This window comes from Triticum urartu, chromosome 2A, assembly GCF_056163025.1.
Source record: "Triticum urartu cultivar PI428250 chromosome 2A, HENAU_Tu73, whole genome shotgun sequence".
In the NCBI taxonomy this organism is placed as follows: domain Eukaryota; kingdom Viridiplantae; phylum Streptophyta; class Magnoliopsida; order Poales; family Poaceae; genus Triticum; species Triticum urartu.
Genome location: NC_141874.1, coordinates 182100437 through 182172525, shown reverse-complemented (window position 1 = coordinate 182172525; position 72089 = coordinate 182100437). Strand labels below are relative to the sequence as shown.

At 47.9% G+C, this 72089-nt stretch overlaps 1 pseudogene; it reads right to left on the bottom strand.

The window, feature by feature from the left end:
- Window positions 1-71618: 71618 nt before the first annotated feature.
- Window positions 71619-72089, bottom strand: part of LOC147984457 (uncharacterized) — a 923-nt pseudogene continuing 452 nt past the window's right edge.

The window sequence follows — 72089 nt, the reverse complement described above, 5'->3', positions numbered from 1 at the left end:
AATTTCAGGGCATTCTGAGAACTTTTATTTTTGGGTCATTTTTTATTGCACGGGAAAATCAGAAAACAGACAAAACATGGCATTTTATTTTATTTAACTAATAAAAACAGAAAAACAAAAGGTAGGGATAGAAAGTAGTGCTTACTAAATTCATCAACTTCATACCGTTCAAAAATGATTCATTAATAAGGTTGATCAAGTCTTATTAACAACCACTTTCGATTAGCATGAAACCGAAGAACTTTTGTAAATCACTAAGTTACCTCAATGGGGATATGGATTTCCCCAACAATAAGCATTTCATATTTCTTTTTGACAGTAGGTAGAGGTATTTGAAAACTTCCAATAGTGGTTGTCGGAGATTTTTCAATAACATTAATACCATTCACTTGGAATTGTTTCTCTGGGAAGTGCACCGTACGCTCATTACCATTAATATGAAAAGTGATCTTGCTTTTATTGCAATCAATAACAGCCCCTGCAGTATTCAAGAAGGGTCTACCAAGGATAATCGACATGTTGTCGTCCTCAGGCATCTCAAGTATAACAAAGTCAGTCAAAATAGTAACATTAGCAACAACAATGGGCACATCCTCACAGATACCGATAGGTATGACAGTTGATTTGTCAGCCATTTGCAAAGATATTTCAGTAGGTGTGAGTTTATCAAGTCAAGTCCTTTATATAAATAGAAAGGCATAACACTAACACCAGCTCCTAAATCACACAAAGCAGTTTTCACATAATTCTTTTTGATAGAGCAAGGTATAGTTGGTGTTCCTAGATCTCCAAGTTTTTAGGTACTCGATATTTAAAAGTATAATTAGCAAGCATAGTAGAGATTTTAGCTTCCGGTATTTTTCTCTTATTTGTGATGATGTCTTTCATATACTTTGCATAATGAGGCATTTTCAGGATATCAGTCAAGCGAGTACACAAAAAGACTGGCCTCAGCATTTCAGCAAAGTGTTCAAATTCTTCATCATCATTCTTTTCAGTTGACTTAGGTGGAGAAGGCATGGGTTTTTGAACCCACGGTTCTCTTTCTTTACCGTGTTTTCTAGCAACAAAGTCTCTTCTGTCATATCTTTTATTTTTAGCTTGTGGGTTATCAAGATCAATAGGTGGTTCTATCTCAACATCATTATCTGGTTCTTTATCATTGGTTGGTTGAGAGTCTTCATGAACCTCATCATTATCTTTTTCATTATTACCAGGTGAGTGTTCATTACCAGATTGGGTTTCAGCATCAGAGATAGAAGTTTCATTTTCATTGTCAGGAGGTTTTTCTATTTCAGGTTCACTAGAAGTGTGCAAAGTCCTATCATTTTTCTTTTTCATTTTCTTTCTAGAAGGACTAGGTGCACTAGTGTTATTTCTTTGTGAATCTTGTTCAATTCTTTTAGGGTGACTGAGGGAGTCCTGGATTAGGGGGTCTCCGGACAGCCGGACTATCTCCATTGGCCGGATTGTTAGACTATGAAGATACAAGATTGAAGACTTCATCTCGTGTCCGGATGGGACTCTACTTGGCATGGAAGGCAAGCTAGGCAATACGTATATGGATATCTCCTCCTTTGTAACCGACCTTGTGTAACCCTAACCCTCTCCGGTGTCTATATAAACCGGAGGGTTTTAGTCTGTAGGACAACAATCACAACATGCAATCATACCGTAGGCTAGCTTCTAGGGTTTAGCCTCTCTGATCTCGTGGTAGATCTACTCTTTTAACACCCATATCGTCAATATTAATCAAGAAGGACACAGGGTTTTACCTCCATCAAGAGGGCCCGAACCTGGGTAAAACTTCGTGTCCCTTGCCTCCTGTTACCATCCGGCCTAGACGCACAGTTCGAGACCCCCTACCCGAGATCCGCCGGTTTTGACACCGACATTGGTGCTTTCATTGAGAGTTCCTCTGTGTCGTCGCTGTTAGGCTTGATGGCTCCTACTATCATTGATGGCGATGCGGTCCAGGGTGAGACTTTTCTCCCCGGATAGATCTTCGTATTCGGCGGCTTTGCACTGCGGGCTAATTCGCTTGGCCATCTGGAGCAGATCGAAAGCTACGCCCCTGGCCATCAGGTCAGATTTGGAAGTTTGAATTACATGGCCAACATCCGTGGGGACTTGATCTTCGACGGATTCAAGCCATAGCCGGGCGCGCCGCACTGTCGCGATGGGTATGACCTAGCTCTGCCATCGAACGGTACCCCAGAGGCCGCGCCCGCATCAGCTCCGACCCTTAGCTCGGAGCCAGCTGCGCTAATCGAGGACGGGTGGCTAGACACCACCTCAGGGGCTGCAGTCTCAACGGCGATCGAGCCGAACACCAGCATAATCCTCTGCACAGCCCGTGACTCCAAGGTACCGGACTCTCCTCCGGACCCCGAACCATCCGCGCCCCTGCCAATCGAATCCGACTGGGCGCCGATCATGGAATTCACCGCTGCGGATATCTTTCAGCACTTGCCCTTCGGCGACATTCTGAATTCACTAAGGTCTCTCTCTTTGTCAGGAGATCCGTGGTCGGATCATGGCCAACAGGACTGGGATACGGACAACGAAGAAATTCGACGCCCACCCACCACCCACTTTGTAGCCACTGTCGATGATTTAACCGACATGCTCGACTTCGACTCCAAAGACATCGACGGTATGGACGACGATGTTGGAGACGAACATGAGCCAGCACCTATAGGGCACTGGAAGGCCACCTCGTCGTATGACATATACATGGTGGATACACCCAATGAAGGCAACGGCGACGAGATAGCGGAGGATGACCCCTCCAAGAAGCAACCCAAACGCCGACGTCAGTGGCGCCGCTCTAAGTCCCGCCAAAGCAAAAGTGGTGATACCGGCACAGGAGATAATAACACTCCGGATAGCGCCGAAGATAACAAAAATCCCCTCCGGCAAGAGTTAGATCAGGAGGATGAAGGAGCCAGCTCTCCCGAGAGAGCGGCTGGCGGAGAGGAGGAGGATGACAATTACATGCCCCCCTCCGAAGACGAGGCAAGCCTCAGCGATGATGAATTCGCCGTACCAGAGGATCATGTCGAACAAGAGCGCTTCAAGCGCAGGCTTATGGCCACGGCAAATAGCCTGAAGAAAAAGCAGCAGTAGCTTCAAGCTGATCAAGATCTGCTAGCTGACAAATGGACTGAAGTCCTCGCAGCCGAGGAATAAAAACTCGAGCGTCCCTCCAAGAGTTACCCAAGGCGCAGGTTACTACCCCGACTGGAGGAAGAAGCGTATGATACGGCTGATCGGCCACCTCGTGGCCGCGATAGAGAGGCATTCCTGCTGAAAGCTCAGCCTCCAGCCCAATGCCATCCAAATAAAAAGGCATGGGGAGATACGCCAGACCTACGAGACATATTGGAGGACAAAGCAAAGCATTCAAGATCGATCTATGGATCACGAGGGCATACCACTCTACGAGACAGTAAACGTCATGCCGGATACAGCAAAAGCAAATCCGGCCGGGACGAACACAGCGGGCAGGACCCATACGAGCTGCGTCGCGATATAGCCCAATACAGAGGCGCCGCACACCCCTTATGCTTCACAGACGAAGTAATGGAACATCAATTCCCAGAAGGTTTCAAACCTGTAAACATTGAATCATACGATGGCACAACAGATCCCGCGGTATGGATTGAGGACTTCCTCCTCCACATCCACATGGCCCGCGGTGATGACTTACACGCCATCAAGTACCTCCCACTAAAACTCGAAGGACCAGCACGACATTGGCTTAATAGCTTGCCAGCGGACTCCATTAGCTGTTGGGAAGATCTGGAAGCCGGATTCCTCGACAACTTTCGGGGCACTTATGTGCGACCACCAGACGCTGATGACTTGAGCCACATAATTCAGCAGCCAGAAGAGTCGGCCAGGCAATTCCGGACTCGGTTCCTTACAAAGAAAAACCAAATCATCGACTGTCCGAATGCGGAGGCCTTAGCAGCTTTCAAGCACAACATCCGAGACGAGTGGCTAGCCCGGCACCTTGGTTAGGAAAAGCCGAAATCTATGGCAGCCCTCACGACACTCATGACCCGCTTTTGTGCGGGAGAAGACAGCTGGTTGGCTCGCAGTAATAACATATCAAAGAACCATGGTACCTCAGATACCAAGGACGGCAATAGCAGGTCACGTCGCAACAAGCATAAGCACCGCATTAACAGTGAAAGTACTGAGGATACGACAGTCAATGCCGGATTCAAAGGCTCTTAACCCGGTCAGCGGAAAAAGCCATTCAAACAAAGTACGCCGGGTCCGTCCAGTTTGGACCATATACTCGATCGCTCGTGTCAAATACATGGCACCCCAGACAAGCCAGCCAATCACACTAACAGGGACTCTTGGGTGTTCAAGCAGACTGGCAAGTTAATTGCCGAAAACTAGGACAAGGGGCCGCATAGTGATGACGAGGAAGAACCCCGGCAGCCGCACACTGGAGGACAGAAGAGGTTTCCCCCGCAAGTGCGGACGGTGAACATGATATACGCAACCCACATCCCCAAGAGGGAGCGGAAGCGTGCGCTCAGGGATGTATATGCGTTGGAGCCAGTCGCCCCAAAGTTCAACCCTTGGTCCTCCTGTCTGATCACCTTCGATCACAGGGACCACCCCACCAGTATCCGTCACGGCGGATTCGCCGCACTGGTCCTAGACCTAATCATCGACGGATTTCACCTCACTCGAGTCCTCATGGACTGCGGCAGTAGCCTGAACCTGCTTTATCAGGACACAGTGCGCAAAATGGGTATAGACCCCTCAAGGATCAAACCCACAAAGACGACCTTTAAAGGCGTCATTCCAGGCGTAGAGGCCCACTGCACAGGCTCAATTACACTGGAAGTGGTCTTCGGATTCCCGGATAACTTCCGAAGCGAAGAGTTAATCTTCGATATAGTCCCATTCCCCAGTGGTTATCACGCGCTGCTCGGACGAACCGCATTCGCTAGATTCAATGCGGTACCACATTATGCCTACCTCAAGCTCAAGATGCCAGGACCTCACGGAGTTATTACAGTCAATGGAAACACAGAGCGCTCTCTCCAAACAGAGGAGCACACCGCGGCCCTTGCAGCAGAAGCGCAAAGCAACCTCTCAAGGCAATCTACCAACTCGGCCTTTCAAAGCCCGGACACTTTCAAGCGCGCTCGGGGCAATCGGCAAATAGACCGCCTGGCGCGATCTGAGCTCGCGTAGCAATACGACGGCCACCCCAATCCCAGCCCAACGACGTTGTTCGTGCCGCGCATACGTAATTACGCATTAAAATTCCATGGGCACAGATGGGGAGGGGGAGGCACAACTACAGCACGCCCCAAAACGTGGCCTAAACCGCACCAGGGGCTTCCCGTTTGGTTATTTTTCTTTTTCTTCCAGGACTTCAATCTCTGGAAACACTGTCCGGCAGCTCTATTGCCGAACACATGATACAGCAACCAAGGAGGCCGACGACTACGGAATTCCCAGGTGGATTACAGATTTCATATAATTCCTCAGCTCGCCCTTGGAAGGGACATAGTCCTACTCTTTTGCTCATTACACTATCTGTATCACTCTGCTTCAATGCAATTTTTTAATATACAATGCATGAAATTACGACTATTATCTCATTTTTGTTATATGTATACATATATATGTCTTCATTACTAACGCCTAGCAACGGTACACTCTGGTACGGCCAATGCACCAGGGGCTTACGTACCCACAATATGGTGTGAAAAGTCCGAACACTTTCACAAGTGCAGCACCCCGAACTTATAGCATTATATGCATCAGCTCCGAATCATGTCTTTGGTCAAATGTTGGGTTTTCCCGGCTCCTATGTTTTGGTACCTTACGTTCCGCTCTATCGGCTAAGGTAGTGCTAGGAGAACTACTGCGATTGTGCCCCGGTTCTGCCGGGCCGAGCACCTCAGTAGAGAAAGCTAAAACTGACTGTCATGATAAGGCGAGAGACTGGTCGCTGTTCGACGAGGTTTTTCGAGTCCCTAAAGACTTATGCCGCTTAGGGCGAGGGGCCGGCTCCGTCCGGCTTACAGGCGTGTATCGCGCCCCGAATTCGGCCTTCCGAATACCAGGGGCATTGCTGAAATTTAAAATTATAGAATTCTATGGCTAAGTGAGAGTAATAAAGCATTATTAGTTCGGTTGCCTTGTTCATTGTGCTGAGCACCTCCCTCAAAGGACCCAAACATGGGGTCAAGAGTGCTCAGGTTTATCCCGAACACCCCGGCACTCATGGCATGGGGGCAGATGCCGAGGACTAGCCATCTCTCAGATTGGATAAACAGCCAAACAGAAGGTAATATTTTAAATTTACACAAGCGTTGCATAGCGCATATGAAACAAGTTTTCATTACACAGGATAAAAAACGAGCAAGTCTCATTCAAATATTACATTTTGTGAACACTCATCCGCGATAATACGGGGCCCGGCAGAACACCCTCGTAGTACATCTCGGGGTGGCAGTGCTCCTTGCACTCCGGCGGCCCCTCCTTGATAAGCTTCACGGTGTCTAGCTTGACCCACTGCGTTTTCACACGGGCGAAGGCCCGCCATGCACCTTCAATGCAGACGGATCGCTTGACGACCTCCAGCCGTGGGCAGGCATCCACAAGCCGCCTCACCAGGACGAAGAAGCTGTTCGGAAGGGCGTCGCCAGGACACAACCGGACTATGAAGCCCTTCATGGCCTGATCGGCCGCCTTATGTAGCTCGGCCATCTGCTTCAGCTGGTCGCTAATTGGCACCAGATGTTCGGCCTCAGCATACTGAGACCAGAACAACTTCTCCGTTGAGCTTCCGTCCTCGGCCTGGTAGAATAGTGTGGCATCGGACACACTGCGGGGCAAATCTGCGAATGCTCCTGAAGAGCTCCGGATTCGGGTAAGTAATCGGTAATTCACCGTTGCATGCTTGCTTTGCATATAGAAAGCCTTACTCGACGCTATCTTCTTCATCACGTCGATCTCCTGAAGGGCCTTCTAGGCCTCGGCCTTGGCACTCTTTGCCGCTCTCACGGGCCGCGGCAAGCTCAGACTCTCTCGTCTTCAAGTCAAGCTCCCACGCCTCGTGCTTCGTCACGAGAGCTTGGAGCTCTTGCTGCACCTCGCCCACCCGAGCCTCGTGCCTCTCTCGCTCGGTGCGCTCCTGGGCCGCCTTTTCTTCGGCCTGGGACAGCGCTTGCTTCAGGGTTGCCACCTCGGTCATGCCCCTGGCAAACATACAATGATTCTGTCATTTAGCAATCGCGTCCTTTTTCTCATCTACAGACGGGGTATCACTTACCCTTGTTCTCCTCGAGCTGCCTCTTAGCAAGGCCGAGCTCCTTCTAGGACCCCTCGAGGGCCTCCTTCAGTACGGCGACCTCCGCAGTTAGTGCGGCGGATGCCAGCAACAAAGCCTGCACATGCATATTGACATACTTATATTAGACTCCTGCGATATTATTTGATCCTCTGTTCGGCTTTTCTTTGTGAACACCGAACAAAGCATCAGGGCCTACTGTCTATGCGGTAACACTTCTACTACATTTCAAAACACTTACCTCGAAGCCTGTTAGAAGGCTAGTATAGGCTTCAGTCAATCCGCTCTTGGCGGACTGAACCTTCTGGTCACCGCACTCATGATAGTGCAGTGCTCCTCCTTGATGGAAGCGCAGTGAAGCGCTTCCAACATAGTGTCCGGCGCCTCTGGATGGACAGAGGTCACCGGCACAGGCGTCTCACCCTCCTTAGAAGGGGACCGCCTGTTGGGGAATGTTGCAGAAAACAAAAAATTTCCTACGGTTTCACCAAGATCCATCTATGAGTTTATCTAGCAACGAGTGATCGGATTGCATCTACATACCTTTGTAGATCACGCGCGGAAGCGTTCAGAGAACGGGGATGAGGAAGTCGTACTCGACGTGATCCAAATCACCGGAGATCCTAGCGCCGAACGGACGGCACCTCCGCGTTCAACACACGTACGGTCAGCGTGACGTCTCCTCCTTCTTGATCCAGGAAGGGGAAGGAGAGGTTGATGAAGATCCGGCAGCACGACGGCGTGGTGGTGGATGCAGGGGTCACCGCAGCAGGGCTTCGCCGTTCTACTACGAGAGGGAGAGGTGTAGCAGGGGAGAGGGAGGCGCCAAGAGTCAAGGGTGCGGCTGCCCCTCCCTCCCCCCCTTTATATAGTCCCCCTAGGGGGTGTGCCGGCCCTAGGAGATGGGATCTCCTAGGGGGGGGCAGCGGCCAAGGGGTGGAGTGCCCCCCAAGCCAGGTGGGGCGCCCCCCCACCCTAGGGTTCCCAACCCTAGGCGCATGGGGTGGGCCAAGGGGGGCGCACCAGCCCACTATGGGCTGGTTCCCCTCCCCACTTTAGCCCATGGGGCCCTCCGGGATGGGTGGCCCCACCCGGTGGACCCCCGGGACCCTTCCGGTGGTCCCGGTACAATACCGGTGACCCCCGAAACTCTCCCGATGGCCGAAACTGCACTTCCTATATATAATTCTTCACCTCCGGACCATTCCGGAACTCCTCGTGACGTCTGGGATCTCATCCAGGACTCCGAACAACTTTCGGGTTACTGCATATTCATATCTCTACAACCCTAGCATCACCGAACCTTAAGTGTGTAGACCCTACGGGTTCGGGAGACATGTAGACATGACCGAGACGGCTCTTCGGTCAATAACCAACAGCGGGATCTGGATACCCATGTTGGCTCCCACATGCTCCTCGATGATCTCATCGGATGAACCACGATGTCGAGGATTCAAGCAACCCCATAAACAATTCCCTTTGTCAATCGGTACGTTACTTGCCCGAGATTCGATCGTCAGTATCCCAATACCTCGTTCAATCTCGTTACTGGCAAGTCACTTTACTCGTACCGTAATGCATGATCCTGTGACCAGACACTTGGTCACTTTGAGCTCATTATGATGATGCATTACCGAGTGGGCCCAGAGATACCTCTCCGTTATACGGAGTGACAAATCCCAGTCTTGATCCGTGTCAACCCAACAGACACTTTCGGAGATACCCGTAGTATACCTTTATAGTCACCCAGTTACGTTGTGACGTTTGGTACACCCAAAGCACTCCTACGGCATCCGGGAGTTACACGATCTCATGGTCTAAGGAAAAGATACTTGACATTGGAAAAACTCTAGCAAACGAACTATACGATCTTGTGCTATGTTTAGGATTGGGTCTTGTCCATCACATCATTCTCCTAATGATGTGATCTCGTTATCAATGACATCCAATGTCCATAATCAGGAAACCATGACTGTCTATTGATCAACGAGGTAGTCAACTAGAGGCTTACTAGGGACATGTCGGTGTCTATGTATTCACACATGTATTACAATTTTCGGATAACACAATTATAGCATGAATAAAAGAAACTTATCGTGAACAAGGAATATAATAATAATCCTTTTATTATTGCCTCTAGGGCATATTTCCAACACCGCCTACCCGAGCTCGGAGCCGTTGGAGGGTCCGGCGCGGTGTTCGGCTGAGGGCCGAACTCGGAGCTCTCGGGGACCACATCCCCTCGGCTCCCGGAGTCCGGAAGGTCGCCTTGCGGCGCCTCCGGGACTGTCCCCCTCGATCCGGTGCCTCTTGAGACAGCACCTCGGTGTCGTCGGCTAGATGACGGGAGGTGGCCGTCGGGACTGGATCGCTATCCATGTCTGGCGGGGGTGGGATGGCTCGCCGGGGAGGGAGAGGTGCACGGCAGGGGTGAGATGGCTCATTGGGGAGGGAGAGGTGCGCACGGAGGGGGAGGGAGAGGACGGGATCGGGGGTGGGGAGGTGGCGGCGGGATCAGGGGATGAAGGAGTTCTTGCCTGAGTTGTAAGGTATGAAGTTGAGTAAGACTCAAAACCTGACCACCGCAGAAGATAGAGAGAGAATGGAAGTCATTCCCTATGCCTCAGCCATATGTTCTATAAAGTATGCCATGCTGTATACTAGACCTATTGTGTACCTTGCCATGAGTTTGGCAAAGGGTACAATAGTGATCCAGGAGTAGATCACTGGAAAGTGGTCAAAATTATTCTTAGTTACTAAGAGGACTAAGGAAATGTTTCTCGGTTATGGAGGTGATAAAGAGTTTGTCATAAAGAGTTACGTCGATGCAAGCTTTTACACCGATCTGGATGACTCTAAATCTCAATCTGGATACATATTGAAAGTGGGAGCAATTAGCTAGAGTAGCTCCATGTAGAGCATTGTAACATAGAAAATTTGCAAAATACATACTTCTCTGAATGTGGCAAGCCCGTTGACTCAACTTCTCCCACAAGAAAAACATGATCACACCTTAGTACCCTTTGGGTGTTAATCACATAATGATGTGAACTAGATTATTGACTCTAGTAAACCTCTTGGGTGTTTGTCACATGGCGATGTGAACTATGGGTGTTAATCACATAAAGATGTGAGCTATTGGTGTTAAATCACATGGCGATGTGAACTAGATTATTGACTCTAGTGCAAGTGGGAGACTGAAGGAAATATGCCCTAGAGTCAATAATAAAGTTGTTATTTTATATTTTCTTATATCATGATAAATGTTTATTATTCATGCTAGAATTGTATTAACCAGAAACTTGATACATGTGTGGATACATAGACAAAAACACTGTGTCCCTAGTAAGCCTCTACTAGACTAGCTCGTTAATCAAAGATGGTTAAGTTTCCTAACCATAGACACGTGTTGTCAATTGATGAATGGGATCACATCATTAGGAGAATGATGTGATGGACAAGACCCATCCGTTAGCTTAGCACTATGATCGTTTAGTTTATTGCTATTGCTTTCTTCATAACTAATACATGTTCCTATGACTATGAGATTATGCAACTCCCGAATACCGGAGGAACACTTAGTGTGCTATCAAACGTCACAACGTAACTGGGTGATTATAAAGATGCTCTACAGGTATCTCCGAAGGTGTTTTTTGGGTTGACATAGATCGAGATTAGGATTTGTCACTCCGAGTATCGGAGAGGTATCCCTGGGCCCTCTCGGTAATGCACATCATGATAAGCCTTGCAAGCAATGTGACTAATGAGGTAGTTGGGGGATGATGCATTACGGAACGAGTAAAGAGACTTGCCAGTAACGAGATTGAACTAGGTATGAATATACGGACGATGGAATCTCAGGCAAGTAACATACCGATGAGAAAGGGAATAACGTATGTTGTCATTATAGTACGACCGATAAAGATTTTCGTAGAATATGTGGGAACTAAAATGAGCATCCAGGTTCCGCTATTGGTTATTGACTGGAGAGGTGTCTCGGTCATGTCTACATAGTTCTTGAACCCGTAGGGTCCGCACGCTTAACGTTCGATGACGATTTTGTATTATATGAGTTATGTGATTTGGTGACCGAATGTTGTTCGAAGTCCCGTATGAGATCACGGACATGACGAGGAGTCTCAAAATGGTCGAGAGGTAAAGATATATATATATATATAGGGTGGGTCTATTCTACAACTGATTGTAGAATAATATTCTATATTCTACAATTGATTGTAGAATAATATTCTACAATAGGCAAGCCCCTATATAAGGTAGTTTTGAATCGGAGATCGACCCGACCAGGCAACACCTGCCCGGATCCCAAAAACAGATCCCCCGATCCCACCGCCACCTCCCCACCCCCGATACCTTCCTCTCCCTCCCCCGCCGCGCGCACCTCTCCCTCCCCAGCGAGCCATCCCACCCCTGCCGTGCACCTCTCCCTCCCCGGCGAGCCATCCCACCCCCGCCGAGCACCTCTCCCTCCCCCGGTGAGCCAACCCACCCCACCGCGCGCACCTCCCTCCCCGGTTAACCACCATCTTCCCCTGGTGAGGCTGCCCCTGGTTCCCCTCTGGCGGCGAGGACAGAGCAGGACGCGGCAGCGGTGCTGGGCGCGGACCCGGCGCCGCTGACGGCGCTGCTGGGGGACCTGGCGTCGCCGGCCAACAAGGCGCGGTCGCGGGTGGAGCGGACGTTCCACGCCCTCCGAGCCTCCCACACGTACGCTCTCGCGCTGCGCCTCACGCACCTACTGCTCTCCCTGGTGCACCCCGCGGCGCCCATGGCCACCGTGCTCCTCCGCCGCCTCATCTTCCCGGGCTCCCAGGCCTTCGTCTACCCGGCGCTCGCCCCGGCCACATAGTCCTCGCTCCGCGCGCTCCTCCTCTCCGCCCCCTCCGTGCCCGGCCTCTCTAGGTTGTATTATTCTCCTCTCGCTGGCGAGGAGATTGAATGAAATTTTGACCTGCTGAGTGGAGAATTACGGGAAGTACAATGTAGCAGTAATGAGAAGTACATACAATATTTAGGTAGAAGTACAGAGCAGTACAACATGCGAGCGAGGAAGTACCTGCTGAGAATTATTCTTGCTAGGGAGGCAGTACCATAGTTACACTAAGAGAAGTACCGAGTAGTTTGAAGTAGTAGTACAGTGTGTCCTTTATGCTAATTTGGTACTCATCTTTTGCAGCTGCTACTTGGAGCTGTGGAATTAGCAAAGCTTAGGGAAGTGCAAAAAGGTTCTCTGTAGTGAAGAGTAGCAGTAAAGAATATCTTGAAGCAGCAGTGCAGATAAAAATGCAAAACTAGCCTTAATAAAAATTGTGTAATTGAGAAGTACAAACCCTATAAGATCAAGAAGTACGAAAACTGATATTCCCAAGAATTACAAGATACATGTCGAAGGAAACTGACGTATGTAAAATAATTTACGATCAATACAAATTAATCATTTTGAGTAATACAAAAAATATATTATTGCAGAGCAGTACGAAACTCGTATTCTACGGGTGCGGGGTTATTACGGGTTCCAACGTCGAGCACAAGCACGAGATCCTTCTCCGACGAGAGGTGTGAGGGTACAATGCACTTCTCTTCATCGTGGTATTCTGTGGCATTCTTTTTACTCCGGCGGGCGGCGAGGAGATTGAATGAAATTTTGACCTGCTGAGTGGAGAATTACGGGAAGTACAAAGGTAGCAGTAATGGGAAGTACATACAATATTTAGGTAGAAGTTCAGAGCAGTACAACATGCGAGCGAGGAAGTACTTGCTGAGAATTATTCCTGCTAGGGAGGCAGTACCATAGTTACACTGAGAGAAGTACCGAGTAGTTTCAAATAGCAGTACAGGGTGTCCTTTATGCTAATTCGGTAGTCATCTTTTGCAGCTGCTACTTGGAGCCGTGGAATTAGCAAGCTTAGGGAAGTGCAAAAAGGTTCTCTGTGGTGAACAGTAGCGGTACAGAATATCTTGAAGAAGCAGTGCAGATAAAAATGCAAAACTAGCCTTAATAAAAATTGTGTAATTGAGAAGTACAAACCCTATAAGATCAAGAAGTACGAAACTGATATTCCCAAGAAGTACAAGATACATGTCGAAGGAAACTGACTTATGTAAAATAATTTACGAGCAATACAATTTAATCATTTTGAGTAATACAAAAAAATTATTGCAGAGCAGTACGAAACTTGTATTCCACAGAAGTACAAGGCAAAGTTGTGTTCTTTTTTAAAAAATCCAAGCAGTACAATTTATTTATTTCGAGTATTATAATTATTATTATATTAACGGGCAGTACGAAACTCATATTCCACAGAAGTACAAGGTACATGTGGAGGGAATTTGAGTTCTCTAGAAAAACAATTATTGGCAGTACAATTTAATCACTTTGAGAAGTATAGAAACTTCTTTATTGTCGGGCAGTACGAAACTCATATTCCACAGAAGTACAATACTATGTTTCCTTGTAACATGAAAAATCTTGGTATTTTGAATATTGTTCAAAAACCGTGAAGAATTAGAAAATGTTAAAACACAAAAATTTGCTAAATCTCAATACCTTTCCAATGCCATATCATTTGCATCATTCGGAGGTCCAAAGAACATCAATGATCATATTTTAATAGATCTAAAATTTAGTGTTTTCAAAATTGTTTCAAAACTATGTATAATTTGAAAAAACTTAAAAAAACGTTTGTAAATTTCAGTAGCTTTCCAACGGTATATCATTCGCGCTATTCCGAGAAGTGGTTAAAAAATTAACATATAATTATTGTTCGTCTATTTTGAATGCATCTCGGTATTTTCAAAACTGCTCAAAAATTATGTAAAATTTGAAAAACATTAATGCATGAAAAAGATGGGAATTTCAGTACCTTTCCAACGCCATATCATTTGCATCATTTTGATATCCAAAAATGATCCATGATCATCTTTTAATAAAAACAGATTTTTAGTATTTTCAAAACTGTTCCAAAACTGTGCAAAATTTGAAAAACTTAAAACATGAAAATGTTTGTAAATTTCCGTAGCTTTTCAACAGTATATAATTTGCTATATTCCGATAAGTGGTTAAAGAATTTCTTTCAAAACACTTTTCATTCAGCTTGTGATGATTTCTGTTTTTTGAAAATTCATAATAAAAAAATAAAAAAGTGAAGCAAGTTACAATATATAAGAGTTGAGAATTTTCTGTAGCTTTCCAACGGTACATCATTTGCGCAATTCTGATTAACGGTTTAGAATCTATTAGTGAATTACTACGCAAGTACAGAAGAGCAGTACCGACTTTATGAAAAAGAAGTACGGTTGTGTTATGCAGAAGCAGTACCAGATCTTTATTCCGGGCAGTACGAGATTATTGCAGAATATTATTCTATCATCGATTGTAGAATATGACGATAGTATTCGGACACCGCAAGTGTTCTGAGGCTACCGGGTACGTATCGGGTCACCGGAAGGGGTTCCGGGCACCCCCCCCCCCCGACAAAGATATGGGCCTTATTGGGCCAAGAGCGGGACAGACCAGCCCCTAGTGGGCTGGTGCGCCCCCATATAGGACAAATAGGAGGAGAAGGAAGGAGGGGAAGGGAGAAAGGAAAGGGGAGGACTCGGCCTCCTCCTTCCCTTCTCTCCCCCTCTCTTTCCTTCCCCCTCCGACACCTAAGGAAAGGGGGGAGGCCGACTTGTGGGAGGCGCCCAAGTAGGATTACTCCTACTTGGGGCGCCCCTTGCTGCTCCCCTCCCTCTCCCACCTATATATATGTGGGGGGCACCGCTAGAACACACAACATTGATCCCAAGCCGTGTGCGCCCCCCCCTCCATAGTTTACGCCTGCTGTCATATTGTCGTAGTGCTTAGGCGAAACCCTGCGTGGATCACTTCACCATCACCAGCACCACGCCATCGTGTTGACGGAACTCTCCCTCAACACTTTGCTGGATCAAGAGGTCGAGGGACGTCATCGAGCTGAACGTGTGTAGAACTCGTAGGTGTCGTACGTTCGCTGCTTGATCGGTCGGATCGAGAAGAAGTTTGACTACATCAACCGCGTTGTCAAATGCTTCCACTTTCGGTCTATGAGGGTACGTGGACACACTCACCCCCTCTCGTTGCTATGCATCTCCTAGAGAGATCTTGCGTGAGCGTAGGAAATTTTTGGAATTGCATGCTACGTTACCCAACAAGTAGGCGTCCACCACCTTGGCAATCCTATCATGAACGGTGATGATCTCATCATTATGCCATAGAGACATGGTCACTGTCGGTGTTCTGGGAATGGAGGTACCCAGACTTGCCTGCTTGCGGCCCACGGCGTGGCTCACCAACAGCCCGGTACGGCCCAGCTTCAGCATCAACAACTTAAGACCCTCGCGAGGGGCCAAGCCTCGTGAGGCGGACGACACGAAGACCTCCACAAGGAGCAGCCACCTCAGGCTGGCTCCCGAGGAGCAGAGACTTCTATGCAAGCCTCACCTCGCGAGGCTCGGATGACGTGAGCCATGACGACCAAGGCCAGGCGAGCGCTGAGGGAGTCCTGGACTATGGGGTCCTCAAGTGTCCGGGTCGTATAGCTTGGGCCGTGAAGATACAAGGTAGAAGGCCGTCCCCCGTGTCCGGATTGGACTCTCCTTTGCGTGGATGGCATGATTGGCGTCCATATGTGTGCTTTCCTTTCTCTGTAAACTGACCCTATACAACCCGAGGCCCCTTTGGTGTCTATATAAACCGGAGGGTTTAGTCCGTAGAGGCTATCAGAATTCATATAGGCTAGACATCTAGGGTTTAGCCATTACGATCTTGAGGTAGATCAACTCTTGTAACCCCTATACTCATCAAGATCAATCAAGCAGGAAGTAGGGTATTACCTCCATTAAGGACTTCAAACAACATTCGGTCACCAAATCACATAACTCATATAATACAAAATCGTCATCGAACATTAAGCGTGCGGACCCTACGGGTTCAAGAACTATGTAGACATGACCGAGACCCCTCTCTAGTCAATAACCAATAGCGGAACCTAGATGCTCATTTTAGTTCCCACATATTCTACGAAAATCTTTATCGGTTGTACTATAATGACAACATATGTTATTCCCTTTGTCATCGGTATGTTACTTGCCTGAGATTCCATCGTCGGTATCTTCATACCTAGTTCAATCTTGTTACCGGCAAGTCTCTTTACTCGTTCCATAATGCATCATCCCCCAACTACCTCATTAGTCACATTGCTTGCAAGGCTTATCATGATGTGCATTACCGAGAGGGCCCAGAGATACCTCTCCGATACTCGGAGTGACAAATCCTAATCTCGATCTATGTCAACCCAAAAAACACCTTCGGAGATACCTATAGAGCATCTTTATAATCACATAGTTACGTTGTGACGTTTGATAGCACACAAGGCATTCCTCCGGTATCCGGGAGTTGCATAATCTCATAGTCAAAGGAATATGTATATGACATGAAGAAATCAATATCAATAAAAACTTAATGATCATTATGCTAAGCTAACGTGTGGGTCTTGTCCATCACATCATTCTCCTAATGATGTGATCTCATTCATCAATTGACAACACGTGTCTATGGTTAGGAAACTTAACCATCTTTGATTAATGAGCTAGTCTAGTAGAGGCTTACTAGGGACACAGTGTTTTTGTCTATGTATCCACACATGTATCAAGTTTCCAGTTAATACAATTCTAGCATGAATAATAAACATTTATCATGATATAAGAAAATATAAAATAACAACTTTATTATTGACTCTAGGGCATATTTCCTTCAGTCTCCCACTTGCACTAGAGTCAATAATCTAGTTCACATCGCCATGTCATTTAACACCAATAGCTCACATCTTTATGTGATTAACACCCATAGTTCACATCGCCATGTGACAAACACCCAAGAGGTTTACTAGAGTCAATAATCTAGTTCACATCATTATGTGATTAACACCCAAAGGGTACTAAGGTGTGATCATGTTTTTCTTGTGGGAGAAGTTGAGTCAACGGGCTTGCCACATTCAGAGAAGTATGTATTTTGCAAATTTTCTATGTTACAATGCTCTACATGGAGCTACTCTAGCTAATTGCTCCCACTTTCAATATGTATCCAGATTGAGATTTAGAGTCATCCAGATCGGTGTAAAAGCTTGCATCGACGTAACTCTTTATGACGAACTCTTTATCACCTCCATAACCGAGAAACATTTCCTTAGTCCTCTTAGTAACTAAGAATAATTTTGACCACTTTCCAGTGATCTACTCCTGGATCACTATTGTACCCTTTGCCAAACTCATGGCAAGGTACACAATAGGTCTGGTATACAGCATGGCATACTTTATAGAACATATGGCTGAGGCATAGGGAATGACTTCCATTCTCTCTCTATCTTCTGCCATGGTCAGGTTTTGAGTCTTACTCAACTTCATACCTTACAACTCAGGCAAGAACTCCTTCTTTGACTGATCCATCTTGAACTCCTTCAAAATCTTATCAAGGTATGTACTCATGGAAAGACTTATCAAGTGTCTTGATCTATCTCTATAGATCTTGATGCCCAGTATGTAAGCAGCTTCACCGAGGTCTTTTTTTGAAAAACTCCTTTGAAACACTCCTTTATGCTTTCCAGAAAATTCTACATCATTTCCGATCAACAATATGTCATTCACATATACTTATCAGAAAGGTTGTAGTGCTCCCACTCACTTTCTTGTAAATACAGGCTTCACCGCAAGTCTGTATAAAACTTTATTCTTTGATCAACTCACCAAAGTGTATATGCCAACTCCGAGATGCTTGCACCAGTCCATAGATGGATCGCTGGAGCTTGCACACTTTGTTAGCACCTTTAGGATTGACAAAACCTTCTAGTTGCATCATATACAACTCTTCTTTAATAAATCCATGAAGGAATGCAGTTTTGACATCCATTTGCCAGATTTCATAAAATGCGGCAATTGCTAACATGATTCAAACACACTTAAGCATCGATCCGAGTGAGAAAATCTCATCGTAGTCAACACCTTGAATTTGTAAAAAAAAACTTTTTCGACAAGTCTAGCTTTGTAGATAGTAACACTACTATCAGCGTCTGTCTTCCTCTTGAAGACCCATTTATTCTCTATGGCTTGCCGATCATCGGGCAAGTCAACCGAAGTCTATACTTTGTTCTCATACATGGATCCTATCTCAGATTTCATGGCCTCAGGCCATATTGCGGAATCTGGGCTCATCATTGCTTCCTCATAGTTTGTAGGTTCATCATGGTCTAGTAAAATGACTTTCGGAACAGGATTACCGTACCACTCTGGTGCAGAACGTGCTCTGATTGACCTACGAGGTTCGGTAGTAACTTGATCTGAAGTTTCATGATCATTATCGTTAGCTTCCTCTCTTGTTGGTGTAGGCATCACGGGAATGTTTTCTGTGATGAGCTACTTTCCAATTCGAGAGAAGGTACAATTACCTCATCAAGTTCTACTTTCCTCCCACTCACTTCTTTCGAGAGAAACACTTTCTCTAGAAAGGATCCATTCTTAGCAGCAAAAATCTTGCCTTCGGATCTGTGATAGAAGGTGTACCCAATAGTTTCTTTTGGGTATCCTGTGAAAAGACGCGCTTCTCCGATTTGGGTTCGAGCTTATCAGGCTGAAGCTTTTTCATATAAGCATCGCAACCCCAAACTTTAAGAAACAACAACTTAGGTTTCTTGCCAAACCACAGTTCATATGGTGTCGTCTCAACGGATTTAGACAGTGCCTTATTTAACGTGAATGCAGTTGTCTCTAATGCATAACCCCAAAACGTTAGGCTCTAGCTTCTAGTGACCATTTCTTTTGCAGTAGAAGCACTGAGTTTCAGGCTTGGCTCTAGCTCTGGGCTTCTTCATGGGAGTGGCAACTTGCTTGAAATTCTTCTTGAAGTTCCCTTTCTTTCCCTTGCCCTTTTACTTGAAACTAGTGGTCTTGTCAACCATCAACACTTGATGCTTTCCTTGATTTCTACCTTCTCCGATTTCAGCATCGCGAAGTGCTCGGGAATCATTTCCGTTATCCCTTGCATATTATAGTTCATCACAAAGTTCTAGTAACTTGGTGATAGTGACTAGAGAACTCTGCCAATACTATCTTATCTGGAAGATTAATTCCCACTTGATTCAAACGATTGTAGTACCCATACATTCTGAGCACATGCTCACTAGCTGAGCTATTCTCCTCCATCTTGTAGGCAAAGTACTTGTCAGAGGTCTCATACCTCTCGACACGGATATGAGTCTGAAATACCAATTTCAGCTCCTGGAACATCTCATATGCTCCATGGCATTCAAAACGTCTTTGCGGCCCTGATTCTAAGCCGTAAAGTATGGCGCAGTCACTACAAAAAAATACACTTCCGTGATGATACGTGTTTGTCACAGTAGGTTGCGTTTTTTGTCATGCATGTACATCCATGACAAATTTATGATAGAATCTAGATAGTCATACCTGTGCTGTTGTAGAAGTGTTCCATGACATTACCAAAATTATCATCATGGAAGTGTCCACTTCCATGACGATAAATCGCGTGTCACAGAAGTGCTTTTGTCAAGGGTGACCGACACGTGGCATCCACCGTAATGGAACGCCGTTAAGCTATCGGGTCGGGTTTTGGATCCGATAACCCGTTAACAGCCCCGACCAATGGGAAATTTCCACGTGTAAAATTCTTATTGGCCGGACGAAACACGTGTCAGCTCGTTAGTGGGTCAGATAGGCGCCTATGATATGTCGACACGTGCCATGGCCCACCACTGGCCCATTTAGCTTACAAAGCCAGCCCGTTTGACTTGGTCAAAAGTTACCGGGCTGGCCCATGAAAAGCCTGTTAACGGTCTCTTCGCAAATAGACCATTTTACGGCTCGTTAGGCCCTAAAGGAAATCGGCCCAACAACGTCATGTGGGCCATCAAATATAACACCAGCCCATTTCACTTTCGGCCCATGTATGGCCCACGACGTCTTTCGGCCCATATGAGGCCTTCGTATCTTTCGGCCCTTTACAGGCCCACGGTGACTCTAGCCCATAATGAACAATAATTTTCTTTATACCCGTTAACGGCCCGTGATTCACATGGGCCGTTTCCAGCCCGTGTTAGCTTTCGGCCTATTGACGGCCCATATGTTCTTGGGCTCCTTTTCGGCCCTCGATTACTTCCGGCCCGTTACTGGCATGTTCCCCTAATGGGCCAAATTCGTCCCATGGCAAGAGTCGGCCCGTTACTGGCCTGTTCCCCTAATGCGCCAAATTCGGCCCATAGCAAGAGCCGGCCCGTTACTGGCCTGTTACCCTAATGGGCCAAATTCGGCCCATGGCAAGAGTCGGCCCGTTTCTGGCCTGTTAACCTGTTGCGCTGTTTCCAGCCCGTCCTATCTTCTGGCCCATTAACGACCCATTATGCCTGTGAAAGAATTAAGCCTTTGTTGTCCTATGGCCTGTTAACAGCCAGTTATCGTGCTGGGCCGATACCAATTACGCCCGATTACGGCCCATGTAGACCCATTTATCCGACGGCCCGAGGCCCACCGATTACAGGCCCATTTATCGACGGCCCGTAGGAGACCCATGGATCCTACGGCCCGTATATGGCCCATGGTAGCTGCAGCCACTAGCAAACCAGGGAAAAAGAAGACTAGGAAATAAATAAGGCCGAAACTAACGCTGGGCTATTAAGGCAATTGCACATATTACATCCACTCGGCATCAAAGATCACCACCAGTGCAAATATAGGGAACACCCTAGACTATACAAAAATGGCTTGCTGTTTTCTTTAGCCGGTGGCTGCACGTTAAGAATAAATTTTGTATCGCACCAAAACAAATTACAACTATATAACAAAAGGAAGGTTGGCATAAAACTTAACAGTCTAGCAGATAAATGCACCACCAGAAGTTCAAAAGCTCAGTTCATTTGACCTGACTTTTACGTTTTCATGTTGTATTGTCCGATGGAGCACCATAACCCTCGCCTTCATTTCCCCTAGGCTCCTGAACAACATAGCAAATGTCTGATAGTTTGGTTTCAAAACCATGCATATCTTGACGACATTGAGCAATGTTTCTCCTTGTTTCACAAAGGGTCACTGTTAGGGAATGGATTTGTGTCTGGGGCGCAGATACAACATTGTTTTAAGCTTGCATATCTTGATCATGAGGCAGTTTGGACGATATTGCCTTAACAACCAACCCAGTATTACGCAGGAACGTGCTTTTGGCACTGTTAGTGGACAAGTATTGACCCACTACAGCAAGAGCTGACATTGCGGTTATAGTTGCCTCGCCACCTTCAGAAGGTGGCGGTTCCACCATTTTTTTCCATAGCTCGCTGAAAAGTTGAGGTTTTACATTAGTAGTACCAGAACAGAACATATTAAGGAGGCAACAAAACCAAACAAAATAGCTTTGGTCTATATACAGAACTTATTCTAGTGAACCCATGTAAAATATTATTTGTATTTCATTGCAAAGTACATAATAAAACTAGGTTCCAAACATATGACCATATACCATCGCTAATGTATTGTCTATTTCTTCACATTGTATTGAGGTCTAAGGATAAAGAGACGAAGTTTAGAATACGGTAAGAATAGTATGACATCATTCATATCACAAAACAATTGAGAACAGACAAACAGGCAATTGTAATGTTGTGTGGGCAAGTCCAGCACGGAACTAGATTATGGGTCAAGATCAAAGGAACATCACTCCTCTCTTTTAAACCTTGTAAGGTGCAATGATACGCTAAGACAATTGTGTGTAAAATTGAAAAGAGTAATAGACACTGGCTGCAAACCATGCAGTTCAAGGCACAAGTCAAAGTAAGTAGTAGTTAAAAGGCATGAGGATTAAGGACTTACAACAGCGGCTTTGACTGGTGTAGTCATGCCCTTCTTCTTGCTGGTGTGAGAGTCCTTGAAGATTTCCACAGCATTTGGTTCAGGTACTTTTGGGTCCTTGCAGGCTTTCCTCTGCATTTCGAGCAAGTCAATATAGATCTGATAATATGGTACAATGAAAAGAGTGAAACAGCAGCTAATTACAACAGCCTCGCAGTGTGTAATATAGCTACGAGATCCTGTCTTCTGTTGGAATTTCACTTTCATACGGTTGGCCTTGTTCTTTGAACAGTTCACCTACAAGAAGATAGATTTGTGTGGCACATGCATAAATAGGACTTCAACACGTGACCTGATCACACATATATAATGTACCTGATACTTCGGATCAGACTAGTGTTTAACAAGGCCCCTCCAGTCTTCATCCGATATATTTTCCACTAGAGATGTTTGGGAAAGTTCACTGCCTTCAAAGTGAGTTTTCCTCAAGTTATACCAATACTGTCGCAGAGAAGACTTGAAAACATGGGTGCAAGCTTGTCTAGTTGCATCTATCCAACTTGAACCTCATCTGTTGAAAATTATGGGAGTCTCATTATCAGCAACCTAGAAACTATGGGATAGAGCAAGACGATATTACTAGTTTCCATACATAACCATACTTACAGATAAATGGTCGAGGAAGGTGTTGAACTGGGTTTCGTCTTTGTCATTCCTGTACTGAATCCATGTTGGGAGGATACGTACATGACACCTAACGGCAACCGCTGCCTCTGATACTAACTTGGCTGACTCTGTAGCATCACTTGGCCTTTTTAAACCTTCCTCAAAACGGATCTCCATTCTTCCTCCTCTAGATTTAGTCAACCTATCGAGCATTATCCCTGATGTTTGTTTCCTCTTGCGCCTAGGTGCTAGTCCAACAATGAACATAGGAAGTGTTAGTGTACATCAAACTGTGAGACTACATATAAAGAAGCATGAAACTATAACTTGACTCCAGCAACTACCTTCTTGTTGTTGAAGCTCACAAGGTTCATCTGATATTGCCAACTCGTCTTGTGTCAAGAGTGCTTGGGAAGTAGTGTCAGGTGGCAAGGGAGTTTGGGAACGTGCTGCTAGCTCAGTTGACGCACGAGTAAGTCGTGCAGCTGGTAGTACTATGGTAGGTGTTGCAAGAACTAGGGTTGTCTCTGCTTGTTTGGTGGTAGCTATTTGTTTCTGTTTGGATTTTTTTGCAACTCGTGTAGCATGGTATGCCGTGTTTGTAGAATTTCTGCTGGACTTTGACCTTCTATTGCACCATCAGTACCAGCAGAATATGCAGGATTCATCCGCTTCTCATTCCCTGCCATTCTGTGTTTCTTCCTCTTTCTCTGTGCCATGTTAAGTCAAGCCGACAAGAAAAACAAATAACAATTTAGTTCTTCAGAACAAATTGATGTGTGATGCAGACGAACTAAACTTTGATGTTAGACAACCACATGATAGGAGGATGTAATATGTATGAAAAACAGGACGGAAGAGATAACCAGAACTATGATGTGTGAACTAAGAAGAAGACATTTCACCAAATTAGAAGCAATGCAATGGAGGTAGACACCATATGAAAGGTGCTACAAATATCGCTCTGCCAAGTTAACAGTGTCTCATCATAAATGGCGTTTAAAAAAATGTGAAGCAGTACAAGAAATAAATCATATGCAAGATGCAAACAACATCACACTACCATGTTAGAGGTCTCTCGTCATTAGTGCCATTGCATATTTCATAGCTTATGATGTGTAAACTAAGGAGAAGGCATTTCAACAAATTAGAAGCAATGAAAGCTAGACACCATATGAAAGATGCAACGAATATCACTCTACCAAGTTAAAATTGTCTCGTCATAAGTGACATTTCAACAAATTAGTAGTACAAGCTAGAAAAGAATGTGAGATGTAACCTATATCACACTCCGAAGTCAAACGTGTCTTATGATAAGTGATTGTTGCAGGTTACACAACAGTAGTAATTTGATGTAAGAACATGGTGTGATAGACAGATATTGTATGTTCTAGAAACAGGAACACGTGTCTTATTCAAGTATAATGTGTAAAGTAAGTAGATGGAATTCAACAAAATTAGAAGCAATACAAGCTAGACATCACACATAACATGCAACCACATATAACAGTGCCAAGTTAGAGGGAGCACCGGTGATGCTACACTAGGGGAGACGTGCTCATCATAAACACAGCTTTGTTGAGTGCCTATGCATGTGTTGTCTTGGAAATCATCTTGGGGGTGTGGAGGAGTAGAAACTATAGAGGCCCTCCATTCAGAAGGAGCACCTTTATCCGCTGCCTTGCTAACTTCCTTCCGCTTTATTGATTTTGAATTGTCAAGTAAAACCAACAAGAAAAAGCAATAAAATTCTCTCTTCAGAACTCATTCATGCATGATATTGACAATCACTAGTTTGATGTAAGGCAAACACATGATACCAGGATGGAATATGTACGAAAAACAGGACGGCATGGCATGTTCACAACTATATGTGTAAACTAAGCAGAAACCATTCCAGCAAATAAGAAGCAATGCAAGCTAGACACCACATGAAAGATGCAACCAATATGACTCTGCCAAGTTAAAAGCGTCCCATCATAAATGGAGTTTCAACAAATTAGAAGCAGCGCATGCTATAAATCATATGAAAGATGCAACTAATATCGCACTGCATATACTAAAGGTGTCTCGTCATGTTGATTGATGCGGGATACAAAAAAACAATAGTTTTATGTAAGGACATGCTTAATAGACAGATGCACTATGTACTAAATACAGGAGGGCATGTCACATTAACAGGTATAATGTATAAGCTAAGCAGACTAGCACATGCAGTTTAACCAGATTGGAAGAATTACAATCTAGACACCATATGCAACATGCAACCACATATCACGCTGCCAAGTTAGAGCAAGCACCTGCGATGCTAGTGTAGGGGAAATGCTGTAATCAACTACAGAGCTACGTTCACTATCTTCATCTAGCATTTCTGTTTCTTAAGAATCATGTCGGGAGGCTGACGCTGCATTCTTTAAATGAGGAGTAGTCCCCTTGCCTGCCTGCCTCGTCATAAGTGATTGATGAGGGATACACAAGAACATTAGTTTGATGTACGAACATGGTTAATACACAGATGTACTAGTATGTACCAAAAACAGGAAGGCATGTCATATTCAAAGGTATAATGTGTAAGCTAAGCAGATGCAATTTAACCAAATTGGAAGCAATACAAGCTAGACATCCGGCTGGAGTGGTGTGCATGATCATCTAGGACCTGAGAGCCTGGTGGGAGGCGGGCTGCTTCGCCACCATCGCAGCTTTTTAGTTGGCTTCCAGGTGATGCCTATCTTTGCTGGGCTTGTCACTGGCTCGGCCAGTGCCCTGACTAGCTATTTGTCTTCTGGTGCTCATGGGATGGTGGTTCATGTAAAAAAATATCTTTCCTTATCTTACCGACTTCGGCCTTTCGAATACAAGCTAGACACCATATGGAACATGCAACCACATATGACACCGTGAAGTTAAAGCAAGCACCTGGGATGGTGGTTCATTGCGAGCGAGATCATCAACTCTAGAGCTACGTTTATCATCTCCATCTGCTGACACTGCACCCTTTATAGCGCAGTAACGTGTCTTGCCTACTCGCATACGAAGATGGAGCGACTTCTCTCTTTTCTTTTTGGCTTCTCTCATGGCAGCAGAGTTTGAAATACCCTTGCATAAAAACACAATAGTTAGAGTAAGGGTGAAGTGTGTGCAGAACTAGTGCACTGTAAAAGTAGCAGATAGCAGGTGGCTGAAAAATAAATGACATGAGACATATGATAGCTCTACAACATTGCGTGGCAAACAAAATTAGATTCTACTCCGTATGATTTTGTAATATATGAGCACAGGAAATGCAGGTACTCCTCCAGCACACCACCACATGTGGTCATATCTAAGATAACAGTCGACTGAAAATAAATAGCTCCGTCATTTTTTTAATGAACTGTCCGATCTATAAGGAACGGGCAGATGGCCTTCGTCTACCTCCCGCCAGTCATTATTGACGATCTTTCTCGAACCGCCAGCGACCACCGGCCCAGACCCCTGCCTCCGCCGCCCCGCCATCCCATCGACCTCACACCACCGTCGTGCTTGGCAGCACCCCCAGGCCATCCCTTTAATCCCGGCCGACCTCCAGATCGGGCGCCAATAGCTCTGGGCCGCACACGCCCCTAAGATAAACACCAAGGCGCTACTTCCCCGGCGTAATAGGCATACTAGCGCCTGTTACGCCGGGGAATGCTTCCGTTAATTGGGAATCAACTGGCCAGAAGTTGAAATTCAGGGGGGCGACGAACCTCTAGCTAAGGTGAAATAGTATATGAGGAGAAACCTTGTGCATCGCGAGTTACTAGGAACATCTGGTATCAAGAAGAAGCGGTCAACTAGTGTCTTCTGTGGGATGAATACCGTGCAAGCAGAGACGTATGATTTGCACGAATAAGGGAAGAGGAGTACCTTTTTCGGTTGCCGGTGTGGTCACCTCCACATGCTGCGCCGATCTTCTTCTTTTTACCGGGGAAACCGATGTTCTGGAGGGTGCAGGCTTGGACAAACCCATGGCCAAATTGTTGACTGTGTTGCCGTGGCCGTATGACGGCGGAGGGGAAGCAGATCTGAGGTGGTGAAGGACGACATAGCAGGAACAACTCCGGTGTGGTGGAGGGTGGCGAAGTTGGAGCAGCAGCGGTGAGGCGCGGGGCGGCGTGGTTGAACTGGCTCGGGTATAGACGGCTCGGCCTCGGCTTCAACTACTAGCCGTGGAGGGCGTTGCGGTTGAGGTTGCGGTGGACGATGACGTCGGGGTATCGGCTCCGGCGTGATGGAGGAGGGCGGCGGTTGATGGGTGGGATGGTGTGGCGGACGGAGGACGCCGGGGTTTCGCGGCTGGTGGAGAGGTAGTTTTGGCGCCCACGGAGTACGAATGGGGAATCGGACGGGTGGGGGGGGAACCATGTTTTGGTCTGGGACGCGCTTGTTTTTAGCTTTTTTGAATAGAAGATGGGATGCGCTTGTTTGAAATTTGGGGAAAGTACAAACTTTGCCCCCACTTAAATTTCAGACCTACTGCGGGTCGGGGGGTAGGATGGTAATCCCAGGTGTCCCAAATAGTGGGGGGAGCGATTTTGGCCGCGCGCATGTGTGCTTAGGCGGCCATTGTGTATGAATGTTTTTCGGATGCGGTTGCGTCGCGTCTAGATGAAGCTACAAACCTACCCCGGTTTAGACCTTTGGACGTCGGGCCAGTAGGTTTCACGGGTCGGAGTTATTAGAAAAGTAATTTCCTTGTACTACCAAACATTGCTCTCACGCGGTTTCAGGCGAGTAGAGGCTCTTTTGGCGCTTCGTTCGAAATTTTGAAACACAAGCATTCATGTTTAGAGTACTCTTAAACTATTAGGATTTACCTAAATAGACAACGTTATATTTGACCTTGTATGTTTGAAAACCTCATTAAATTATCCGCTTCTTTTTGAAATTTTGACACTTGAAAATCCTATAACTACGATTATTTTGGAATGGAGGAGCTAAATTTGAATCTATTTTGTACACGACTACATATGCTATTATGTACAAAATTAGAGCAAAGATTGGTGCCCCATAATTTAGGTATGGTTTACAAATGCCATGATATCAAATTCAAACAATTGAATGGACTTCATGTTGAATTCAATTTTTTTAAACCACCTTAAGTTGAATTCAAATGTATGCTAGTTCATAGGTAGCTATTTATAATGTCCATTGTGTAACTTTCGTATGTATAATGTGCTTTACATACACAACATGAACTATACTCACGTTTATATTCGATTGCTAAAGCGATGCATTGTCTGGACTTCAAAATACTAACTATGTGGATCAATTCTGTCGAATAATAACATAGACATGCTCAAATTTGATATAAATCTAGATGTCTGATGGATCAATGACCGCTCCTTACGCGAATTGCAAATATCATGATCCCATCCTAATATTTGGATACAATATATATATTTAATCAATGTGTAGAGCAGTCTTTTACGTGTAGTTTCACTCTCCATCGGTGGTCTCTCACACATGCTCACACACTCTCTCCCGAGGTGTCTTTCTCGCACACATGCTCTAGATATAACCCTCCCTCCCTCTCGTAACCATTTACAACTGTTTCAACTAACCTTTATCATAGGCACTCTTCCTCTCGCAAACATATACATGCACAATCCTCATCGACCCTTTCTATATACATGGACCTGCCTACGTGCCTCATGTACGCACATTATCTTTACGCATGTCTCTCACGCACTGTCTCACACCTCTCTTCCTAATCGACGAGTATGATTCAAGCAGAGCATTTTGTAGGATTCCCCTTAAAGTTAGGTTGGATGAATAGTAATATCAGAGATAAAGGGGTTACCTTAGTCCGAGAACCTAGGGTAACAAATCCTAGCCGGCTATGTCAGTGGACAAAGAGTCCTTCAAAATTCTGCTATCTTTGTCTTGTACGACTAGTCATCCATGGGTCTTCCTAAATGCGTCACGGGCCGACCAATGTGGCGCAGGACGGAACCGAACGAAGGGCCTCACCTCGACCCACCGGACCTCACGCGGTGACACACGCTCTGCCCCCACGTCTCATTATCTTCCCACACCCACACATACCAACTGTAGGATCGAAAGTATGTCTAGAGGGGGGTGATTAGACTACTTGACCAAATAAAAATCTAGCCTTTTCCCAATTTTAGTTCTTGGCAGATTTTAGCTATCTTAGCACAAGTCAAGCAATCTCCACACAATTCAAGAAAGCATGCAAAAGAGTATATGAACAGCGGAAAGTAAAGCATGCAACTTGTAAGAATGTAAAGGGAAGGGTTTGGAAGATTCAAACGCAATTGGAGACACATATATTTTTGTCGTGCTTCCGATAGGTGGTGCTATCGTACATCCACGTTGATGGAGACTTCAACCCACGGAGGGTAACGGTTGCGCGAGTCCACGGAGGGCTCCACCCACGAAGGGTCCACGAAGAAGCAACCTTGTCTATTCCATCATGGTCATCGCCCACGAAGGACTTGCCTCACTAGCGGTAGATCTTCACGAAGTAGGCGATCTCCTTGCCCTTACAAACTCCTTGGTTCAACTCCACAATCTTGTCGGAGGCTCCCAAGTGACACCTAGCCAATCTAGGAGACACCACTCTCCAAGAAGTAACAAATGGTGTGTTGATGATGAACTCCTTGCTCTTGTGCTTTAAATGATAGTCTCCCCAACACTCAACTCTCTCTCACAGGATTTGGATTTGGTGGAAAGAAGATTTGAGTGGAAAGCAACTTGGGGAAGGCTAGAGATCAAGATTCATATGGTTGGAATGGAATATCTTGACCTCAACACAAGTGTAGGTGGTTCTCTCTCAGAAAATATGTATTGGAAGTGTAGGTATGTTTTGATGGCTCTCTCCACGAATGAAGAGTGGGTGGAGGGGTATATATAGCCTCCACACAAAATCTAACCATTACACACAATTTGCCAAACTTGGTGGGACCGAATGGTTAAACTCGGTCGGACTGATTCAGCAAACCTAGTGACCGTTAGGATTTTCGGTGGGACTGAGATGCAACTCGGTAGGACCGATATGGTTAGGGTTAGGGCATAACGTAATCTCGGTGTGACCGATTACACAAACTCGGTGGGACCAATTTTGGTAATAGGCAAACCAGAGAGTTGGTCAGGTAAACTCGGTGGGACCGATTCGCTCATCTCGGTGAGACCGAAATGTTACAAAAGGGAAACAGAGAGTTTACATTGCAATCTCGGTGGGACCGATCGCTCATCTCGGTAAGACCGAAACGTTATGAAGGGAAACATAGAGATTACAATCCCATCTCGGTGAGACCGAGATCCCTATCGGTGAGACCGATTTGCCTAGGGTTTGTGGCAGTGGCTATGACATTTGAAACTCGGTGGCGCCGGATAGAAAGAATCGGTGGGGCCGAGTTTGACTTTCGGTTTAGGTCATATGGGAATGTGGGAAGGTAGTTGAGGATTTTGGAGCATATCACTAAGCACTTTGAGCAAGCAAACCATTAAGCAACACCTCATCCCTCCTTGATAGTATTGGCTTTTCCTATAGACTCAATGTGATCTTGGATCACTAAAATATAAAATGTAGAGTCTTGATCTTGAAGCTTGAGCCAAACTTTTTGTCCTTAGAATGTTGAGAGATCCACTTTCCTCATCCATGCCATGCCATTCATTGAGCTTTTCCTGAAATATTAATCTTAGAATAATGTTAGCTCAATGAGCTATATGTTGTTAGGAATTACCAAAACCACCCAGGGATAGTTGCACTTTCAATCTCCCCCTTTTTGGTAATTGATGACAACATATAGATCAAAGCTTCGACAAATGACAATAAGAGTGAAAGATATTGTCGCTTTGAGAAGTATGTGAAAAGCAAGAGCTCCCCCTAAATTTGTGCATATCTTAAGATTTGCTTTGGACTGCAAATGCACAATGAGTTAGGATCATGGGTTACTCTTCCATGTCACATACATCTTGGTGGAGCGCTCAAAATGATAAGAATTAAATACATGCACTCATCACCAAGCAAAGTGAATGATCATATAAGAATAAGTAAGATAATATCATCTAACAAGCATAAGTGTAGCTTATGATCAACCACATGATCATCAATGTCTCACAGATAATAGCATAGTATCTCAAGCAATCAAAAGACAAACAAAGTTGAACCACCAAAGCAGGAGAGAATAAAAAGCAACGCTCTCTCTCGAACCCTATGATCTATACATTTTTCTCCCCCTTTGGCAACAAGTTACCAAAAAGTTCATAGAAAATGCATAGCACTAGAACGTCTCTCAAGCTTGGTCTTCAGGTGGTGGTGTCCGGAGAACGCCAAGGACGAAGGCTTCAGTTGATGTGGATGGAGCTGATGGAGTTGGTGCTGGAGCTGGTTGCGCTGAAGCTGTAGCTGGTGCAGATGAAGTGGCTCTAGTGTCTGTTACTGGCATTGCAGTTGATCTTTGAGCTCTAGGCACTCTGGCAAATGCATCAGTGGTTGTTCTTCCCTTCCTCTCCTGCATGTCATCCTGTAGTTGCTCCACAACTGACGGAATCTTAGTTAATTTGACATCTAAATCATAGAATTTTTGTTCCATGATTCTTTCCAGGCTCTCCTGGTTTTGAGTTAGGGTGGCCAACCCCTTCTCAATCCTCAGAGTTGATGCTATCAAATAACCAAGCTGGTCCTGCTTGCCTTTTAAGAAGTACTCAGATGCCTCCTCTTGAGTTGGCATCTTGGCAGCCTTCTCTTTCTTTGCTTTCTCCTTCTTCTCTTGAGCTTGTACTGATGATGGTTCATTCCCATTCATCACAACTTGATTGTCCTTGAAGTCTGGGTAGATAGGCAAGTGTTCCTTATCCAACAGGTATGTGCCTGTGCCCATCTTTGAGTTTATCAACTCCTGGATTTGTGGGGCATATCCACAACTTCTTTTCTGGTCTGCTGCAGTCCTCTTGATAGTCTCAACTATAAGGATCATGACCTTGAACTTCTGTGGCACATCAAATATATGTAGCAAGTTAATTGCATGGCCTCTGATCATTCTGTGATCACCAGACTTGGGCAAGAGAGTGTGCCTAAGGATCCAATTGATTGTAGGCAGCCCTGACAGCAAGTGTTTTACTGACCCAAACTAGTGAGTCTCAAGATCATCTTCAGGAATCTCCTTGTACATGTTTGCCATAGAGTTGTGATCCATCTTCTTCTTGGCATAGACATCCAAGTCATCTTCTTCTTCCTTAGGAGCATTGATCAGATTTGCCCATTCCTCAATAGTTGAGTGGTACCTTGTACCTTCAGACATCCAGACTATCCTGCCATCTGGATAGAAGTGTGCTGTGGAGTAGAATTACATTATGAGCTCCTCATTCCACTTTGTGAGCTTCTGCTCAACAAAGTCTACAACTCCACAAGCACTGAAGCTGTCAAACACATCAGGATAGTGTTCCTCATTTTCCTTGATATACTTCCAGTCGACCCACCTCATTTCACACACTATAGGCTTCTTGTCCAACAACACTGTCTCATAGAAGTCCTGATGTTCCTTTGTGTGGAACCTGTAATCAACAGCAGTCCTTCTTCTGGTAGCATATGGATCCGCCTCTCTCCATTTCCTCAGTCCTGAGTCTCTCCTGATCTTCATGTTCTCAGCCACAGGATAAGCATCATTGTGGTCTGAAATCTTGGGTTTGAGCTTCCTCAGGACTTGTCCTTCATCATCTTCATCAGCAGCAACTTCAGGCACTGGGGCCTTGTTCTTCTCAGCAGCTGGTATACTCCTGGTATTCCTCTTAGGTGCACTCTTGGGCTTGAAGGCTGCTTTGGGTGCTTCTTTGGGCTTTGATGAAGCAGCCCCTGTCCTGATAGCATCACCCATAAGCTTCTGGGCCTTAGGTGCTGGTGCAGCAACCTCTTCTTCCTCTTCCTCTTCAGAATCTCTCATGATTGAGGATCTCCCAAGCACTCTAGCAGTGGTATTTTTGATCCTCTCCTTCCTCTTCTTCCCTTCTGCAGCAGCCTCTTTGGGTTCAAATCCCAAAGGGACTTGAGTAGATGCTCTGGCCTTAGACATTGGAATTCTCTTTGCAGGAACATTTTGCTTCATGCCTGGCTTGGTGGTAGCAGCAGTGCTATATTCCTTCTTAACCACTTTCTTCTTTGAAGTGGCCTCATCCTCAACTGCCACATAGTCTTCACCCTTAGACTCTGAAGTTTTCTTCTTCCTTGTTCTGGTGGCAGCTTTGGGCAAGTTGCTGGGAGTGCTCCTGTTACCATCATCTGAACTGCTAGAGGGACTAGTGCCCTCACTCAGGTGAACCTGCTCCTCTGACCTATTCTGGCTGTCACTCTGATCAGACATATTGCAAACACTGACAGCAGACCCTGTGAATAGATATAGATGAGATAGAGTGGATGAGCATCACAAAATGTAGAGGTTTTTGCAAAAGAATGAGTCAAAAACTTAGTTTTAGTTTTCCACAGAAAGCATTTCGGATCAACCGATTTGTAAACTTGGTGATACCGAAGCAGCTGTTGGAACCTAAACTAGTGAACTCGGTTAGAACGAGTCACAGTTCGGTGGCACCGAGACTGCTAGGGTTTCACAAAGTCCTGAACTCGGTCACACCGATTTGCAATTGTCGGTCAGACCGAAAATTACATGTGCAATGGCCTGAGCCGAATCGGTGGTACCGAGTTCCACAACTCGGATGGTCCGAGATGGTTTCGGCGGAAACCTAACCCTAAATTTTCAATTCAACTCTAATCTACGAAGTGTTTTGACTGGATAGAAGCATTCCAGTCGTGGTAAGGATCATAATGAACACAATGTGCTAGGAATCGGACAGGGATAGCACTTTGATCGAGTCCATACCCTAGTTCGGCGATGAACTCGCTACGGCGGCAACGGCAGGTAAGAATTCCGTTGACGGCGGCGGACACCAGTGACAGGAGGCGGCTGGCGACGAGGAGGACGATCTGGAGACCCAGGAGGCAGAGCGAGCTATGCGTGGGCGAAGGGGTTTCGGAGAAATTTCCAAAATTTTGCCCGTGAGTATATATAGCCCGACCCTGTCAGTGTGATCGAGTGGAACAACTCGGTGGCACCGAGATTCATAACTGCAAGCAGTTACTGAAACTTGGTGTGACCGAAAGGTTCAAATCGGTTGCACCGAGATTGAAAACCTAGATCGACTTAGTGATCTCGGTATGACCGAAATGGAGGAATCGGTCAGACCGAAAAGCACAAAGAAGTTTTGGAAGTTTAAGTCTATGACGAATCGGGGACTCCGAGTGCTCCTCACACAGAGTGGTTCGAATCTGACTTGATCAAATTTTGTGATGTAGCATGAATAGAGTTTGAGACAAGAAAAGCATAGATATCTAGAGAGGGTTCTCAGGCATTCTTGTCCATCCACTTGGCAAAACAAAAGAAAAACAATCAATCAAAACAACAAGTGGATGTCCTCGAATGAGTGAAATATGCAATCAACATGCTCACACAATAAAATGGCAATTGAAATATGTGGCAAAGCATGCACAACCAATTCTAGCATCTATCAAACAATTTGCGATGACTAGGTCATCTATATATGAGTATATTGACTTAGGAGTCAAATGAGAACATTTGATCATAGGTCATACTCATCGTTTAAGCACAAGTGGGGTTACCACTTTTACATAAAGCATTGTTGTGTTCACACCATTAGAGTTGCTTTAGCTCAATTCTTAGAGTAAATCTCCCCCTAGATGTGAGATCCCCCCTAAGAGGGATGAACTAACCTTGGGTTTTGTCGATGATGACTTCATGTAGATGTTTAAGATGTGGATGCTCAATGTTGATGTAGATCATTTGGAGCTATCCATTGGAGTGAGTTGCACTTTCAATACCTACACGGGTTAGTCCCACAAGGAACAAACAAGGATATCCATAGACATAGAGTGATGCACACACAAGATGATGTCTATGAAAGCTTTTAGGTTACCTTGTCCCTTGTCTTACCAACAAGAGGGTTTGTGACTCCTTGAACTAGTGCAAGATGTGGAAGCTGATTGCACTTGTTCTTGCCAAAATGATAAGAGTGAAGTATGTTGGCGGAGTCACCCTCAAGAACTCTCAAGTTCTTCTTCGGGATCCACACCATCTTGATGGGAATCCTCGGTGTTGTAGTTGTACTTGATGAAGTGGAACTTGAAGTAGTCTTGGGAACCCACTTGACCAAGGCCTTAGGAGCTTCTTCAAATCCATCAATTTCCTCTTGAAGCTTATCCTTGCCTTTTTTCTTGTGGTCTTGTGGTGGAAGATCATCTTGAGCTTGTGTCCCTTCGAGAGAAGTAGGATCATACTTCTCTTGTTGAGGAACAAACTTCGTCTTGGGGTATTGATCTTCTTCCCACTCAACTCCATTGGCATTGAACTTTCATTCAAAACCAACACCTTGATTCTTCCGGTGCCTTCCTTGCTTGCGTACAATTTCCTCGAATTGCTTACTTCCGGCAAGGCTCTTGTAAACACCTTTCTCTATAATTCCCTTCAATAAGCTATTTTCTTGCTCAAGTGTAACTTGGCTAAGAGAATCATTAGTGGAATCAAGAGAACTACTAGAAGCAACAATATTGGATTTAGCATGATTATTGTTACTACTAGAGGAAGAATCTTTCTTGTTCTTGTTACTAGACTTGACTTGAGGCATGTAAGTGGATAATAGTAAATGCTTGGAAATGTAATAAGAACTTTTCTTACGAAGATCATCACTGATTGCTTTTAAGAACTCATGCTCTTGCTCAAGGTTGAGCTTTTCAAAGCGCAATTTCTCATGAGTCCTTAAAAGTTCTCGATGATCTCCTAAGATAGTTTCATGAGCTAACTTAAGAGTGTTTAGTTCTTTAGTTAGATACTCAATCTTCTCCTTATCATTGTCATTCGTTTTATCTTGATTAGCATGATTAATTGACGTTTCATCATAGTATTCATCACTAGAGTTGTTAACAAGTAAATCATCATCACCTAACAAGTCATCTTCATCACTATTGAAATCAACATACTCGGGGTGTGATACCTTTGGGCCTTTAGCCATGAAGCATGTTCCAACTCCTTCATTTGGTGAGTCAAATATGTCATAGGAGTTGGTAGTCACAAGTGCTAGACCGGCAACACCTTCATCTTGAGTATATTCAGAGTCGGAGTGATAGCTTCTCTCGGAGTGGTTGTCGGAGTCGGAGCCGGATACCCATTCACCAACATGAGCTTGATGTCTTTGTTTTGTGTAGCTCCTTGATGACTTGTCCTTTCTTTCCGAATCCTTGCTTCTCCGTGAGGGTCTTCGTTCATAACGATCATCTCTACTCCTTCTTTCTCTAGATGGTGATTCTTCTCTTCTACTTCTTCTCTTGGGAGAATATTCTCTTCTCTTGTAGAGGGCCGTACACTCATTGGAATAGTGTCCGGGCCTTCCACAATTGTAGCAATTTCGCTCTCGACTAGAAGATCTTTTGTCATTGTAGGACCTTGACTTGGAGCTTCTCTCTTTGCTTCTACTCTTGTAGAACTTGTTGAAGTTCTTCACCATTAAGCTCAATTCTTCATTGAAGGTTTGTTTCTCACTCGATGATGTGGGGGCTTCACATGAGGCTTTGTAAGCACCACTTGATTTGTTGTGAAGTTCCTCTTTATCCTTGAGTGACACCTCATGAGCAACAATTCTTCCGATGACTTCCGTTGGCTTGAGATCTTTGTAATTTGGCATCATTTGGATCAATGTGCACACGGTATCATATTTTCCATCCAAGGCTCTTAGGATCTTCTTGATGATGAATCTATCGGTCATCTCTTCACTCCCTAAGCCGGCAATCTCATTTGTGAAAAGAGCAAGCCTAGAGTACATTTCAGCGACACCTTCACCATCCTTCATTTTGAACTTGTCAAGTTGACTTTCAAGCACATCCAATTTGGATTCCTTGACGGAGTCGGTACCTTCGTGAATATCAATCGAAGTATCCCAAATTTCCTTTGCATTCTCAAGACGGCTGATTTTGTTGAATTCTTTGGGGCACAATCCGTTGAAGAGGATATCACAAGCTTGAGCATTGTATTGCAGCATTTTCAACTCTTCTGCGGTAGCTTCATGGTTCGGTTCTTTCCCATCAAAGAATTCACCTTGCAAGCCAATACACACAATAGCCCAAACGGCGAGGTTATGTCCAAGAATATGCATCTTCATCTTATGCTTCCAACTAGCAAAATTACTGCCATCAAAGTAAGGACCTCTACGGTGATAATTTCTCTCGCTAGACGCCATACTCTCCTAGGTTGTGAAACCAAGGCTATGACCGCCTAAAGCTATGGAAATCAAAGCACATGGAGACCAAAGCTCTGATACCACTTTTAAGATCAAAAGTATGTCTAGAGGGGGGGTGATTAGACTACTTGACCAAATAAAAATCTAGCCTTTTCCCAATTTTAGTTCTTGGCAGATTTTAGCTATCTTAGCACAAGTCAAGAAATCTCCACACAATTCAAGCAAGCATGCAAAAGAGTATATGAGCAGCGGAAAGTAAAGCATGCAACTTGCAATAATGTAAAGTGAAGGGTTTGGAGGATTCAAACACAATTGGAGACACGAATGTTTTTGTCGTGGTTCCAATAGGTGGTGCTATCGTACATCCACGTTGATGGAGACTTCAACCCACAGAGAGTAACGGTTGTGTGAGTCCACGGAGGGCTCCACCCACGAAGGGTCCACGAAGAAGCAACCTTGTCTATTCCATCATGGCCGTCACCCACGAAGGACTTGCCTCACTAGCGGTAGATCTTCACGAAGTAGGCGATCTCCTTGCCCTTACAAACTCCTTGGTTCAACTCCACAATCTTGTCGGAGGCTCCCAAGTGACACCTAGCCAATCTAGGAGACACCACTCTCCAAGAAGTAACAAATGGTGTGTTGATGATGAACTCCTTGCTCTTGTGCTTTAAATGATAGTCTCCCCAACACTCAACTCTCTCTCACAGGATTTGGATTTGGTGGAAAGAAGATTTGAGTGGAAAGCAACTTGGGGAAGGCTAGAGATCAAGATTCATATGGTTGGAATGGAATATCTTGACCTCAACACAAGTGTAGGTGGTTCTCTCTCAGAAAATATGTATTGGAAGTGTAGGTATGTTTTGATGGCTCTCTCCACGAATGAAGAGTGGGTGGAGGGGTATATATAGCCTCCACACAAAATCTAACCATTACACACAATTTGCCAAACTTGGTGGGACCGAATGGTTAAACTCAGTCGGACTGATTCAGCAAACCTAGTGACCGTTAGGATTTTCGGTGGGACTGAGATGCAACTCGGTAGGACCGATATGGTTAGGGTTAGGGCATAACGTAATCTCGGTGTGACCGATTACACAAACTCGGTGGGACCAATTTTGGTAATAGGCAAACCAGAGAGTTGGTCAGGTAAACTCGGTGGGACCGATTCGCTCATCTCGGTGAGACCGAAATGTTACAAAAGGGAAACAGAGAGTTTACATTGCAATCTCGATGGGACCGATCGCTCATCTCGGTAAGACCGAAACGTTATGAAGGGAAACAGAGAGATTACAATCCCATCTCGGTGAGACCGAGATCCCTATTGGTGAGACCGATTTGCCTAGGGTTTGTGGCAGTGGCTATGACATTTGAAACTCGGTGGCGCTGGATAGAAAGAATCGGTGGGGCCGAGTTTGACTTTTGGTTTAGGTCATATGTGGATGTGGGAAGGTAGTTGAGGATTTCGGAGCATATCACTAAGCACTTTGAGCAAGCAAGCCATTAAGCAACACCTCATCCCTCCTTGATAGTATTGGCTTTTCCTATAGACTCAATGTGATCTTGGATCACTAAAATATAAAATGTAGAGTCTTGATCTTGAAGCTTGAGCCAAACTTTTTGTCCTTAGAATTTTGAGGGATCCACTTTCCTCATCCATGCCATGCCATTCATTGAGCTTTTCCTGAAATATTAATCTTGGAATAATGTTAGCTCAATGAGCTATATGTTGTTAGGAATTACCAAAACCACCCAGGGATAGTTGCACTTTCACCAACACAAACACCACACACACAGAAAATTTCTCTTGGTGCCTCTATTCCCTCCCCCTTGCATATACACACTCAAGGGAATGGAATCTCTTGTCGTGACGTCATATTAATCTCTCTCTCTGTAGACCACTCTCATTTCTCATGCTATCTCTCCCACGCCCCCCCCGTCGGCCCCTCTATCCATGCCTCTCTCGAATACGTAATACACACACATACCTCTCTAGGCCCCACCAAATGCATCAACTACACATTCACACATGTTACATCACGTACCCCATTGATCTAAAAAGCCCTCTCTTCACGTTTAGTTTGCATACAACATTCCTTTTGAATAAAGTGTGGCCAAAAAATTATTTTAGAGTTTCTACATATATACAACATTACAAAGTTATATGGAGGAGTACGAACGCTAATTTGCATTGCATGGTGCCCACAATGATATTTATTCCGCACTGTGAATTTGTATATTTTTATACTATATACAAAGTTAGTCATAATAAAGAGAAACAAAGAGCATCTCTCTCTCCATCGCATACCCCCCTATATGCACCTTTCACGTATGCACACAAAACTATCTCCAGGTCCTCTAAAAGTAAGCCCCTAGAAAATTCACGCATGTTTCATCTTTCTCTCGCGATATACGCAATGATGATCATTGTATTTGAAGCGAAAGCACGATACGTACATTGGACTTCAGAATCCACTCATTACGGTCACCATTTACGTTTAGTGGTTATTATACAGTCACGGGCTCACCGTACAACTCTGTATTTGCTCATGACATGACTAGTTGACCAGTTAAACGCTCCACGTGGCACCTCTAGTGTTGCATCACATTATCTCACTACCATCGTGCCCACCTATCGACTTGTATCTACTCTGCATCTACACTCTTATAAAATACACTCTTATAAAAAACAGAGTTGGTGATGATGGTGTGCCTGCCATCCTGCAATATAGGCCGTCCGATTTATATCTGACGGATAGGAAAGAAACTATGGCAATTTTGCAAAAAGGTACCCACACACCTCTCCACATTTGCAAATAAGGCCTTCCCTCGTTCATCCTTTTCTCTCACAAGATAAACAAGTCATAGAAATGCATCTTGATGTTACGTGCAACGCACGGGCATCTTGCTAGTAAGAATGAAAACAAACGACAAAAAAATATTTGGACGGTGGTTCGAAGTCATGACCGCGGGCACAACGGACAAGGTGGCCTTGTATTGGTATGCTGAGCCGTCTGTTTTAACACAGGAGCTGGTGTGGTGATTATACACACACGCACGCATGCACACAAACTGCATCCACGCAACACATGCACCCACGCACGCACGCAACACTCACACGTACACACGCAGCCATGCACACATGCAACACTCACACGCACACACGCACGCATGCATGCACACACCAGTACACCACACGACCAACTCACACTCTCACACTCAAGTGCTCAACCTACACGTGCATGCGCACACATCAGGTACTGACAGACACATACACAACCAGGTGATTCCCGCGCACGAGTTGGAGCCTTGTCGCGCCTGCGTAAATTTGTGTTTATCTGACCTTTTGCCTATGCGAACTGACAGGTGGGACCCACAAGGAACGTGGTCAATTTAACTAGTCAACATGGTGCCATGCATACTATTTGGCCGATCAACAGAGTGCAATCTGATGCTGAACTGTGAGCAAGTGACCGTATAATCAGCGCAAAATGTATATAGTGACCGTAATCAGCTTATTCTGAAGTTCAGTGACCGTATTATGCTTTTCTCTCTGTAGGCCCTCCAAAACTACATCTCTACACGTTCTCGCATGTTACATCTAACAACTATGCAATACAGCACTACTACTACACTCTAACACAATAAATCATATGTGTTTTTAGTTTTACTAGATATCATATTGTTACTTATAATTATTCAGTTTGCATACATTAAAATTGCCTTTGAAATGTATGGCCAGTATCATCTACCGCGCGGGAAAAATCCCGCCCTTTCCTGTTTAATTGGGTTTGTATCGATGGATCGTGCGAAACAACAAAACTATAGTACTATACAGTACAAGTGACAGTTCACTGGGCCGTCATGTCGTCTACTCCTCCGTCGTAAGAGTGGAGCGCTTGCTTTCATAAATCTTCTAGTCCCTTTCGCCGACATGTGGGACATCAAGCTACCGGGTCCACGTGCCATACCGGAATACAGTGCAGAGCGGCCAGGGTGAAGCACCCCAGTCATGGCGCCGGCGTAGTAATGAGCAATGAGGCGTCAAATCACAAAGCTGCACCTTTCACGCAGTTAAGTTGGAGGGACGAAGCAACCATCATTTCACTCGTTGCTGAATCCGCTTCTCCCTCATCTTCTTCAACTTAACCACGTGTTTCTTCTGCCATTGTTTTGCCTCATGTGGGACGCGGATCGGCTTGGTAAAGCACTGACACATGGGACCGCATGTTAGCAAACCGCGAGGACAACGTCCTCCGAAAATAAGAAGCCTAATACTAGACTTACAAAGGGCTAGGTAGCTGCTACGTATACTATCCATCTAATCTATATATGCCCCCCTGATTTTCAGGTGGGGTGGGCCTAATCCTCTCCTTTAATTCAATCAAATAGTCCCACATCACATCAGTTCGTAACTTTACGTAAACCATTACGTGGATGTAGCATTGCTCAAATAAGAAACCTCCCCCGCCATCCGCGCGGCAAAATCACCTCCTTTTTACTAATCTTGATTCTATAATTTTTTAGATCAATATAATTGAGATTTGTATAGATAGCACACAGGAGCAAAACCAAGTGGTACGAAGGGCATCCACAATGTGTAGCCAAATGTGAAAATAGCTTTTGGCATCATGGGAACCATTGTGGACGGTGTTGCCAAAGCCAAAAAGATGGAACCGAAGCTCCCTGATTGATTGATTGAAGGAATAGAAAAATGCAACATCTCTCCTCTTTTTCCCATGCTTGGACGCATGTAGTTCAGTATAGAGCACAGAGTCTACTCCCCTGTCCCTTCTATCATAAATCACAAAGCAGTGAGGTGTCAAATCACAAAAGCACGGATGAAGCAACCATCATTTCACTCTTCGCTGACTCCGCTTCTCCATCGTCTTCATCGAGAAACCATCTCACCGCACTAGTACTCCTAGTAGTACTCCCTCTGGTCCTTTTTTGTCTGCGTCTAAGAAAATTTCATTTTCCCCGCAATGCTCTGCGCATTGGCATTTTTTCACTGCTCTTTCCAACCGGGCCCTCCATCCCTTTCCACCGCATGCGCGCCTGCAGTAATCCCATCTCTCTTTCCCATGTGCTACGCATCTTCCCAAGGCAGAGAGAGCTGCTTGCATGCAGAAACAGGAGAGAGAGTGAGAGGCGCTTGCATGCAGAGAGATGGACAGGGGAGAGAGAGAGACGACATGCATGCATGCGGAAGTGAGAAGGTTGGTTTGCATGGCGCTGCATTAGTCAAGCGATGAGGAGTGAGATGGTTAGCTCTTTGGTCTTTGGAGAGAAAAATATGCATTAATTGACATGTGAAACGAGGATTTGTATCGATTAATCCCGCGAAGGAAAACCCCGCCTTTCTTTTTTAACACTAGTACTCCTAGTACGTACGTACTTATCCGGTTTGGGTCTAGGCCTTGCATTGCCAAACTTCGCCACACATTTTTGCCAAGCTTGCCTAAAGTTTTCAAAATGAGAAGGAGGTACACATGCGCACGGCTGTCGCGGTCGCACCACACCCTCACACGGTCGCTCCTGCACGCCGCGGTTGCACCGCACCCTCACACGGTCGCTCCTGCACGCCGCAAACCCAACCAAGGGAACGCACCCTCACTGACACGTGCTGTCACATGTGAACAAACCAAACTCAGCCATCCTATCACTGACAAATAATTTTCATTCATAGAGTGTGTTTATCCAACCGCATGTTGGGGAGTATCCGTACGGCCCGTGCGGTGGTCTGTTGGGGAAGAAGAAGAGGTGAGGAAGAAGGAAAGAAGGGTTAGGAGACGTAGGATATTCATCCAACCGCCTGAAATGGTAGACTGACCCAAGTCAGGCGACTTGCATCACAAATATATGTTTTTACACAACAAAAGATCCATAAAAACAACAACATAAAGAAAAAGTATCACTGCTTGCGGAAAGACACGGCCTCGTCGTCTTTGGCTGCCGGCGTGAACCAGCCATCGCTGCCGACGTGTGTCTCCGCACTGTGGTTGTCCTCGGCCTCCAGCTACTCATTCAAGCGGAGCGTGCGGGCGCTCTGCACGAACGAGAGCACAGCCCGGTTCAAGTCAACGGCATCCGGTTCCGCCTGCAGGAGGGCCTCGATGGCAGCGGCATCTGCGCGCTCCGCGTCGAGTCGAGCCTCCGCCGCCCGGTTCAAGTCCAGGACGTCCGGTTCCGCCTGCAGGAGGGCATCGATTAGAGCGGCATCCGCGCGCTCTGCGTCGAGTCGAGCCTCTGCCGCCCGGTTCAAGTCCAGGACGTCCGGTTCTGCCTGCAGGAGGGCCTCGATGGCAGCGGCATCCACGCGCTCCGCCTCAAGTTGAGCCTCCGATGCCCGGTTCACATCCACGACATCCGGTTCCGCCTGCAGGAGAGCCTCGATGGCAGCGGTATGCGCACGCTCCGCATCGAGTTGAGCCTCTGCCTCCCGGTCCTCCTTTAGTATTGCCATGTTGAACCGCTGGTCCGCCTGCACCATGGGGGACTCGAACGCCGGCACGAAGTCGACGTCCATCGTCTCATACCCATCGGGGGCCTTCTGCGTCGTGACCTCCGCCATGAACATTGGATCGGCTTCCTCCTCCTCGTAGCTTGGCTCCAGAGAACTCGGGGATTGGCCCGCCGCAAAGCGAGCTTGGGAACGGAGGTCTGTGGCGCCGACAGCCGCCGCGATTTCTGCGCAGCGCTCCGCCGTCAGCATCTTGTAGTAAGTGATCTTGCGGCGCACCATGGCTTTCCGGCGAACTAGGGGACGCTTGATGCGGGCTAGGGGATCGAAACGTGGGGGAATGGGCTGGAGATTTGGTGTGGTTTTAGGGCAGTGGCTGGCGTAGGCCGAGCAGCGAAGGTTCTAGTGTGAATAGTGGTTCCGATGACGACCGGTCAATCGGTTTTAACTATACATCGCTCTTGTCGCGTTCGCGTTGCAGCCCGGCACGCTGGACCCTCCATGTCGCTCACCGAATGGAACGCGCTTCGTCTTGCATTTTCGCTTGCTTGTGGGACCACAGTTGAGAGCAAACCAACGTCCGTCCCCCTCCCCCGCCCACATCATTTATTATACCACCACTCCCTCCGTTTTATGCGGAGTAAATAAAAACAGAGGGAGTATACTACGGATGAGGATCCCCTGACGTGGCCGAACCCATTGAGTAATTGACATGCGGGGCCTAGAAAGCATGGGGTCCGCTAGTAAGTGACCGAAAGGGAGGCTAAGGCAGGGATACCTACGTCAGAGGATCCACTTCCACTATACTACTTTGACCAAATGTTAGTGTAATAATATATGACATGCAACTTACACAAATGTTAGAGTAATAATATATGACATGCAACTTACACAAAGCATACATGGTCTAATGTGTTTTTCGAGGCTAACTTTGACCAAATGTTAGAGTAATAATATATGACATGCAACTTACACAAAGCATACAGTCAAATTCGTATGTGAAAGGAGTTTCCAATGATATAATTTTCACATTATACATCTCATGTACTATTAATCTTGTCAATAGTCAAATTGGAAACCATCTCGAGTACAAATCTAGGAGTACGTACGAATCTAACAATATTGATTGGGTGTTGTTGAATGTTGATACCTTTTTGATCAAAGTAGAGATACTTTGACTACACATAAAACTTATATGTAAACTAGAAAGGATAGGAGGGAGTATATTGTACGTTCAAAAACGAAACGAACATTGAATACCCTTTATATATGATTTGCGGATGCTATGATCACCGGTTCAAAATTTTGAATCCGCCATAGGTATCACGTGCCCCCACTCGTTCCCTCTCAATTTCATCTCGGGGTCCGGAGATCTATTGAAAGAGGACTAGGGTGGGTACATGCGAATGATACTCGGCGGAATGTTGAAATGAGGCATGCGGGAGGATGGACTCGACTAGAGGGCGACATGATCGATGGAGAAGAGGGTTGGAGAGGAATGAGAAATAAGCAAACGCCACATGATTATACTTGAACGTCTCAAATAAACAATAAGTTGTCTCGCTTGGCCTACATAGTGAAAGGCCTAATGCGCAACGCGGAGCACTAACGCTCGAATATGGCCGGGAAAACAGGGAAACCGACATGTGGGGCAGACTAGTCCAATGGAGGAGCTGGCCCACGACCTCCTCGCCACCGACAACCGTTCATGTAGGTCGTTGGGGCCAACAATGGGGCACAGCTCCAGCACCGCCTCTGGACACGACGACCGCGGTGAGCGACACGCTCATATCGTAGCTAGACACGGTCGGTTTCAGTGTGCCGAGGGTGGCGTTAGTGCTGTGGCACGACCACCGATATGTTTGGTTTGTGCCCAAGGTTGCCCCATCAAAGCATTGGGTAGCCAAAATTTTGGTTGAGGTATTGGTTGCCCATGATTTAGCCGACATTGGCAAGAAAAATGAACTAGAGTTGGCTAGAGTTCATTGGCATGCCAAAGAAATGGCAACCATCCAAACAAAGAGCAATCTTTGGGTCATGACCAAAATTTTGGTTGAGGTATTGGTTGCCCATGATTTGGCCGACATTGGCAAGAAAAATGAACTAGAGTTGGCTAGAGTTCATTGGCATGCCAAAAAAAAATGGCAACCATCCAAACAAAGACCAATCTTTGGGTCATGACCAAAATTTTGGTAAGGTGCACTTTGGCCACAATCCAAACACACCCCAACATCCGGCTCGTCGAGGATGCACGGGGCACCACGACGCGTCCGCAGAGTGGTGTATCGCGGCCAACTGCATCCTCTGGACTTGAGACCATGCCGGGTCATCTTGCTTTTTCAATGACATGCGGGGATCGCATGTGAGCAAAGGGCATCTCCAATGTTGCCACGACCGCAACTGACTACCCTGGCACACCAAAACCCTCCTCCCTCGTGCCGTCGCGCAGTGCGTTCCCAGCCGGCGCCAGCTGCCCGCATTCATGCCGTCTGTACGTATGTCTTCATTAAGAGGCTCGGTGCCTGAGGAACCAACTCCGGCGACTTAATGACGCACCCGGACGCTTGGCCTCACCGGAATACGCTACTTAAAGCGGCAACGCCCAGCTAACCTCCACACCATAGCGCATCGTCCTCCTACCTGGCACCACATCCGCCATGACCGCAAGTGTGAATGCTCTGCGGGAGAGCTTGTCTTCGGGGATGAAGCTCGAGGTCGCCGCCCTCGCTCAAGTCGCCTCTCGCGACGCAATAGCGGCGTAGCCGGACGTGGACGCGACCGCACAAGCGGTGGCCACGCTGGCGGCCGACGACGGGAGCACCGTCAGCCATGCGTCCTACTTGCCGACATCCAACGTCCGGCACCGCCGAGGTCGGGGACTCCTCCGAGGATGAGTAGGGCATGGGAGGCGGCAGGGCATGGTGTGCCAACTGGCCGGTCCGTATCCCGTGTTCTACTCTTCCTCACCGGAGACCGCACCTTCACTTCACGGGTCTTGAACCCCGCCCCCGTACATAGAGATCGCAGATGGAGGACGTCGGTCGCCGCCGTAGAATAGGTTTAGGGTAGGGTTTCTTTTATTTTTCTGTCCTATAAAAGTTGGAAATGTAATGAAAATCTGTCGTGTTTGCATTAATCTCGGCCGGTGCATATGAACTTTCACAATAATATACATATTGTAGGAGTACTAGCAAGATGCACGTGCGTTGCACGGAAGATCAAGATCTTGTGGGAGAAAAGGATGAACGAGGGAAAGCCTTATCTGCAAATGTGGAGAGGAGTGCGGGTAAATTGTCATAGTTTCCTTCCTATCCGTTAGATATAGATCGGACGGCCTATATTGCAGGATGACAGGCACACCATCATCACCAACTCTGCTTTTTATTGAACCGAGACAAATCTAACATGCGAAGTAAAATAAACACATAGGGTCTATACATACACAAATTATCTTAGGCACTCCAATAGTATGTCCACTACACATTCACGCATTTCACATCTTTCTACATCTACGGGAACCTACGAAAGGGTTAACGTAAATTTCATCTCTCTCTCCTCCCCTGATTTTCATGGTGGTGGGCCCCTCCCTCCCCCCAATCTACAATCAACAGCTCACACGTTTCACATTACGTTAATTACATAACTGGGATTACGTAGGTGTAGCATTACTCGTCCTAAAAAACCCAATTAAGCCAACCTCCCAGCATATCGCGCGGGAAAAGACCCGGCCACGCCGTTTTAGTCGGGATTACCGGATTACTAGTACTAGTATCGATGGATCGTGCGAAGCACCTAGTTTAAAAGGAAAAAAGGCGGTACACTCACAGAACTCCTGTCGCGGTCGCATTGCACCCCACACACGTTCGGTCCTGCACACGGCTCACGCAAACGGAACGCGCTTCGGCTTACCTCTTCACTGACATGGTGGACTTCACTTGGAGAAACCGACCATGCGCCAAACTCCCCCCGCCCACCGTGCGAAAATCCTCCCCCTCCACACACACACACACACCCAAAAATTCCCCCCAAATCCGATTCAACCGACCTTCGACCAACTAGCCAATAATATTCCCCAAACCCCCCCTCCCCCTATCCCCCTCCACTCCATTCACTCCGCCAAAGCCGCCCTCCCCGCTGCGCCGATATGTCGGCGCCGCGGTTCGGCGATCCTCTCACTCCCACAGTACGCTCTCGTAGACTATCGTCCTCTAGCCACGCCGCCACCTCTAGCTATGTTCTTGTGGAGGCGCACGGCGGTCAGCTTCTCCCACGGTACGCGCATTCTAGACCGAGGCCCCGTTCATGTCGGTGTAGCGCTGAATGTTAGCTGATAGACGATGTTAATCTCACTGTTTGCCGAAGTAGTTTATTGTCAATATGCTCTGCTTAAGAAGCTTCCTTTCCCTATTCTGCACTCAATCTGCTTAGCTGAGATGGCATGTCAAGGCCAATTAGTTGCTAAAATATCCTGACAAATATTTATTGTGAAGTAGATTGCCATGGTCTAGTAGCCAATCTGTTAGGTGAAATAGCTCTACGCCGTTTTATACTCGATCTTTGTTGCTGCGATGGCCTTTGATAGTTCGATGGCTGTGTGCTCGGCCTCATTGACTGCTGAAACAGCCTGCCATAATTTGGCACTCAAATCTGTTTGCTGAATTAGCTTTACATATATTTTGTTACTTAGATCTGCTCGTCCAAATATCTTGCCGTAGCTTTAGACATCGACCTAGGTATTTTTTTTCTGGACTTCATAAAAAGCATATATGTTTTTCATGTAATATCTAGTAGAAGAACTAATTTGTATGTCTAACAGATGGACAGGACTTGGATAACTTCTGCTCGAAGATTCTCCGCTACATATGTCGAGGGGGTTGAAAACTTCATGAACTTTATCAGAGCTTAGTACGGTGGTCCGAAATCATATGTGCTCTGCCCGTGTAGCAGTTACAAGACCCCAGTCAACTGTGTAAAATCATCTATACTTGTATGGGATGTTGGTCACATATACTAGGTGGGTTCATCATGGTGAAGCTGTGAACGTAAAGGTTATTGACTACGTGGAAGCAGCAGATCACCATCTTGATCTGCCTGATGCTCATGTGGAAGAGGAGGAGGAGGTGGTGGTGGCGGAGCCAGTGAGTTTGACCAACATTGAAACAATGCTACGAAATGCTCGTGCATTCCATGAACTTTCACCTGTAGAAGAAAAACGGTGGGCCCGCATGTTGGAACAATGCAACGTTGCTGTCACCCCAGGGAATAAGCTGTCGGTATTCTCAGCTATGGTCACCTTTCTTCAGGTGAAGACATCTGAGCGGATGACCAACAAATCATTCGATGCGATGTTGGATGCTTTCCGCAAATCTTTCCCAGATGCGTCTGAGCTGCCACACACCTACAGTAAAATGAAGAATTTCCTTCGTGCAGTTGGAATTGGATATGATATGATCCATGTTTGTAAGAATAATTGTGTTCTGTTCCGGAAGGATTATGCCAACTTAAGTGAATGCACGAAATGCAAATCATCAAGATGGAAAGATGGCGATGCTGTGAAGAGGATTCCTCATAATGTTCTGAGACATTTTCCAATTACACCAAGATTGCAGAGATTGTTTCATGATGCTGAAACAAGAGAGGATGTACTGTGGCATTCTAGGAACCAGGAGTATAGAGATCAGAATGTAATGAGCCATCCATCTCATGGTAGTGAGTGGAAAAGCTTCAATGATAAACACAAAGAGTTTGCTGCTGACCCGAGAAACAGTAGACTTGGCTTAGCTTCAGATGGATTTAACCCATTTGGCCACCAGAGTGCCACATATAGCATGTGGCCAGTGCTTGTTATCCCTTACAACATGTCTCCAAATGTCTGCACCGAAGAATCAAACTACATGATGGCCTTGCTCATCCCAGGTCCAAAAAGTCCTGGAAAGGATTTTGATTGTTCATGGAGCCTCTTGTGGAGGAACTTCAATAGCTATGGAAGGGTGTTCTCACTCGAGACCTATATAGAAGCCCACTAGCTGATCTCTTTTGCGTGCTGTTATAATTTGGTGCATCCATGATTATCCGGCTTTGGGCACTATGTCAGGGCGAATGACACATGGTTACAATGCATGTGTTCGCTGTGACAGGAATCCGCTGTCATACACAATACTTAGCAAGATCTGTTACATTGGACACCGTCGTTTCCTTGCCAAGGACAAGCCGCATCCTAGAAAATACCGAAGACATGTGTTCAATGCAAAGCATGAAAACCATGATGCGCCAAAGAGGCTCACCGTCGATGAGTTGCAAGTGGAATTAGAGAAGGTCAGGCATATTACACCAGGAAACCATCCTGGTAATGTTAGCGGGAAAAGGAAGTGTGGCAGGGTAGAAGAGAGATTATTGTTTACCCGCAGGTCCACTTTGTGGGACTTGGAGTATTGGAAAGATTTGGATTTGTGGCATAATGTTGATGTGATGCACATCGAGAAAAATATATGTGACAACATTATCGGCACACTTCTTAATATTGAAGGCAAGATGAAAGATACCTTAAAATCTAGGATTGATTGACACACCTGGGTATCAGAAAGGATTTGCAGGTGCAAGATGAAGGTAAACCACGGGATATGGCACCAGCTGTGTATGTCTTGGACAAGGTAAAAAGAAAAGAATTCTGCGAGGTCCTGTCACGTGTGAGATTCCCACATGGATTTGCTTCCAACCCTGAAAGGAGAGTCAGTGCAGATGGAAACAAGGTACAAGGGTTGAAAACTCATGACTTCCACGTCCTACTTCAAAGGGTTTTACCTGTTATCCTTAGAGGATTGGGCCGCCCTGACTTATACAGAGCAGTTGCAGAGTTGGGACAATTCTTCAGGGAACTCTGCAATAGGAATATCAGGATAGATGCTTTGGAGCATCTTAGAGACAAGATACCAACTATCCTATGCGACCTTGAGAAGATATATCCTCCAGCCTTCTTTGATGTGATGGTGCATTTGGCTGTTCATCTACCTGATGAGGCACTACTTAGAGGTCCAGTACAGTATGGCTGGATGTACCCTATTGAAAGGCGGCTAGGCACTTTCAAGGGCTATGTTAGGAACAGAGCTAGACCCGAGGGTTCCATTGCAGAGGTCTACATTGCTACAGAAGCATTGACATTCTGCTCAAAATACATTGAAACAGCTGATCAGCTTAGCAAAGAGGTGGGTGAAGACAATCCCGGGCTCAATGTTTTCGATTATTCTGTTCGAGTTACAGGGAAGAGTCGACAAGAGGACAAACCTAAAGATTTGGACAAAATGGTTTGGTATGTGTTGAATAACTGTCCTGAGATACTACCTTATATCAAGTAAGTGCAGTACTGCAGCTTATACATCGTAATCTACTAAACTTGCAGCACATTCTTATATATTTAGATGTTTGACGCGATCACTATGTTGTGCAGCATCTACAAAGAGGAGTTACTGCCGCCAAATCCAAGAAACATTGACAAACTGGTTATGGCAGGATTTGCGAAATGGTTCAAGAACCATGTAAGCTTTTGAAGTGCACTGTCAGTTTTTTTAATATATTGAGTACATAAGATGACCAGCTTGTCTATTTTCTAACCATAGGTTAAGAAGATGCGGGAGGATGGGCAGGCAGTTGTGATGCCCTTTACTCACTAGCAATGGGTCCTGATACTCGGGTAAGACATTATGAATCTTGCGTTGTTGGAGATGTGCGCTACAACACCCTTGCACGAGATGAAGGCAGGAAGACACAAAACAGTGCCATCATGAGCACGGATACGTATGACAAAGAGACAACTGAAATGTATGCTAACATAACAGACATTGTTTAGTTGCAGTATATCTCCAGTTTCGAGGATCATCGGTGTGTGGTTCTGTTGTGCTGTCGTTGGTATAACCTGTTTTCCAGGATCACAAAACCCAGAGCTGATCATTATTTCAAATTCATCAATGTCAAGGCGGCGCACCAGACCAAGGAGCCTTTTATTTTGGCAAATCAAGCAACACAGATATTTTTCTTGGAAGACACATTTGCACGTAGCGATGACTGGAGAGTATTGCAAAGGTTTGAGCAGATGAATTCATTTAATGAAGTTGCACAACAAGATGATGCTTACACTGCTCCTGATGTACAAGATAACACATATGTTCCTAATATCTTTGAGAACCATCACGTCAATGACGCCGGCGAAAAGATTGCCTGTCGTGCTATGGACATACAAGAGTTGATCAAGAAGAAGCCAACGTTTAAGGACGTTGAGGACGAAGAAGAAGATGACACCATGGGGAATTACGATTCAGACTGATACACATGGCGAAGATGTTGACGCTGCTGCTGCGGATGATGATTACATTGCTTTTGTCATATTTGCCTGTCAGAAGACGTTTTTTATCTACTATGTGAAATTGTGTTTGCTATGACAACTGAAACCTGATGAACATGTTGTTTAGTATTTTTGTTGTGAGAACATCACTTGTTATGTATGTTGATTTGTGTTTGGTGATTGTATGACAACTAAAACATGATGACATTGTTGTTTAGTTGTACTCATATTTGGCTGTGAAACTTGAATTTGATGACATAGTTTGCTGTTGGACTGCAATTTGCTCGACGTCTTCGAATGAGAACAAAGCTGACCTGACAGGGCCTCTACTATTTATTTATTTATATGAGCAAAAGGGGACACCCCCTGATTTCCGTTAATAGAAATCATTAGATGTTCACAACACTACGCCCAGCCTGCTACACAGGTTTCATTCATTACTATTTAGCGAAGTGCTCATGTCATAGCCACTGAATACATCACGAGTGCTACATACACTGCAAATAAAGAGACAATCATCCTACAGAGCAGATTGATTTTTCCCATTATCTTCACAAGCTCTTTCATCTCCTCATTGCTGTCAAGGCCGTTCAGCAGCTGTTGCTTGGCCATGATCAGAGGAACTGCATCTTTAACCTTCTGCTCTCCATCTTCCTCTTCTGTCGTTCCTTCAGTTACTTGTCCAACACCCCAACCTGCTGGTATTGGGATTCCTCGGCTAACCAAATAATCAGCATAGTTGCATTCCCGCACATCAGCAACTTCCCAGAAATACAAATCACACGAATCTTCCCTTTTTTGCATGAAACAAATTGGAAGATCATCAACCAAACTATTAAAAAAATCAGCAACTAAAAGCAGCAGAACAACACTTAAACATATTATTACCCCATGATTCGGGCATTTGTAGAAGACTCGGCCAGGGTTGCGTATTGTGGTTGAGACGCGACGGATGACTCTGCGTGATTTGCAACAGTGGGACCACACCAACGGCAGCGGGTTGCGATGAGCAATCGACTGCGGTGCGCGTGCCGGCGGGGGTGTGATGAGACCCACAGGCGATGGTACGGGTGGCGACTTGGCGCATATCTGGTTGCTGCCTGCTAAATAGCAGGTGGACGAGCAGACAGCGGACATGGTTGCTGCGGCCAGAGCTTCTGATGCTAGGCAGAGTAAGTGGAGAAGAGGAGAAGCGAACGTTGGATATGTCAGTTTCATTACTTGCAGAGTAGCATAGATAGTCATAGTCTAGGTTTGGATTCGAACCAACTACAGGAGCACGTCTTTCTTTTTTCTAAAACTCGGCAACGTCTCTTTACTGGTACACTAGCTTGTTCTGTACGCCTTCCCAAGTCTTTGATTTTCTTTCTATATATAAAAAGGTATGCTACTTGGTGTCCGCTTAGTCAACAAACGATTGTACCAACCTTGACCGTTGGATTGACGTTCAACGTCTGTCGCGTTTCTTCAGTCTCTTCTTCCTCGAGTCGCCAAAGCCAAACCAGCACCGGTGGGACCGCCTGCTCCCGCCTCCCACGGCTGGCTGTGATCTTCCCCGGCTCCTGTTCGTTCCAGTCCGAGGCCTCACCATCGTCCTCCGCCTTGGTTCGCTCGCCGCGGCGCCGCCCTCCGGTGTTGTCAACATGGTCAACAACCGAGAGGAATAAGGAGATGAATGTACATGGTGAGGATGACAGCAGGGACCCAGCAGCACGCGCAGTAATTTTGTTTTTTCGGGACGGAGAAGGGTATCAAGTGGGTTGTGCGGGACCCATTGCCCGTCTAGCCCAGACTTTTATTTCATATGTTTAGCACATGACCAGCCCAGTTTGTTTTTTTCCTTTATGAAAATGGCTAGCCAGCTATTTTATTTTTTTGCAGAATAACCAACATAGGCCTACTTGCTTTTCTATGCCCTGCTGGGCCGGAAATCTTTCAAGACGAGGAGGGATGCATTTTGCCCAGAAAATGGGCTATAAGTTATAATAAATGGGCTATAAGTAATAAAAATGGGCTGTAAAATGAAAAAAATACAACAAACAGGCAATTAGTTCCAAAATAGTGTTTTCTTTCGGATTTTGATATTTTAAGTTTCATTGTTTTTGTGCGGGTAAAATTTCATTGAATTTAAATTAAGGTATATTTAGATTTAAAATTAATTTGAATCTGGCTAGAAATTTTGGGTTGTATGCTGTTTGGGACAATTTGGAGGCTGACTTGTGGGTCTACTAGGTTGACGTGTACTTTGGCTTTGTCAACTTAGTCCACAAACGATTCTAGCAGCAGTGACCGTTGGATGTTAATCCAACGGCCGTGTTGCTTCTTCAATATCTGATCTTCTTGCTCCAGCCGCCCAAACCAGCTCCGGTGGGACTGCCTGCTCCCGCCTCCCGTAGTCGGCTGTGCTGCCGTACAGGCCGCACCGCCCCACCCTACTTCAATGTTGGTCAGGACATTCTTCTACTCACCCACACCTCCTGTTATTTTCCGGCGACGGCAGCCGGACCAGTAAATCCTCATACTCCCCACCGCGTGGGCAACCATTGCCGAGTCTTCCCCGGCTCCGTGTCGTTCCCTTCCTAAGCCTCGCCGTCGTCCACCGCCATGGTGCTCTCGGCGTGGCCTGGTCAACGTGGTCAACGAACGACATCCATTGGCCGTGGACTGTACGCGCAAAAAAATGATTCCTCCACCTGGCAGCTGGGACCCACCGGAAGGGCCTCTGTATTTCACGAAAAAAACGTTCCCCCCGCTGATATGTCGGACCCACCAGCTATATCTTCGCACGCAAGGAAGTGCCTCCTTATTACGCACAAAAAATGAATACCCCCTGCTAGCTGGGACCCACCATTGTGAGAGGCTGACTTGTGGGCCTACTAAGTTGACGGGGACGGAGGGCTTTGTCAACTTAGTCAATATGAACGATTCTAGCTCCAGTGACCATACGATGTCCATCCAATGGCCGTAGTGCTTCTTCAACCTCTGGTCTTCTTGCTCCAGCCGCCCAAAGCAGCGCCGGTCGTGCCGCATGCTCCTGCCTCCCGTGGCCGGTTGTGCTGCCGCGGAGGCCTCACCGCCCCCTACTATTCCCACCGCTGGCCAGGCCCTGCGGCGACGGCAGCCTCACACCACAGCCGAACCAGTGAACCCTTGTACTCCTCTCTGCGCGGGCTTCCACTACCGCGTCTTCCCTGGCTCCGCGTCGTCCCCTTCCTAGGCCTCATCGTCGTCCACCGCCGTGGTGCTCTCCGCGCGGCGTGGTCAACGTGGTCAAGGAACGACTTCCATCGGTAGAGTACTGGACGTGGAGAGGCTGACAACTGGGTCCACGGCCACAACCTAGTTTTTTTGTGATTTGCCAAGTAAGTCGCTTTGTCAGGCCTGTTGAGCTGCAAATCTTACAAGACGAGGAGAGCTTTCATTCGGTTGGCCGAGAAAATGGCCCATCAGTATTGAGAAATGGGTTGTACATTTTTAAAACACATCAAACCGGCAATTAGTTTCAAATATCTTTTTTTCATTTTGAGATTTTAAATTAAATTAATTTTTATGCGTGGAGAATTTGTTGGATTTTATATTGATATACATTTATTTTTAAAATCAGTTTGAATGTGAGTCAAAATTTCGGGATTAAAAACAGTTCGGACTGCACCGAAATATGCAAAATTTCGTATAATTTTTTAACCGTGGCCACTATATGGGTTGTAATGCTAACAAAAAGAATATGGGCTCCAAAAAAACCTTAAGAATTACCAAATGGGTTGTATGCTGTTTTCCACAGATTTGAGGCTCTCCTAAAAAAAGGTTGACGCACAACAGTGACTGTTGGATGTCCATCGAACGGCCGTCGTGCTTCTTCAATCTCTTCTCTTCCTGCTCCAGCCGCTCAAACAAGCACCGGCGGGAGGACTGCCTGCTCCCTCCTCCCCGCGGCCATCTGTGCTGCCGCGCAGGCCTCACCACCCCACCGTACTCCCATCGCTGGCCTAGCCATCCCTCTACTCACCCACACCTGCTGTTATTCTCCGGCGACGGCAGACGAACCAGTAAACCGTCGTACAGTCGTACTCCCCTCCGCGTGGGAAACAACTGCCGAGTCTTCCCTGCCTCCGTGTCGTTCCATTTCTAGGCCTCACCGTCGTCCACCGCCCTGGTGCTCTCGGCGCGGCCTGGTCAACGTGGTCAACGACCGACATGCATCTGAAGTGGACTGTACGTGGAGAGGCCGACAGCGGGGTCCACGGCCACACGCAAGGAAATGCCTCCTTATTACATGCAAAATAATGATTCCTCCACCTGACATGAGGGACCTACCAAAAGGGCCTCTGTATTTCGCGAAAATAATGTTACCGCCGCTGACAGCTCGGACCCACCAGCTATATCTTCGCACGCAAGGAAGTGCCTCCTTATTACGCACAAAAAAATGAATACTCCCCCTATTAGCTGGGACCCAGTATAGTGGCAGGCTGACTTGTGGGCCTACTAAGTTGACGGGGATGGAGGGCTTTGTCAACTTAGTCAATATATGCACGATTCTAGCTCCAGTGACCGTATGATGTCCATCCAACGGCCGTAGTGCTTCTTCAACCTCTGGTCTTCTTGCTCCAGCCGCCCAAACCAGCGCCGGTCGTGCCTCATGCTCCTGCCTCCCGTGGCCGGCTGCGATGCGGTGGAGGCCTCACCGCCCCCTACTACTCCCACGGCTGGCCAGGCCATCCCTCTACTCACCCACACCCCCTGTTATTCTGCGGCGACGGCAGCCTCACACCGCAACGAACCAGTGAACCCTCGTACTCCTCTACGCGTGGGCATCCATTGCCGCGTCTTCCCGGGCTCCGCGTCGTCCCCTTCCTAGGCCTCGCCGTCGTCCACCGCCCTGGTTCTCTTGGCGCGGCATGGTCAACGTGGTCAAGGAACAGCTTCCATCGGGCGTGGACTATACGTGGAGAGGCTGACAGCTGGTTCCACGGCCGCAGCAAGGAAGTGCCTCCTTATTACGTGCAAAATAATTATTCCTCCACCTGACAGCGGGGACCCACCGGACAGGCCACTGTATTTCATGAAAAAAACGTTTCCCCCTGACTGCTGAGACCCACCAGCTACACCTTCGCACGCAAGGAAGTGCGTTCGGGCAAAAAAAACAAAACGATTCGCCCCCCTGACTGCTGGGACCCACCAGCTACATCTTCGCACGCAAGTGCCCGACAGTCGGGACCCACCTGGTCGAAGCGTATGTAGCGTTGTCATTCTGGTCGCGAACGTGTACATACATATATACTGGTCGATGTAGAGGCGCGCACGTGTCATAGTAGAGGCTCACACGTGTCGTAGTAGAGGCGCGCACGTAGCATGTACACGTACGTACAACGGCCAGGGTGCAAGAAAGAAAATACGGCCACGTACGTACATATGGGTAGGGTCTCGAACGCCTACTCACGCATACGTACGGCCAGGGCTCGTGTACATGGCTGGGTCGGAATGGAGAAACAGCGTCGTCGTCGTGTTCATGGGGAGGCAACAAAATGCGTCGTGTTCATGGGGAGGCAACGGAATGTGTCGTGTTCATGGGGAGGCAACGGAATGCGTCGTGTTCATCAGGAGGCAACGGAACGCGTGGGAGCCAACCGGTTGGGTCGGAACGGAATGCGTGGTCGTGTTCATCAGGAGGGCTTGGACGGAACAGGCGATGGAAACGAGGCCTGGCGTACCGCAAAACGGAGGAAACGGACCTCCTACGGTCGAAACGGGGGTCTTGTTGATCGGGAGGGGTGTGGCGTACCGCAAAACGGAGGAAACAGACCTCCTACGGTCGAAACAGGGGTCCTGTTGATCGGGAGGGGTGTGGCGTACCGCAAAACGGACGAAACGGACCTCCTACGGTCGAAACGGGGGTCCTGTCCATCGGGAGGGGTGTGGCGTACCGCAAAACGGGACTCCACGGGATACTGTTCATCTCCACCGTCGACCTTCTCCAGCCTCCACGCGCTACCGTCGACCTCCACCAGCCTCCACGCGATCCTGTTCATCCAGCCTCCACCGCCCGCTACTCCACCGGCTACTGTTCAACCACCCCTCCACCGTCTACTGTTCATCCAGCCCTCCACACCACGGGGTCCTGTTCAACCACCCCTCCATGGGCACCCCTCCACCGTCTACTGTTCATCCAGCCCTCCACCACACCACGGGTCCTATTCATCCAGAGGCAACGCCACCGCTCACTGTTCATCCAAACCCCCCGCAACGCTCACTGTTCATCCTAGAGGCAGCATCGATCGGCTTCAGTTAGCAGCAGTAGCGAATGAATCGCTCGATTGGGTTCAGTTAACAGCCATCGATCAATCACTCGGGTTCAGTAACGCGTAGCCTGCAGTGCAATCGCTCGGGTTCAGTTAGAGCCAATGCCTCGCACACACGCGCGTATGTCTACGAGAGAAACGCGCATCGCTCTGCCCCTGACCTCCCACCGTAACCAGGAACTCCCCAAAATTTTCCTCCCCCTCGCTTCTACCACGGTTTTTTCCATCATGGACGGCCCAAAGAATGTCATGCAGCTGCGTCTCCGGCCTGCCCAGGACGAAAAGCCCATTTTCTGTCATGATTTTTTCTCTTAGAAGTAGGATCCCACCACATCTATGATGATACCGGGTTTTGTCACAATTATCGTCATAGAAGTGTCATATGTATGACAGAAAAAAATTTCTTTCGGCCCAAAATGTCACAGATGTGTCTTTTCTTTGTAGTGACTAAACTATCAAGTAGTCATCATACTGAGCTTGCCAAACGTTCATAACGTCTGTATCCGCTCATGCAATAGGTCCGTCACCTAGCGGTGCATCAGGGACATAATTCTTCTATGCAACAATGAGGATAATCCTTAGATCACGGGCCTAGTCCGCATCATTGCTACTATCATCTTTCAACTTAGTTTTCTCTAGGAACATATGAAAAATTAAAACAGGGGAGCTATGCGCGAGCTATTGATCAACAACATAGATATGCAAATACTATCAGGACTAAGTTCATGATAAGTTAAGTTGAATTAATCATATTATTTAAGAACTCCCACTTAGATAGACATCCCTCGAGTCATCTAAATGATCACGTGATCCATATCAACTAAACCATGTCCGATCATCACGTGAGATGGAGTAGTTTTCAATGGTGAACATCTCTATGTTGATCATATCTACTATATGATTCACGTTCGACCTTTCGGGCTCCAGTGTTCTGTGGCCATGTCTGTACATGCTAGGCTCGTCAAGTTTAACCCGAGTATTCCGCATGTGCAAAACTGTCTTGCACCCGTTGTGTGTGAACTTAGAGCTTATCACACCCGATCATCACGTGGTGTCTTAGCACGACGAACTGTCGCAACGGTGCATACTCAGGGAGAACACTTATACCTTGAAATTTTAGTAAGGGGTCTTCTTATAATGCTACCACCGTACTAAGCAAAATAAGATACATAAAAGATAAACATCACATGCAATCAAAATATGTGACATGATATGGCCATCATCATCTTGTGCCTTTGATCTCCATTTCCAAAGCACCGTCATGATCTCCATCGTCACCGGCTTGACGCCTTGATCTCCATCTTAGCATCATGGTCGTCTCGCCAACTATTGCTTCTACAACTATCGCTAACGCATAGTGATAAAGTAAAGCAATTACATGGAGTTTGCATTTCATACAATAAAGCGACAACCATAAGGCTCCTGCCAGTTGCCGATAACTTTTACAAAACATGATCATCTCATACAACAACGTATATCACATCATGTCTTGACCATATCACATCACAACATGCCCTGCAAAAACAAATTAGATGTCCTCTACTTTGTTGTTGCAAGTTTTACGTGGCTGCTACGGGCTTCTAGCAAGATCCGTTCTTACCTACGCATCAAAACCCACAATGGTGATTTATCAAGTTTCTTGTTTTAACCTTCAACAAGGACCGGCCGCAGTCAAATTCAATTCAACTAAAGTTGGAGAAACAGACACCCGCCGACCACCTTTATGCAAAACTAGTTACATGTCTGTCGGTGGAACCGGTCTCACGAATGTGGTCATGTAAGGTTGGTCCGGGCCGCTTCATCCAACAATACCGCCGAATCAAAATAAGACATTGGTGGTAAGCATATGATGGTCACCGCTCACAACTCTTTGTGTTCTACTCATCCATATCATATATGCATAGACCTAGCTCAGATGCCACTGTTCGGTAACATAGCATGCAATTTCAAAAAAAATCCTACGCTCACGCAAGATCTATCTAGGATATGCATAACAATGAGAGGGGGAGAGTGTGTCCATGTACCCTCGTAGACTGAAAGCAGAACCGTGTGACAACGCGGTTGATGTAGTCGAACTTCTTCTCATTCTGACCGATCAAGCACCGAACGTACGGCACCTCCGAGTTCTGCACACGTTCAGCTCATGACATCCCACGAACTTTTGATCTAGCAAAGTGTTGAGGGACAGTTTCATCAGCACGGCGGCGTGGTGATGGTGATGGTGAAGTGATCCACGCTAGGCTTCGCCTAAGCACTACCATAATATGACCGGAGGCATAAACTGTGGAGGGGAGCGCCGCACACGGCTAGGAATCAGTGTTGTGTGTTCTAGCGGTGCCCTCCACATATATATAGGTGGGAGAGGGAGGGGAGTAGCAAGGGGCTCCCCAAGTAGGAGTAATCCTACTTGGGCGCCTCCCACAAGTCGGCCTTCCCCCTTTCCATAAGTGTCGGATGGGGAAGGAAAGAAAGGGGGGAGAGAAGGGAAGGGGGATCCTCCCCTTTCCTTTCTCCCTTCCCCTCCTTCCTTCTCCTTATATTCAGCCTATATGGGGGCGCACCAGCCCACCAGGGGCTGGTCTGTCCCGCTCTTGGCCCAATAAGGCCCATATCTTTGCCGGGGGGGTGCCCGGAACCCCTTCCGATGACCCGATACGTACCTGGTACCCCCAGAACACATCCGGTGTCTGAATACTATCGTCCTATATATGAATCTTTACCTCTTGACCATTTCAAGACTCCTCGTCATGTCCGTGATCTCATCCAGGACTCCGAACAACATTCCGTCACCAAATCACATAACTCATATAATACAAAATCGTCATCGAACGTTAAGCGTGCGGACCCTACGAGTTCGAGAACTATGTAGACATGACCGAGACACCTCTCCGGTCAATAACCAATAACCGAACCTGGATGCTCATATTGGGTCCCACATATTATACGAAGATCTTTATCGGTCGTACTGTAATGACAACATACGTTATTCCCTTTGTCATCGGTAGTCCTGGCCATCTCCGACCCGGCCCTGTCAGCCCACCCGACCCCGGTCCTAAAATCCAGGGCCTAGGCCTAATGGGCTTGCCCATGGTCCGGGCTTGGGCCTGAGTTTTGGGCCCACCAGCAGGGCCTGGACGGGCTTAGGCTTCGCATATTGGCATTTTAAGGAAGAGGCCCGGCCCAAGGCCCTAAGCCCTAAGGGCTTTTTACCAGATGGGCCGGGCTTGGGCTTGAAAAGTAGGCCCGATGGTAGGGTCTGGGAGGGCCTAGGCCTCAGTTTTCTGCCGTGGGCTTTTTAAGGCCCGGCCCAAGCCCAGCCCGGCCCATGGCCAGGTATAGTCATCGATATGTTACTTGCCCAAGATTCGATCATCGGTATCTTCATACCTAGTTCAATCTCATTACCGACAAGTCTCTTTACTCGTTCTGTAATGCATCATCCCTCAACTAACTCATTAGTCACATTGCTTGCAAGGCTTATCATGATGTGCATTACCGAGAGGGCCCAAATATACCTCTCCGATACTCGGAGTGACAAATCCTAATCTCGATCTATGCCAACCCAAAAAACACCTTCGGAGATACCCGTAGAGCATCTTTATAATCACCCAGTTATGTTGTGACGTTTGATTGCACAGAAGGCATTCCTCCGGTATCCGGGAGTTGCATAATCTCATAGTCAAAGGAATATGTATATGACATGAAGAAAGCAATAGCAATAAAAACTTAACAATCATTATGCTAAGCTAACGGATGGGTCTTGTCCATCACATCATTTTCCTAATGTTGTGATCCCGTTCATCAAATGACAACACATGTCTATGGTTAGGAAACCTAACCATCTTTAACTAAGGAGCTAGTCTAGTAGAGGCTTACTAGGGACACAGTGTTTTTGTCTATGTATCCACACATGTATCTGTCGGATCTCGGGTTCCGGCAAAACCCTCAAGGTTCAAACACTACGGTGCGCGCGAAGATCTCCCCCTACCAATCCACGTCCTAGCTGCGCTAAGATCTCACGGGCTAACTCGACGAACTCGCAACACAAAGGACACAAGATTTATACTGGTTCGGGCTACCGTTGTGGTGTAATACCCTACTCTAGTGTGCTGGTGGTGGATTGCCTCTTGGGCTAAGGAAGAACAGTACAAAGGGAAGAACAGCCTCCTGAGGAGAGGTGTTCTTGTGCTTGGTGAACTTGTGGGTTGTTCGGGTCTCGTCCCCTAGCTATGGTGGTGGCTAGTCCTATTTATAGAGGCCTTGGTCCTCTCCCCAAATATTGAGCGGGAAGAGAGCCAACAATAGCCAATTTGAAAGGGGACAGCTAGTACAGCTTATCCTGACAAAAGCAGTCTTCGCCTGCAAAAGGCTCTGGTGGTGACGCTGCCTTGGGCTCCATGGTGACCTCCTTCTTGTCGTCCTGCTGGTCATGGTCTCGTTGCACTAATATGGAAACCTTTGCTTGACGCCTCGGTACTCCGCACCTGCTCTTGCTTCCTTAGCACCAAAGAGGAAACAAGAACACTGTGCGCGCTGGCGCCCGCCTGGCGCCTGCCTGATCTTGATCATCATGGATCACGTCATTGAAACCTCGCGAGGTTTGCCTTGCCTTGAACTCTGTGCCCCTCGCGAGCTATCCTGGTGAGGCCGCTCCTAGGAGGTCTTGTGTCGTCCGCCTCACGAGGCTTGGCCCCTCCCGAGGGTCTTGAGTGCTCATTGGTGAAGGTGGGCCGTACGGGCCCGCTCATAGTGCCACGCCGTGGGCTGGAGGCAGGCAAGTCTGGGGACCCCCGTTCCCAGAACGCCGACAGTAGCCCTCGGGCCCAAGGCGCGCTCGGGCTTGGCTTCGAGGCGAAGCCAAAGGTCAAGTGCGGAGCACCGCGGGTCCCAATAGCCTGCGGCCTTGGTCAATGCGTGGCTATTGATTGGACGTGGGCGTCTCCGCTTCCCCACGCTGCCTTGATACCCACCTGGCTAAGCGGCCACCACGGTCTACATGATTTCCCTCCCGTTGTTGTCGCGCACTCTCCAATTCTTCCGCTTCCTCGTAGCTCAGCCTCTCCCCCCGATTCGATCTGACCTCAATCCTCCCGTCGCCATGGCACCGGACCAGTCGGAGAAAGGGAAGAGTCCCCTGTCCTCTGCCGAGCTGCGCCCAGCCGCTGAGCCTGTCGTTGGCAGGTCGCTGGTGCTCAACCAGGAAGCCATGGACAAGGTGTGTGCCATGCTCGCCTCAAGCTTCAATGAGTGGGGAAGGACGGTGGCCTGGCCTGCATCTCATGCTCGCGTCGACCGGACAGCCACCGAGGTCCCATTCTTCATCGACGCCCTTTGGGCTAGCTTGGTTCCTCCTTTCTCCGCCCTCTTACATGTTGTGCTCGCGCATTATCAGATCCACATGTTGCACCTTGATCCCCAATCCGTGACCCTTCTTGTTGTCTTCGCCTTTGTTTGCGAGGCCATGGTAGGCATTGCCCCTTCAGTGGCCCTTCTACGCCACTTCTTCTCGCTGCACCTGATTGATCCCCGACAGAGCTCAGGATACCTCAGCTTTCAGGCCGTGGCGGCGACGGCCGGTGCGGGGATTGACTTCGAGCTCCCACCATCCACGAGCGGGTTTCGGGCACGATGGGTATTTGTTGATGTCGGAGTGCTCAGCCTCCTGCTCTCTTCTCCGTCAGCGCCCACTATTCCCATCTCCGGTTGGTGCCACCAAAGGCTCACTGATTCGCGCCTTGCCCCTGTCTGGCTCAGGCTGAAGTGGCTCAAAAACCTTTATGTGACTGCGCCTATGGTGGTGAATGAGTTCGTCCGGCGCCGAATCGCTCCGCTTCAGCGCCACTCTCGACCGATGTGGGCCTTGGTCAATAGCAAGGACCACATGAGACTTCAGGAGTCTGGGCTCCCCCTTGAGGCGCAACGAACGGTGCTCGAGGTCCTGACGGGTGTCTCACTGCCAGACGACATGCCAAGGAAGAGTTGCCTTCTGTACCGCTGCTTGAACAAGGCGACATTCGCTAAGCATATGCCTTCCTTCGATGAGTGGGGACTGTGTCCAGTCAGCCTCGTGGGGCCCCGTGAGAACCCCATCGTCGTGGTTCCTCTCCCTTCCGCAGGCGTCGAGCTCTCCCCAAGTGTGGATGGAGGGGGCGAGCACCGCTGGGGGCCGATGGTGAAGGCGACGAGATGATGATGCCGCCCCGGGCTCCCGAGGCATCATCCTCGGGGACTCGCGACTCTTGCCCTGGGGCAGCGGTTGAGGGGGCGACGCAGCCCGCGTCTCCCGAGGCCGGGGCTCCTGAGGCCTCAGCAGGTCGCCGCGAGGCAGGGCCTGATAGCTCCCCTCAGCTTGGCGCTCCTGGGCCTGCCCCTTCGAGCGCTTCTCCAGCCGCGCCTCGTGTCGGCCGCCATGTCCAGCGCTTCGGCCGGCTTTGTGTGGACTTCAAAGAGCTCCGCAAGAGGAGGAGGTCCCCAAGCAGCGGCACCTTCAGGCCATTAAAACAGAGAAAGTACATCGCCGTTGATGAGTAAGTACCTTATCTTGGTGATTCTCCGCGTGCTGCTTCCCTTCCTGACGATGTCTCTTCTGGATCCCTTCCACCAAGGGCGCGGAATCTCCTGAGAAGCAACCTCCTCTCGCCTCATTTCTCCTGCTGGACTCGAGCGCTGCAAGCCTGCGCGCTGCTCATGGCGTGGAGTCGACTGGGGAAGCCAACCCGTCGACAAGGCGCCTTGAGCTCGCGCCTTCGCCGTCTCTCCTTCGCGGCCTTGCTTGGAGTACATCAAGCGTGCCAAGGGTTCCTCCCCTGGTCGTGGACGGTAGCTGGATGGCTTCGGTTTTGGGTTCCTCTTCAAGCAGCGGGCCTCCACTCGTTCAGGATCCTCGTGAGGCCTAGCCTGCAACTGGGCGGGCGCCAGCCCCCAGCCCCCCGCTGAAAGGGGGCGAGCCGCTTCGGGCCCCATCCGCGGTCCCCGCGGCGGAGGACGGGGTCAGCAGCATGTTCGAGTTGGCGCAAGAAAGGAGCATCGTCCGCCACGAGCTCTTTCAGGAGGCGATGGCGCGATGAACCGGCTTGGTGAAGAGCTCGTGGATGTAGACGCGTGCCTCGTGGCCGAGGGTCTTCGGCTGGTGGAGGAGCGGCATAAGCTGAAGGTAGCTATCAACCTCGGGCGCCACCAGTGTGAGCTCGATAATGCGAAGGCTGAGGCTTCCCTCGCAGCCTCCCGTGTGTTGGGGAACATAGTAATTTAAAAAAAATTCCTACGCACACGCAAGATCATGGTGATGCATAGCAACGAGAGGGGAGAGTGTTGTCTACGTACCCTTGTAGACCGAAAGCGGAAGCGTTAGCACAACGCAGTTGATGTAGTCGTACGTCTTCACGGCCCGACCGATCAAGTACCGAACGCACGGCACCTCTGAGTTCTGCACACGTTCAACTCGATGACGTCCCTCGAACTCCGATCCAGCCGAGTGTTGAGGGAGAGTTTCGTCAGCACGACAGCGTGGTGACGATGATGATGTTCTACCGACGCAGGGCTTCGTCTAAGCACCGCTACGATATGATCGAGGTGGATTATGGTGGAGGGGGCACCGCACATGGCTAAGAGATCAATTGTTGTGTCTATGGGATGCCCCCTAGCCACGTATATAAAGGAGTGGAGGAGGGGAGGGGCCGGCCCTCTCTATGGCGCGCCCCAGGGGAGTCCTACTCCCACTGGGAGTAGGATTCCCCCTTTCCTAGTAGAACTAGGATCCCTTCCAAGTAGTAGGAGTAGGAGAGAAGGAAAGGGAAGGGAAAAGGAGAAGGAAGGAAGGGGGCGCCCCCCCCTCCCTAGTCCAATTTGGACCAGCCCATGGGGAGGGGTGCGGCCACCCTTTGAGGCTTTTCTCTCCTTTCCCATATGGCCCATTAAGGCCCAATACTAATCCCCGTAACTCCCCGGTACTCCCGAAAATACCTGAATCACTCGGAACCTTTCCGATGTCTGAATATAGTCGTCCAATATATCAATCTTTATGTCTCGACAATTTCGAGACTCCTCGTCATGTCCCCGATCTCATCCGGGACTCCGAACTCCTTTGGTACATCAAAACACATAAACTCATAATATAACCGTCATCGAACTTTACGCGTGCGGACCCTATGGGTTCAAGAACTATGTAGACATGACCGAGACACATCTCCGGTCAATAACCAATAGCGGAACCTAGATGCTCATATTGGCTCCCACATATTCTACGAAGATCTTTATCGGTCAGACCCCATAACTACATAAGTTGTTCCCTTTGTCATCGGTATGTTACTTGCTTGAGATTCGATCGTCGGTATCTCAATACCTAGTTCAATCTCGTTACCGGCAAGTCTCTTTACTCGTTATATAATACATCATCCCGCAGCTAACTCATTAGTTGCAATGCTTGCAAGGCTTATAGTGATGTGCATTACCGAGTGGGCCCAGAGATACCTCTCCGACAATCGGAGTGACAAATCCTAATCTCGAAATACGCCAACCCAACATGTACCTTTGGAGACACCTGTAGAGCTCCTTTATAATCACCCAGTTACGTTGTGACATTTGGTAGCACACAAAGTGTTCCTCCGGTAAACGGGAGTTGCATAATCTCATAGTCATAGGAACATGCATAAGTCATGAAGAAAGCAATAGCAACAAACTAAACGATCAAGTGCTATGCTAACGGAATGGGTCAAGTCAATCACATCATTCTCTAATGATGTGACCCCGTTAATCAAATGACAACTCATGTCTATGGCTAGGAAACTTAACCATCTTTGATTCAACGAGCTAGTCAAGTAGAGGCATACTAGTGACACTCTGTTTGTCTATGTATTCACACATGTATTATGTTTCCGGTTAATACAATTCTAGCATGAATAATAAACATTTATCATGATATAAGGAAATAAATAATAACTTCATTATTGCCTCTAGGGCATATTTCCTTCACCGTGATGCCTGCTCCCGAGCTCTGGAAGAGGCTCGGGAAGCTGACCGCCGTCGCGAGGTCGCGGAGAAGCGCGCGTGGGAGCTCCAAGCCTGGAGCGCCGTCTTGGAACAGCAAGTGGAGGCTCAAAGAGCCGCCCTGGCGTCGTTGAGGGGGACGCCTGCCGAAGAGGAAGAGATCCGGAAGCACGAGGAGGTGCTGGCGCTGGAAGCCGTGGAGTGTAGCCTTGAGCTCGAACGGCTGGAGACGAGGGAGCGTCAAGTTGCCCAGGCGGAGGATGCCGTTGGTGCGCGCAAGGCCAGGGCCCAGGAGGAGGTCGATTGCCGGGTGGCCGAGGCTCACGTGGGTCTTGAGGGTAGGCTTGACCTGAAGTTGAAGCTCGTGGTAGCTGAGGCTGCTGGTAGGACTGCTGCCCTCAAGTCCAGGTTGACTGAGGTGGAGCGACACGAGGAGGCCACTGTAGCTGCCCTGGCATCGGCGTAGGCCAAACTGGCCTCTGCCCGTGCCGAGTTGCTCCCTCTTCAGCAACGGGTCGCTGACACCGAGTCCGTCATGCGACAGAACAGGGAGGAAGTGCTTCACCAACGAACTCTGGAGCGCGTGCACGCCCCCATGCTCCAGGACCTAAGGAACCGGGCCAACATCGCCCTGGGCCACATATGTGATGAGAATGCTCCTCATCCCCACGCGAACGACTATGCCAGCAACCTCCGCTTCCTTACCGACGTGGTGACGTGCCTGGAGAACCGTTCCGAGAGGGCTCGCCAACTTGTTAAAGAAAGGAGCCGCGACCTGCTTGGGCATGCGTTCTCCCGCGTCTTCAGCCATCTCCAGCATGCCGACCCCAACTTCGATTTTGATGTCGCCATCGCTCCTGTACCCGAGGCCATCTGGGGCGACCTATCGCGATGGGTGGAAGACAATGTGGACGCACTGGTCAGGGCCTTCACTTCCGGCGACGATGGGGTGGTGGTCACGGCGGACGCGGGCGATGTGGTCGAATATGGTGATGGCGGCGCTGGTGAAGGTGATGGTGATGCCAGCGATGGTAGAAGTGATGCCATCAACGCATCTGAGGCGATCCGAGGGACGCAGCGAGTGACATGTCTGACTGATCCCATGTTTCCCAGCTGTTTGTCCTGCACACAGAAGCTCGGGCGCAGCCCTTGAGGTTGTAAGAGCATTTTTGGAGGGGAAGCCCCTCATGTAAATATACTACTGCTTCTATCTTTTTAGGTCGAGTTGGATATGCGTCTTCGTGAACTCACGTACCCTGGGGCAAGGTTGTTGTTGCGATTTACCTTAGCCTGGACGAGCCCAAAACCGGCTCATGAGATTGCGAGTTTCTGGGAAGCTCTTGAGGAACTCGTCGACGCGCCCAACGGGGCGGCGTGATAAGCAAGCGCTAGCCGTGGCGCATCATGCGCGTGGCGCGCGTGCGCCATGCCTAACCCTGCTTGCGAGGGGGAAGCAACAGGCGCAAACTCCGAAATAAGGCAAGAACCAGATAGCAAGAAATCGCTCGAACGAGAAAAGGCACCCCCGCGCGCATCAATGAAAATTCAACTTCAACTTAAATCCAAATCCAGAAGGCAGGGTTACATAAAAGAAATCCAAAGCAAATGGCCGTGTCCGGCGCCTAGTCTAGTCTTCATGTCTTCTCACCAGCGTGAAGCTAAGTGCTGCCACTAGGACGTGGGAGGGAGCCTTCGAGGCCCGAGGGCGGCACTCCTGAGACTCCAGGGCGTGTACAGCCCTACTCATTATTACGTGAGAATGTCACGGGAAGATACCTTCACATGTGTGAGCCTTACTTCATATTGCTGGACGAGGGCCCCGCCTTGTGCCACCCCCTACCACCGTTGGGACGACCGGAGACCAGGATGACACCAACGAGGACAGAGGGGACACCAGCGGCGCCCTCGGCGACCACGGGTCCTCTACCGAGGGAAGGCTCACCGGCGCCTCCCCGGCAGAGGGCCTACCTCTAGGCGATGCCTTGCTCCGAGCGACGCGGGGAGGGGCCTTGCTCCTGGCCCCTCCCACGCAGCCCCCAGTGAGCCTCTCCTGGTGAGACGGATACCGCTGTGCCGGAACTGTCGCCTGGCGCTGTTACCTGGTTCACTTGCGATTCATGGTTAGCGTAAGCCTGCCCCTAGGATATTAGTGGTACCATGTAGCTGTTGTCGACGGCGTGGTTGGTGGGGTTCTCGGGCGGCTCCTAGAAGGCCTCAGGTCCAAGCGCCTCCTCTTCCCAGCCTGGCTTGAGGAACGAGCCGGGGTCATCTTCCGGCGTGTACTCGTGGTTCATCATGCGGGGCACGTAGGCCTCCAAGGCCCTTGCCCCGAAGACCTCGCTGAAGTGCCCCACGCTCCATGTCGCCCGGCCCATGACGCCGTCCTGAGGATGGTGGGGTAGCGCCCCACTAGGGCCGTGTGCGGCGATGCTTGTGCCCGCACCCATCTGGGGTGGTGCGGGTGCGATGGGGCGTCGTCCACCATGGATCACACTGGTGTCTATGAGGCCCCCGGGCGCACTCGGGAGCACGCGGGTGCGGCGAGGCCCGCCGTGGGATCCAGCCGCTGCCTGGGGCATGAGCTGGTAGCAGAAGGGCGGTGCTCCCATGGCCGTTGTGTCCAGGAGCTCGGCGACACATTCTAGCAGTGCATCTCGGTCGCTCTCCATCAGCCGGCACCGCAGCAACTCCCGCGCCACCGTGAGTGCAGCCCGCATGTTTGCCTGCTCCCTCCGGGTGTGCGGCGCCGTCGCCGCGACGTGGCTTGCGGCCCTTGCAGCAGTTCGCGACTGTCGTGGGGTGAGGGCGGACGATGCCTGGCCGTGCCGCCCGCGCCCCATAGCGTCAGGTGGTGCTCGTGCCGCTTGGAGCGCGGGGTTGAGGTCTTCCTGGCAGGCGGCGCCTCCCGGGCTGGCCAGGCTGCCCAGCATTCGGTGTTGGTCCTTGAGTCGCCTGACATCGGAGCCGCGGAGCGCCAAAGGATCAACAAGTGGATCGGCTGGTGGAAGGAGAGCTACGGCGCACCCCTACCTGGCGCGCCAAATGTCGGATCTCGGGTTCCGGCAAAACCCTCAAGGTTCGAACACTGGGGTGCACGCGAAGATCTCCCCCTACCAATCCACGTCCTAGATGCGCTAAGATCTCACGGGCTAACTCGACGAACTCGCAACACAAAGGACACAAGATTTATACTGGTTCGGGCCACCGTGTGGTGTAATACCCTACTCCAGTGTGGTGGTGGTGGATTGCATCTTGGGCTAAGGATGAACAGTGCAAAGGGAAGAACAGCCTCCTGAGGAGAGGTGTCCTTGTGCTTGGTGAACTTGTCGGTTTTTCGGGTCTCGTCCCCTAGCTATGGTGGTGGCTAGTCCTATTTATAGAGGCCTTGGTCCTCTCCTCAAATATTGAGCGGGAAGAGAGCCAACAACGGCCAATTTGAAAGGGGATAGCTAGTACAGCTTATCCTGACAAAATCAATCTTCGCCTGCAAAAGGCTCTGGTGGTGACACCGCCTTAGGCTCCATGGTGACCTCCGTCTTGCCATCCTGCTGGTCATGGTCTTGTTGCACTGATATGGAAACCTTTGCTTGACACCTCGGTACTCCGCGCCTGCGCTTGCTTCCTTAGCACCAAAGAGGAAACAAGAACACTGTGCGCGCTGGCGCCCGCCTGATCTTGATCGTCATGGCTCACGTCTTTGAAACCTAGCGAGGTTTGCCTTGCCTTGAACTCTTCGCCCCTCGCAAGCCAGCCTGGTGAGGCCGCTCTTGAGGAGGTCTTGTGTCGTCCGCCTCGCGAGGCTTGGCCCCTCGCGAGGGTCTTGAATACTCGTTGGTGAAGATGGGCTGTATGGGCCCGCTTGCAGAGCCACACCATGGGCTGCAGGCAGGCAAGTCTTGGGACCCCGTTCCCAGAACACCGACAGTATCAAGTTTCCGGTTAATACAATTCTAGCATGAATAATAAACATTTATCATGATATGAGAAAATATAAAATAACAACTTTATTATTGCCTCTAGGGCATATTTCCTTCACTGCTATGGGGTCCTCTTTGAGTCCACGCTGGGTCGCGAGCATGCCCTTAACCTAGAGGTGTTGAACTTACCCTCCCAGGACTTACACCACCTGGAGGAACCATTCACAGCGGACGAAGTACTTAAAGTGATCAAAGCCATGCCTTTTGATAAGGCATCAAGGTTGGACGGATTTATGACCAGATTCTATGCAACTTGATGGAACATAATCAAGGATGATTTCATGAAGGCGCTCTCCTCCTTCTATCATGCGGACATGCGAGGTTTGGCCTCAATCAACAAAGCGCTCGTTACTCTCTTACCTAAACGGGAAGGTGCCGAGGAGTTGAGATATTATCGACCGGTGAGCTTGGTGCATGGAGCGGTCAAAATATTTGACAAGGTGCTTTCCTGCCGCCTCACTGAGGACCTCCCATGCTTGGTGGGTCAGCACCAGAGCGCATTTGTGAAGGGGCGGTCCCTTCACGATAACTTTATGCTCGCTTAGTGTACGGTTCAGCGGCTTCACGCGTTGAAACAGTCGACGGTCATGCTGAAATTGGACATATCGAAAGCCTTCGACATGGTACAGTGGCCTTTTCTTCTCGAGGTTCTTTAGTGCATGGGATTTGGCACATAGTGCCTATCTTGGATCCCTGGGCTCCTCTCTACCTCAACCACTCGGATCATGGTGAATGGCGTACCGGGGGCCCCGATCTATAACTGTTGTGGCCTTCAGCAGGGTTGACCGCTTCCACCGATGCTATTCATCCTCATCATGGAGCCTTTGCAGCATATGTTTAAGTTGGCCTCGAATTCGGTAAT